The 60,660-nt window shown below is 43.0% G+C and overlaps 1 protein-coding gene across 7 annotated transcripts; it reads left to right on the forward strand.

Annotated features, from left to right (window-relative positions):
- The first annotated feature begins 1,479 nt into the window (after positions 1-1,479).
- Positions 1,480-59,426, forward strand: zbtb46 (zinc finger and BTB domain containing 46). Of its 7 annotated transcripts, none has more exons than XM_078255203.1 (7): positions 1,480-1,848; positions 21,039-21,262; positions 21,464-22,406; positions 45,218-45,499; positions 51,380-51,708; positions 53,165-53,207; positions 53,322-56,805. In XM_078255203.1, the coding sequence occupies exons 2-7, from the start codon at positions 21,077-21,079 to the stop codon at positions 54,101-54,103; spliced, it is 2,565 nt and encodes an 854-aa protein (XP_078111329.1). In that variant the 5' UTR covers positions 1,480-1,848; positions 21,039-21,076; the 3' UTR covers positions 54,104-56,805. The 7 variants fall into 7 exon arrangements, with proteins under 7 accessions (XP_078111329.1, XP_078111330.1, XP_078111325.1 ...); XM_078255204.1 differs by having other exon boundaries at positions 21,042-21,262; XM_078255199.1 differs by lacking the exon at positions 1,480-1,848 and adding an exon at positions 3,007-3,362 and having other exon boundaries at positions 53,322-56,806.
- The last annotated feature ends 1,234 nt before the right edge of the window (positions 59,427-60,660 follow it).

Genomic DNA, 60,660 nt, shown 5'->3' on the forward strand with positions numbered 1-60,660 from the left:
AGGCACGGCTCTACCCTCTGCTGTGTCATGCCATGCATCCCTTTCTTCACACACACAACACACAAACGTACTACATGCTTTTGTTGTGTCACCCGCTCTCTTCCCCATAAACTTTTCCCACTTCCTCAAACCTATAACGATTCCTGGTCACAGCATGTACGTATACTTTTATTTCCTAAGAAACATCCCCTCCACAGTTCCTCATTACTACAGACATTCACACACAATGGTAGACTATATGGACAGTGAGATACATGCACACACACACACACACACACACACACACACACACACACACACACACACACACACACACACACACACACACACTAACTTTCATTACCATTGCTTCTCACTTTTTTCACACTTTAAAAAAATAGACAAGTTCTGTACTGTGAACCATTGTCATTCACCTTCAGGACTCACTGTACATTTGTTTTCAGAGAATCATTGACACATCACCAGAGTCAAATTCCTTGTATATGTTAGCATAGAGTACTTGCAGTGGTGGAAAGTAACTAAGTACATATTGCACTTTTTACTCCACTGCATATATTTGACAGCTATGGTTACTTGTTACTTTTCAGATTACGTACATAAAAAATATATGATAATCTTATAAAATACAACAAATTGTTAAAGATTAAACTTGTTTTGCTTTTGACCTCTTACCTTATCTTGACCCCTCTGGAGGGGCCCGACCCCTACTGGGGGAACCACAGGACTAAACTACCAAACTGTAAAGTAGTTAAAACTAGACACCCCTTGGCCATCTACAACAGTGAAATACTGATTACAAATTGATGAATCCATATTAACAATCGAATAATGTCATAAATAATAATATACCATATACATCTAGAGTCCTTTACATATAGCCTAATACCAGGAAGTCTATTGCAATACATAAACTATTTGTAGCTGTTTACGAAACTACATTCCACATCTTTCTCTCTCTCTTACAGTTTGTCAACTCATAATTTCCCCCTTGAATTGAAAACAAAGTGTAATAAAAATCCAAAGGAGAGATCAGATTGTGGTGGAATTACCCCAGACATTTTGCCAAAAATCGGCCATGCATGCTGCACATCACATGGTTCTGAGAGGTGTTTTCCAGCCAAACTGTGTCAAACTCTAAATGTCAGTCTTGTTTTTCTTTTTTTATGTGACTGACTGGTGTTTTCTTGTTTGTGCCACAAGAGGGGGTAAGTTACAGTAAGCCCCTGGTACTTACACTGAGCCCTATGGCAACAGGCACACAAGCCAGAAGCCCCATGAACCACATAGGACTCATGATAATATTAACAATAATAATAATAATAATAATAATAATAATAATAATAATAATAATTCATATATTATTACATGACAGCATTTGCCTGAGGGAGTCTGATAAGAGTGGACTTGTCTTAGATCAGAGGCATCTGCGCGGTGTGTGCGTTCACGTTGTCTCATTTCCTGACTCTGCCCAGAGAGAGAGAGAGAGAGAGAGAGAGAGAGAGAGAGAGAGGAGACACGAGGACACGGAGGGAGAGATAGTGAGAGAGTGAGTGAAGGGGGAGAGTGAGATAGAGAGAGACATAGACAGAGGAGGAGGGGGAGGCTCCTGATACCAAGACACGGAAAAGCAGGGAAGGGAAGAGAGAAAGAGAAAAGGGGCTGGTGGAGGAAGAAGAGCGGGGAGTGGGAGAAAACAGGGATAATAACACCTAAAGAAAGCATACAGAAGAGAGGAAGGACAGTACCTAGTGCTTTGGACATCCCCTCCTTTCTTCTCTCAGGTTGTCACACCAGATTGGACTCCGAAGGACCGACAACGCGTCCACTCCAGACCCCATGGGGTAACAGGTAGGCTATGTCTGACTTCCTTATATTATATTAGTAGTAGCCCTTTTGTCAGCATTGAGCTCCGCTCCCCTGCTAACAGGTTTGAGGTTTCATTCAGACGGCGGAGGATATCGCAGGATTTCCATGCCTTTAAATCATGTCAACAATTAGTTTTCTGCCTCACGGAGCCATCGCGTCTCTACAGCTGGTATTTGGTGGGCGCACAGGTTGGAGACATGACACAATGCAACTCTTCGCAATCGTGGCACTGTTATAGTTGGCCGTCGGAAAAGCGACTGTATGGAGGCCTGTCTGTCTGTTTTTTACCGTTGCTTTTTTTATTCCAGTCCATTGGCATCATATTAGTGTTTTTTGACAGCTAAACACCCCGGCCGAGTGAACAGGCGACAGTCTGAAAGTACGCCTACCTGTTCCATACGTGACAGCCAGCTGTCTATTGCGCTTGTTGATATTTGGAGAAGCTGTCAGTCGTTGACGGGATTCGCACATTGTGCATTTAACACATTATGTAGCCGATTAGGGAACACAAACTACAATTGATATCTGGGCTACTTTTTAATGTGTCTGGATGTGTGTTTTAGTAGACTAACTGAAATGCAATAAAATGGAAATAGACATTTAGTGGACTAAATGTAGGCTAAATACTTTTATATAGTGTGTCGTTAACAGCGCGCAGGAAGAAACCCCAGTTAGCAGAATATTATTTTGAATGAATGCCATCAACCTGCACACATTCATTCTCTGCAGGCTGTACTTTTAAGAAATATCGCACATATGCTCAGGTATATGAACCTGTGTGACACTTGCAGACAAATACTGTAAATCATACTCTGTTGGGTTTCATCCCAGCTGATCGAGTTTGATGAAACCAGCGGATCCTGGTGAAATTTGCAAAGTTTTGAACAGCATTACAACCTAATCGCCTACATCGGCTGTGGGATGGTATGGTCGTGTACAGATATCGTGCCACACAAAATACAGGGTGATGCTCCGTGTAGCCGTCTGGAGGGGATTCTAAATGAAAGCGCTCAGAGCCTGGAAGACAAGGGCTTAAACCCTCCTCCTTCTCCCCTCGAATAACCTCCAAATGGGGGATTTCTCCAGCTGGAAATTTCTGCTGCGTCAACACCCAACCCTAGAGTACCAGACAAGACAAGGCGGCGGTGGGGGGTGTTTGCAGATGGTGCTCTTGGGTATTTTTTTTCTTCTAATTGTTGAGTTACCGCTGATCATCTGATCCGTTTTGAGAGTTGAAAAGTGTGGCGTCAAGTGTTTATTGGCGGCTGAAGCTGAAAGCGTCTCGTTGCTTCCCTGTCTGCCTCCTGTGCTGTGTGTATACTGTATGTCTGCTGTCTGTGTATGCCCTCTCAAACCGGTCAGTTCCGTCTTCCTCCATTTTCTACCATGCTTACCATGTGAGAGAGGGGAACAACCCGACTTCATTCACGCTCTGTATGTAGACAGCAATGTGCGCCTGTGTGTCGTGCCCCTCCAGCATACAGCCTTGCAGCCAGGTGAGTCTTAAACAGATGATCTGTAAAAGTGACACAGATCTCACCCTGTGTCACTCTGCATATAATCGTTTATCTTTGCACTAGGGTTTGCAAACTTTTGATAATGTTTGACGAATTTAGATTAACACAGCATACTATTTATTTTGCAGAGGTTTGTTGTATGATCCATGTTGTTGATGAGATGACAGTAAAGGTAGCCTACTTAAAGCCATCACCTGGGAAGACACTCAGCAATACACTTGCTTTAAGCAAATGAAAAGAGATCCTCCACACCTCTCAGTTTGGGAGGTGCTATATCAGAATAGTCTTTATTTTAGTTTGTGTAGTTTGAGGAACTTAACAATGCCAGCAAGCCATTTTTGACTTTGATTTTAAGTGCACCCTCTCAGTTTCTGGCTGTAATGGCGTGTAGGCTACAGCCAGTTGGATCTAAGCATTTTCCTCTGTTTGACAGGAGCTAACTGGATCTTTGGGATTAAGAGACCATCTAGTGTTTTTTTTTCCAAATTGTTTTAGGCCTCACTGGATTTGTCTGCTTATTTTGTCCTTCCTACTACAGAGTTAAGGGTTGACACTGGATAGGATAAACCCTCCAAAGTCGTTATTCAATAATTCAATTAGTCCTACTGTAGGTGTGTGTGTGTGTGTGTGTGTGTGTGTGTGTGTGTGTACACATTTTGTACCTCATGATCAGCGGATAGCTTATCTTTCCTTTTAATGTTGACAATCCTAAACTATAATGGCATTGCCACTATCTTGGCATGGACTATCTCTCAGAATGCATTGTGTCCGTGGGTTTTCCCCCTGCTGCACCACTAAGGTTGCTTACCCCGAGGTAGGGCTATGTAGTATTACAATTACAAGAGCAGTGGACATCAGTGTGTGCATCGTGTGTGTTTTTATGTCTGCACCTTCTCCATCTGTCTGTTCCACGAGAAAATATAATACAGACCAAGACAGCAGCTACAAGGATGAGTGGAGGAGGAGTGTAGGCGCAATCGGCCGAAAGATGGGAAAAAAAATATTAGCTGCTCGTGTGCTTGTGGAATTGCAAAGGAGGATTTAAAGCACTTTCCCACTTGTGTTATCTCTCATGAATGAGGACCTTTTTTTTTTAAGTTGATTAAACAAGATAATTGGGTTAAATTTACCTTTTCGGTTTTACTTGGTTTAAAGCCAAAGTTGCGTGTGGTGTTTGTCCAAAGTGGTGGAGCTTGTTATACTGAAAATTATCCAAAGTGTGGAGGTTTGTGGGCAACGGTTAGGGTGTGGCCGTGTGTGAAAAGAGGGTAAGAAAATGAGACGGAGGGGCTTGGTTTGGGTGGGAGTCAGGTTTGAAGCTTGTGATACTTCGCTGTGTGTGTGTTAGCCTGCTGGTATGTAGGTGGTGCTCAGTACTCCCATGCAAGTTGTGGGCTGAACTGTGTGGTAGCAGGTTAGTTTGCTTCAGCTACGCAAACACTGGGGATGTAGTGTGCTGCCCCCTCACAAGAGTGTGTGTGTGTGTTTATGTAGACAACCTGACAATAAACTGTACAGTAAATGTATCTAATCAAGTGTACATTCCCTAGAAATAGAGAAAAGAGGACAAATGCTCCATAAAGACTCATTTGTTCCCTGTTAGCAACCTTGTACTCCATTCATCTCTCTGTCTCTATCTCACTCTGCCAGTTTTCTAATCTCGATCCCCCCTCGGAGCTCACTTGTTAATGGGAACACCTGTTTGGCGAGCACTGCAAAATGAACCGTTTACACTTGTGTGTACACATCTTACATGACATGCCTCGTCTCTCTGGAGTTTTCTGACAACTCTGTCTCCCATTTGTCACGTTGTGAATATTATCATTCTCACGTCTAGACATCAAGACAGTTTGGCACACATTAACCCCCGTATACAAACCAGCTCCATCCCCCATCCCCTAATAACTCCCAAGGCTTTTTAGCTTAACTGCCTCTAAAGCTCATTGTGCAGTGCTGAATACAGGTGTTCCTAATCCCCATGGGGTTACCCGGGTGTTGGGGGGGGGTTGTGTGTGTGTGTGTGTGTGTGTGTGTGTGTGTGTGTGTGTGTGTGTGTGTGTGTGTGTGTGTGTGTGTGTGTGTGTGTGTAACAGCTGTCTTCCCTATCCACCTATCTGACATGCTCATCTTCCCCCCCCAGCAGAGATAACAGGTGAGTTTAAGCGATCCCCACCTCAAACCACACACACGCACACAGTCACGCACGCACACGCACACGCACAGAAATACTCTCCACATAGGTGTTAATATTTCATAGCTGTGCGAGTTGTTGTGTGTGTGTGCACGCATTCACCTGCAAGCAAGATAGGATGTCAATGAAAGAAATAAGCTCTCTTGTTCTTTCCTCTTGATCTTTTGTCCCTGAATTTTAAATTGGAAGGTAATTTACTGCTTTGGCTCAAATTTAATATATATAAAAGTCCAGAAGAACATTTGATTTTTGCTAAAAGTATATGCAGAGGGGTTTTTTCACTGTAAAAATGGCAAGGTGTCAGAATTTTTCTTAGGAGTTGTTGATATTGCAAAACACCTTTTGGGATCACACATTCCTGAGGAAACAGATGAGGGATTTCAGTTTGTGTGATTTCATCAGGGTGTGTTTTTCTTTTATTTAGGAATGCAGAGCAGGTCGGCTCTTTCCAACCAGAGCCTTGTGATCACACAATGCTTATCAGCGTCATGAGTTCTTTTCTGTAAATTTCCGACATTTTTTTTTATATCAGTTACCAATTGCATTAATGTCTAAAGTCGGGCCAACCTGGAAATGTGATCAGTCCCTCTTCTCTTTTTGTGCACTCCTAATTGTTGGTTTTATTTACTGTATGTTTTCACTTGTTCAGATGCTGTCAAAACAAATATAGAACAAGTAATGACGGCAGTTGTTTCACAGGTAATTCATTTCAACCTGGTTTCTGTCTGGTGTTAATTTAAGAACAGAGGAAGGGATAGAAATTGTATCTATTTTTTTGTGTCCTTAGATTTCTGAATTGTGCTAATGTTTATCTCTATAGAGCAGTTGGCACCATTGTACCTTCATATATTAAAGTTATATTTCACTAGTAACGACCTCGCCACAAACATGCCATTTTAAAGGACGTATAGTATATTGAGTAGGGATGAATGGAAGTTGTCCGTTTAGCCCATTCTGGCATGGATGAAGGCCAGGGAGAAGGAGACTCAGGGTGGGGTATCTGTCTCTGGAGTAGAGTCACCCAAATCAGTTACAGGCCCCAGACGGTACCTGGAAAGTGAGAGATGGAATAGGTATGCACGGGAGCCCTCCATAGATGGCACTTACGAGTGCAAGGCGCTGTGCTCAACCCGTTGTTCGTTGCAGTATTCTTCAAAACGCCAGGGGGCATACAAACAAAACATTCTGTGAAAAAAAGCGAGAAGAGTGTGAAGAACGCCATAGACCAAACGTGCAACTCTCGATGCCGAGGAGGAATTGTAAACTCATATCTCATATCACATATTCATGGGCAAACTTTATCGCCTTTTATAGAAGGGGGGGTTCGGGGGAAAGGGATGGTGTGCCTAGGAAACTGAGACAGTACAGGATGGGTTGACCAGGTATCAGTAGTCTTGAAGTTAACTGGTGAACTCACATTTTCAATTAACTCTAAACTACTACTCACCTTAAGTTTTAGGATATTCTGACTGAAACCTTTTATATTTCTACAGGAATTTTTGAAAGAAACATTGGCATTTTTTAATATTCTCTCCGTCTTTGAAAGATCACACTTTCTGACTTAATTCTAAATTATTCACTTTCTTTCTAAATTCTAATTCTAAATCTCTTACACATTGTTTTGTTCGTCCTTGAAAGGTTTCCAGTTGTCACTTTATTTGGCTCAGTGTTGTAGACGTTTAGGTTGCTGGGCATTTTTAATGTGGTATATTTACCTAGCAGGGCAGGACTTGTAAACCAGTGGGAAAGAACCGTCTACACAAACACTCATTTAAAGTATCTCTACCGACAAGATAGTTAGCGATCTCAGCTCTCCACTTTGCATAAGGATCACCATCTTTTTAGACAAATTTATATAGGCTAAGCTATTATGAACTTGAAGGTTTGGACTTGGAAAAACCTCTTTGTTGAAGTCTGGGGTTTGCAGACTGCTGAAAGCCTTGTATAAGTACGCGGCTGTTAGTTGTTATTTTCCCAGTGAAAGAATTTGTCTTTTATACACACAGTGTGAGCATTTGATGAGAAATTGAGCGGCTTTGAGCAAATACATCTTTAGAAACAGTCAACCAGCCTCGGGCTGTGGCTGGTGAGAGATTTCCATATCAAAGCTCAGGTAAGGGAGGGAGACGAGAGAGGCAGAGAGAGAAAGGAAAAAGAGGGAATGTGAAGGACAGAGAATGGGGAGAAGGAGGGAGGAGGAGGAGGGGATGATAAAACAGACATCCACTCCAAAAGAGTTCTAGCCCTTGTTATTCTGTCGCTTTTTTGTGCAGCACAGTTTAGTCTGTGTGTGTCAGTGCTGTCTGTCTCAATCTAAACTCCTGCATTAAAAAAAACACACAGAGGGAAGGGTGGAAAGACTCAACACCGTCCTCTACTTAATACCACACAAATACTGTCTCCACAACCTTATGTTGACTGGTGCTGACCGCAGAAACAGTGTGTGGAGCAGAAAATACCTGACCCCATGGAATTGATGGCGACACTCTAATTAATGGATAGAGTTTTCGTTTGTGTGTGTGTCTGTGTGTGTCTGTGTGTGTCTGTGTGTGTGTGTGTGTGTTTCTGACGAACATTATTCTGCTATGTAGAGTTTTGTAATCCAGCCATGGACTCTGGCTAGAGTGCTAAAGTGCTGCTAACAAGGCCTGTTTAACATTCTCTCCCCTGCTCAACATACAATTATTCCACTTCGCTGCCATTAACATGTACAGTAGGACTGGGCTTTTAATTGGCCTGATATGACTAATGCCAGATCAACTTGGATTTGCTAATTAGTTTTTGCTTTAAAAGTGCCATCAGGACATGAAATATTCATTGATGTGAGGTGGAGCGAGGACTGTGGGTGGTATTAGTGGATATTAGTGGTTTAGGCAGGTTGTTCGAATGTGCTAGGAGAAGAGATTGAACCTACATTGGCCTGTTGTGGTCGGTTATTCATACTTTGGGTGAGGTGTTAGCTTTTCGTCATAATTTTAGACACCCACACACACACAAAGAGATGCATACACATTCATCCAGCGCACGCATACACTACCTCCATTCTCAGCCTCACAAGGCCACTTCTTTTTCTTCTCCAGCCCCCATCTCTCTCACTCTCTCTCTCTCTCTCTCTCTCTCTGTCTCTCCTGCTCTCACCTCCCCCTCTGTCCTCCTCCCCTTCACATTATTTCATCTGTTCGTTTTTTTTCTTGCCGCCTCATCTAACGTCCTTTTTTTTGCTCCTCACCTTTTCCCGTTCCTCTACTTCACCCTAGCCCCCATCCTCCCTCGTGCCCTCTGCTCTGTCCCAGCTACACTTCCCTTGTTTTGTTTTTCCCTCCAGATCTCCTCCTCCTCTCCCTGCTTTTCCTCCTCATCCACCTTCTCCTTTTCCCTCCTACTCCTTAATCTTCCACCTCTCCTCCTCCTCCACCACCACCCCTCCTCTGCTGTAAGTGGGCCAGGTGCCTCCTGTGGCCTCCCCTACTCCATTTCTCATTTTTACCCTTCCTCTACTCCCTTTCTCATTTTTACCCTCTCCTGTTCTCTTTCTCATTTTTATAGAATACCTTCTCGCTGTAGGTTAGAATGTGACGTCTCAAAGGGGAAGTTGGATTATTTTGATTTATAAAGGCTTTTTCAGCTCTAAAAAACTAATCTTTAGTGTATTATTATGTGAACTTTATAAATTGGCAATGAAAGTGGAGCTCTGTCGTCGTTGCTGGACACTTTATGAGCTCTCTTGTGTCAGTGTAGTTCCCTTTACAAACAAGAGTGGTGAAGCCAAAGCAAAATGTGAACAGAAGTGAGTAGGTTCACATCCCCTTTTCAGTGGCAAGGGGCAAACTCCCCCAACGGCCTGCAGCACGTTGCTACTTCCAATGTTGCATTTGCACACACACAACCAATGCATATACATGGATATCTCATTGTTGCTGTCTTTTTGTTCTCCTCTTGCTCTGTGAATGTGCATGGTGAGCTGGCAATATGCTTTTCACCTCATCTCGTCCTCTCTATTATTTTTTTTTTCTTCTTCTTTTGACCCATTGTCATTGTCTTTGCATTTGTCTCTGGCTGGCTCTTTCTCCTGCCTTCTTCTATTTACTCTCACTTTCTCACCCCTGCACCCCTTCCTCCCTCCCTCCCGTCTTCTATCTCACCTTCCCCCTCCCGGTTGTTTTGGTGTGTGCGCTGGTGTGTCACAAAGGGGGTGGCAGTTGATTGGTGGTGGTTGGTGGTTTGGAAGGACACCTGATACTGGCACTGCCTCACAATGTGGGAATGTGTGACTTCTTCAAAATTAGGTTTCCAAGGTGGGTGTTGTCCTTAGTGATGCACGATCATGGGAGTTTACACAGTGGACCTATTGTCTCTCCCTCTCTCTTTGTGCCTCTTATGTCTGGCTATGGCACTTCTGTACATGAATACATGCAGTTCTTTCCATCGCTGGCAGGAGGAAAAATATAAGTAATAGTCCCGAAAGCCTGCGAGCCATTGCAGCTGTTCATGCAAGTCAACAGGTGACAGTCAAACGTCAAACCACATTGGAGTAAACACGCTCTGAGTGAAAAGACAGACAGATAAGGAGGAGGGAAGAAAGTATGACAGAAGAGGAGAGGACACGACAGGACAGAAGTGAGGATCCAGGTGAGGCATTTGTCTGGTCGCTCTTTGTCAATCACAGTGGACACGTTAGCCGCAAGCCACACACAGAAGTCCATAACAAAGTTGCCTGTTTTAAGCAATTACACTTCAGCAAAGGAAACAAGACACAGCACAGAAACAAAGAAGACAAAGAACTTCAATGATTTTGCATCTCCACTGATCACTATTAGAATTTACTCCGCAGAAGCCAGTCTGTGTTGAAACTGTTGAAAAGATCACTGAAGGTGCCGACCCTCAGTATCGACGCTACGTATTGATGAATGTCTGTGGTGATACACTGTGCGGTATATTGAACTCTCAAGTCTCACAGACAAAATTAAGTGTCCTCCATGTCCAGTTCTTCAGTAGTCCACTAAGCAACAATACAGTGGGTGAGAAGCCCACCATTCTGTCTTCTATTGTTCTGTGCTGCTTCAACACTACTTATTTGTTCCCCATGTATCTTCACTTTTCCTTTCCCTCTTTTTTTCCTTCTTGCGTCTCCCTCCCTTTCTTACCCTTCACTGTCTCTTTTCTGACTCAAAAAATGTGAGTCTCTCTATATTTAGATGCTCCTCTCCCCTTGATTTGTCTCCCTTTATCTCACCTCCTCTTTTTCTACTGTTGAAGGACAGATTTGCAAATGCGCTCCGAGATTCATCAGTTTTGTATAGTAGCTACTTTTTGATCAGGTTGATGAGTGACAACACAGCCTCAGGCTATTATATACAAATATGTTTTTATAAACACTTTCTCTATCTATATGTAAATCACTTTGCTGCTCAGTAGTTGTATGGGAGGCTGTGGGAACGATGGTAAGTTATAAGTGAACGTTGCATGTTGAGAGCTAAGTTGATATAGTTAAATTATGTGTTTTCCTTGTTTGTGTGTGCTCTGGAGTGTTTGTGAATTAGATTAGCTGGGAGTGAAGTCTCTTTTAATATTTGCTCAGGGGGGATGTAGGGTGTGCCTGTTGTCCTTGTGAGTACACTCTTAAGTCGTGGCTTTTTTGCTCCCCTCTTTGCATGAGCTCATTGTAAGCTGCGGCCCAGTGTGGATCTGAGAAAAATGCCTCTGTTTGCCGTCTGACAGAGCGACAGTCATGCCAATTTACTCTTAAACACTCTCTCTCTCTCTCTCTCTCTCTCTCTCTGGACACCCGCCTCGGCACCAGATAGCGATTGGCCACCAGCAGTGAGTCACCGTCATTCACTTGCACATTCAAAACCGCACATTTTAACAAACAACAATTAGCTTTTAGTCCACAGACATTTCAGACATGTATTTCTTCAGGACTGGTATTGTTTTACAATATGTTCACTTTTTACATTTTCTTCCTCATGGTAACCCTTTGTTTCATTTCCTCCATACTGTTTACTTGATCTGTGTGTGTTCTAATCTGAGACCTTTATAGCTGGTGGCTGCAGTGATTTTAACAGCTCGGGAACAGGCTGCCTGGGTTCTGTGAGGTACAGTCATGAACAGTCTTGTCTAGCTGAGTCGTGACAGGTTGCTTTTTTGCTGTGACAGGTTTTGTGTTAAGACCTATGAAAGGGTCTGGACAACCACAACACACACACACACACACACACACACACGCTCTGAGTGGCTCGTTAGCAGAGAGAGATCAGGGTGGGTGTTAAATGTGAGCTTTGAGCAGCTCCATAGCATTATATTGTCATCATCACTTGAGCCACCAAACCATTTGGTGCTTTTCAAAACATAATTGAGATTCCCTACATGACAAAAATGAAATGAAACGAGGAGAAAAAGGCGAAGGGATGTAAAAGTGAGCTTGTGAAAATTCTGCTAACTTAACATGAGCAGTCACATGTTCACACAGGTTGGGGGTGAAATTAAAAGTGGGTGCACCCAAAGCTCTCCCAAATGTGAGTTATAATACCTTATTGCACAGAAAAATTCAAACTCTCTGGCCAAAAGTATGTGGAAAGCTCTGTCTACATTCAGTAGACAGTATGTGTCTAGGGTCTGGGGCTCTTATGTGTAATGGTTAGGTTGGTTAATTCCAGTTATGGGAAATCTTCACCCTAACCTTTAATATTTTAGATAGTATTGCTTCCAATTTTGTAGCAACTATTTTGAGAAGACCCTGTCCTGTTTCAACATGACAAAGAAGTGTTTTTTTTTTTTTTTTTTTCGAGTTTGGTGTGGGAAAACGTAACTGGCCTTCATACACAAGCCCATCGAACACCTTTGGGATGAACTGGAACACCAACTATGAGCCAACATTCCTGCAGCCAGGTTCTAAAGTTTTGTGCAAAATCAGAAGAGTGGAGGCTGTTGTAGCAGCATATTAATGCCCAACATGGTTTTAAGATGAGATGTTCAGAACAATCCCAAATGGGTGTAATGTTCAGGTGTCCACATACTTGTGTGTGTGTGTGTGTGTACTGTAAGTACAGTACAAAATTGAACTAGAAAGTCAGTCTGCAAAATCTATTGGATGTTCAGTTTGGGTAATATTTTTAACGCTTGTGTCTTGGTAATACTCAGTCATTATTTGCAACTTGTGTTCCTTCGACTGCTCAGGTTGATTGTCCGATAGACTGTATGACTCTTCATCAAATAAAAATGAATAAAAATGTTTTTCTCATAAACAAGGTTTAAAAAAACTAAAAAATTCCCATTTAAAAAAAAAAAAAAAAAAAGGTACAGCGTAAGACCATGGTTAATTTTACACTACTTACTACTGGATAGGAAAGCAAAAGAGAAAATAAAACCATGATGCATCTGTGACCAGAAAAGAAAACCTTGCAACACACAAAGTTCCCAGAAGTCAGGAACTAATTAGACAATGTCACACCTTAAAACTCCCATAAATTCCCTCATGATATCAGTGGTTTGAACATCAGCAGATGCGCCTCCAAACTGCTGCAGTGATGAAACTGGTTTTGCACTCGGAGAACTCACAAGGTGAATGATGTGGTCATTGTCATATGAAATCCACCACTACCACCAATCTCCACCCACCTGCAAAGCCAAATACAGACACTTCCTGTAGATGATTTCACTTCCCCGTATCACACAGATATGTTTTTCAAAGAAGTAGCCCTACCCTGTCTTAAAATTATACTTAAACCTGAGTCATTACAGGAAAATAAAGTAATCTGTTTTTGTTTAGCCGGTTTGGTTCTGAGGTGATTAATGATAGAGCTGTGAAGATGAAAAGTAAAACACGGTAATAATCCTCTCAGGGCATGATACAATTTTAGTATGAAGTAGATAATGAACAAAGTTTGTTTGACATTTGAAAGACCTCCTAACTCACAGCTCTGTGCATCAGTCCTCCACCCCTGTTTGCTTAGGTGGCCAATCATGGCTACCCTCTATGTTAACGGCAACACAAACAAAAGACTTACAGTCTGGCTATCTGTTCCTATGCCTTCACCTCTCCTCTCCTCTCCTCTCCTCCCCCCTCTCCTCCCTTTCCTTTTCTTCTCCCATCCTTTCCTCCTCTTGTTCCACTCCTTTTATTTCCGGCTCTCACTCTCGTTTCTCCCTCCCTCCTGTATAGCCCTCTTTCTCCTGCCACTTCGTTGTCTTACAGTCCTCCCCCCCCCCTTTTCATTTTGGGTTCTCCGACAGTGGTAATGAGATGTTTCATTATTTGCATTTCACAGCTTTTAATAGAGAGAGAATTTAGGCTAAGCCCCGGGTCGTCAGTCAGGGAGTTACCATGGGAGACATAGCAGGCTTATGGGGCCTAGAGAGAAAGATAGCCCAGAAACTACACACACATACATGCACACATGCACAAGTGTAAAAGAGGAAGACACAGGAAAAAAAGACAAACAGAGAGATAGGTAGATGGGGTGATATGACATTTCTCACTCTATTTGTGAAGCTCTTGATATATCAAATAGTGTCACTGACACTTTATGGTTCATTGGAGGAATTGAGGTGAAGTTGAAACTCAACACTAAACTTTAACATCTTAGAATTTTTTTCGGGTCAATCTGGGATGATCCCAGTCCATCCTTACTATGCATTGATTTTCATTGGATAACTCTAGGCATAACACCTGTGTGGCTAAAGGTCAGAGGGGAGGGCAAGGTACCCCTGGAGCTGCTGAACTGTACACATTAGTGTCAAAATTTGGACGGGAGGATAATAGAGGCAGATCTTCTGGCAGGTGCACTGAATATGAACGTGCAAAAAGCATGATGAGCAGCATGAAGGACTTCAGGGGTAGACGTGGAGGGTCTAGGTATTGCTTTCGGGCAGTGCGTGTATAGGGGACTGGGGGCAGAGGGTGAGGGATGAAGGGAGTAGTGCTAAATCTCCCTAAGCCTCCTGGATCCTCTTTGGTCCTTCTCCACATGACATGGCTATCCTTCTTTGAGTCAATCTCTTCCTCCACCTTGACTCTTTGGATGCCGGCCAAAGAAACGGAGAGTGCACGGAGAAAGGAAGAGGAAAGTCTAGGTGCAAAATGTGTGATTAGAGCTGGTGGGGAAGGTGGAAAAAATAAAGGTGGACAGACGGAGGTTGTGGAATAAGAGAAACAAGGGAAATGAAAGACAGGAATACGCGCGGTGAGATATAAAGTAGATAAATTGAGAGACAAACATGAACAGTAGCTTATCTCCAACAGAAAATAAAGGTCAAAGAAGCTAAGAATGAAACATTCACAACTTGCAAGTGTTATTTTTTTCTTCTAATTGCAGCTTGCATGCCTGCCTGTGTGTGCATGTGTGTCATGTGTGTGAGTATGTGTGTATTATTTTTGTCCGTGCCTGCCTTGTTGATGGGCTGCCACCCTGGCTTGTCCCGGAAGGCTGCCAGCTCCGTCGGATTGGGGATTAACCCCGGGATAATGGCCTTGATGCCCAGTTGAGTGGAAGCAAAGCTGTTTAAAAAATATTGGCTGCCTGAGTCACTCTCCCCTCTCTTCCTGTCTCCCCCTCTTTCGATCGTCTGTCTCTGTCTTTCTAGGCTTGCTGTGTTTGCGTTTATGCTCTATCTCTTTTCTCTCTGTTTTTCACTGTTATTTATCGGCTCTTTTCTCTTTGCTTCATTTCTTTGTAACTTCATGGGCCTCTTATTTGCAAATGTTTGTATTGTATGTATTTTTCTAAGACAATGCTACACCATGTGTGTATTACAATTATGGGTGCAATTATCCTGTTCAATTATTCTGCGCAATTATCTATCATGTACATATCTGCATTAGTGAAAGGTGTATATAGTGTATAGATATTTTATTGTATTTGTATTTTTGTCTAATTGCATTTTTATTTATCATTTAATCACTTCTTTCATTTTGCATTTTTGACCGATATGGGATCAATAAAGTTTCTTATCTTAGCAATTATCACACGTTCGGGTTTACATTGTGATTCTGAAAAAAAATGGCAGTAAGCTTTCTAAGTCTAATACAACTTTCATATTTTCTTTAAGTAGAAGTAGTAGTAGATTTGCCTCTGGGAAGTAATGGCTGTCCTCGATCATAATGTCATGTGTTTGGAGAACAGTGCCTGCATTGTCCAGCTGAATATCATTTTAATTCCACTTATGCATGCTGTAATTTTTTCCTCAGTATTTTCTCTCATTATATGGGAAATGTCCACTTGCAAGTAAACCAATTCTTTCTTCCTGTACCTTTTTAAATTTGTCAGATATTAGCATATAATGTCAGAGATTCTTGTAATAACTGTTTCTTGAGGCTAACATAATTTCTTTTACTTTGTTTTGAAAAGTTTACATAATACCTAATTCATGTAGAGCATACCTGGTAACCTGTTTGCCTTTTCCACAGAAACTGCCTGCCATGATATGTTGGTGTTCTGGTACAAGTTACTACTAGAACATTTGCAAAAAGAAACATTTTTCTAGTTTAACTGATACAGTTTTGTAGCTGAGGCATGAGGCTGGGATGGTTGACAACATCATTGCCAACTCTTGGCTACTGAATCCTGACTTGATATCCCCCTCCTCCTCCCTCTTCACATTATTTTACTTTTTCAATCTCTGGCCAGTTTTACTGTGTCCTCCCTGCTGATTGTTAATGACAGTGCCAAGATAAAAGTAGAGATGTGAAAAGGAGGGAATTCACTACTGATAGAGGATCCTTAAAAGTAGAAAGACAAGAACCGATAATGTGTCTGTACATAAAGATTGGAGAATCACTGCAGCACCGTGCTTAGACGAGTCAAAGACTACAGTAGAGTCCAGTCAACTGACAAACTGTGGCCTAATATGTCTAATTTGTGCTGAACAAAATATTAGTGTTGATTCGTGATGTTAAGGGTTTTAATTGTTATACTGTTAAAAAACCTCAATTCAAAACCTCCATTAGCAGATGTCTGGCCACTTGGGGCAGCCTAACAATCTGTAAATATAACATTTGATATATTATCATAAAGTTTATGAGTTAGCAAGCAGTTACTTATTTACACATCCAGCAAATATGGTGCTAGATTAGCATTCATATGGAGTTGTGTTTCTGGCCACCTAATAAATTTAAGCTTTAGCTTTGTTTTGGTCTCCACCAACTCCTGAGAAAAATATCTGGCTCGTTAAATACGCTACTATGTTCTAGCTTGTTGCTAACTGTGTCTGTCGACTGTTTGGTGCTGCAGGTAGCATGATAATTAGCTATGGTGTGTTACTAGAGCAACCAATTTCACATTGCACGTAGGCATTTGACCCTTTGTTCATATAAAAATTGATAAGTGCTGATATGCAAAGATGAAAGAAATTGGTCCCAGTGATCTTAAATTTACCAAAACTGCACATATCCTTTGGTATTTTTTTGCATTAGCAGACATAAGTTCAGTCTGCACGTGAAATTGTTATTTTTAGATGTTATCAGTCTATTTTTTCTCTTTATTTATTAATAGGATTTAGTTATTGATTTTACCAATCGCACAAGGGGCTCTGTGAACTCAAGTTTGACATGCTCGTCCAACCAAATTGGTTTTATCAAATAATGAGCAGAACTGTTACGTTGAGCAGAGGGCCACAATTTGAATGTAGAGTGATTAGCTTAGGGTGGCAATTTTGCAAGCAGCACACCGGCCACTAAATTATAATTTGCCCTGACCAACTGGAAATCCCTTAATTTAAAATAAATATAACTGAGAGTGTATGAATTTGCTTGGATAGCGCTAACACATAAAGAAACCTGCAGCCACTTAAACCTTGTGCCTGCAAGAATGTTAATGAGGAGTGAATATACAGACATTTTACCAAAGAGAAAGTGTGCTTTAAGTGAGTTTTATTTGCTAAATTAGATTGGGTAATCATATATTATCACCCTGTGAGAAGATGTTTTTGTGTGTTATAACATCTTCATCCGGTGTGATGTATGAATATACCCCCATAAAAGTTGTCGATGTTAAACCCCTGTACAAACAAAGTATTGCTCTGCCAATGATCCAGAAGGACCTTGCGCACTGTCTCCCCACGGTCCTGTGCGGTCAAGGAGGCAGAGAAGTGGCTTGAAGGGACAGGCTGCATTAAAAGAAACACAAGAAGGAGGAAGCCCCATTCTCTCACTCCATCACATGTCGCATCTCTTTAGTCGTCTGGCTGGGGCCTAAAGTGACTTTGCTTTGATGTGACCAGGACAAACCGGGTGTGATGCCATGACGGCTCTGCTAAGCGTGTGAACACGTGTGTTTGTGTATTTAGGGGCAGGGGATGAATGTGTGTGTGTGTGTGTGTGTGTGTGTGTGTGTGTGTGTGTGTGTGTGTGTGTGTGTGTGTGTGTGTGTGTGTGTGTGTGTGTGTGTGTGTGTGTGTTATGTGGGGAACAGGGCTCTTGATTTTTTTTGTGTGAGAAGGAGGGGGGTTAAGCAGGACAGTCACTTTTGATTTGGCCTCAGAAGGGTGACAGGGACTCGGAGCTCTGGTGGCATGCTTTACTGAAACAATCGTCTCTGACCACAAATAAGCGCTCACAGACTGTCAGCCTGCCTCCTGATGACTTTTTCCTTGCTTTTTTTTGTGGTGACATTTCATAGAAGGTAGTAAATCTTTTTTTTTCTGCTCCGTGACATCCTTAAAGCAGGCTTTTTTTGTTTCTGTAGACTCGTTGAGACTGCTAATGCTTTTGATGTGAGGCAAAAGTCTCTCTGTCCCTCTCTCTTTACTTGATTGTCTGACAAGTTCATTTTATCTTACTTTCCTATCTCGTGTCAAGTGTATATTTGAGGAAAAAGAAAAGTGTGCTATAAATCAAGGCTGTACTCACAGACAGCGAGTTTTGGTCCTGTTAATGGTCTAAGCTTGTGGGGTAAGATGGAGTAGCTCTCTGAGGAAATGAAAAAGCCAAGATGAAGACTGGAGAGGTTTTTGTGGGTGTTATGTGCTGTAGTAAGGGGAGCGTTGAGATTGGTTCCTCTGTAAAAGGGGTCTTTGACTGGAGGGAATTGGACATGCTGAAATTAAACAAGCCAATTAGGCAAGCAAAGAGTTTAGAGGTCAAAGCGCACTCCATTAAAGTTATTCTTTTTTGCCTAACTACTGACTCAGTATGTCTCGGAGTCTGTTGAAGCAATACATCTGATTAGACCTCTCCTTCTCTTTCTCTTAGTCCTTTGCGAGACAAATTACTATTATACTATATATTTCACTGCTTCTTCTCAGCTACCAGTAGAGACACTTTTCAATGGGGGCTGCTGACCACCATGTGCTGTACAGTGACCCTGTATTTCAACATCCACATTGGCTTGAAAAGGTGTTGAGGTATTTTTCAGTGAATAAATGACTAGTGGGTCTGAGAGGGAGCCTGTCCTATAGACTGGGGCTATACAATTGAATGTGCCAGTGGCCCTGAGAGAAGAAGAGAAGAGAGAGGAGGGAAGCCTCTGTGTCTTTAGAGCCGCTCGGTTTGTCTCCGAAGGTGAGAGGTAAAGACTCTAAATACCTCTATCAGGACAATGCAGAAAGGAAAGAATCTCAAGGTTAGACTGCCAATAGATTTTTTTTCTAAGAAGTGTGTGAGCTGAAGGTAAAAACTCTTGCGTCAAAACTTGCCTTTTGAGACTCTGAGGGACACTGTTGTGTTATTCTGCCTTCACGTCCGAGTTCCTTCCTCCTCACAATCCCTTATTTCTAAGACTTGAATAAATGCCAGTCAAAGTGAAAGGCGAGCTATGATTGATCAAACTCTGGAGAGTTTTGTCTTGTTTTTTGAGAAAGAGAGGCTTCAGCAGTTGTCACCATCACTCCATCCACTCGTCCACTGCTGCTCATAGAAGGTGTGTTTGTCCAAGTGGATGTGGGAGACACTGTGGATTTATCTGATCTTACAAGCCATCAGGTTGAGCAGAGCTTTGCTAAACATGACCTGAAGTGTGCCGGCCCCCGAGCAAACGCTGCTGTCACCTTGGCCAACCCGAGCTGTCATCTCTCAGAATGGCCCATGAGAGCTGACAGATGTGGTGTTCCCAAAACAAATCACTGCTGCGTTTGGTAACACTCTGCGTCCACGCGATTTAGCCCTCACCAAGACGAGAGCGGGAGCGGTGGCTGCTAATGCTCTGGCTAATGCACTGCCTGTGTGTGTGTGTGTGTGTGTGTGTGTGTGTGTGTGTGTGTGTGTGTGTGTGTGTTTGCAAGGATTTATGCAGTTTCTTTTTGTTTTTCTGCCACCTGGTTGAATGGTCCAAAATAGAGCACTGTTCATATCTCCCTTTGTCTCCTTCTGCTCTCCTGTCTCTGTGGCCTTCACCTGCATTCCTTCTGTTGTGTGAGCTCAAAATGCCTCTTGTAGGCCATCTAACTTGTACACAGCAGAAAGTAAACATAGGACATAATAAAACCCACCTACATCTTACACATCAATATTTGTGAGCCCAAAAGCCAGAGAAGAATATTCAGGGGCTAATAGATTGTGAAAATTCAAATATAGAGCTTTTCTGTGGCTTTTTATTTAGTAAGAGTAGCAGTAAAATATGCCACGATCCCCGTCACACCTCCATGAATCCTGTCAATGAATACTGAAAAGTTGGATCTTCATTCACTGACAGTTGAGTAGCTCCACACATTGCCATTAACAATCTTTTCTCTGTAGTTTTAAGAAAAACTTTGTGTTCACAACCCAGACTGAACTGTGCAAGATCAGAAACACTGAGGTGAAGGTTCAAGAGTGACTTTTCGTCTTAACTAGACAGTTGATTGAATATTCACAGTCGAAGGAGAGATGAAAAAAAATAACAAGGAACTGAGGCTGTGTTGTTTATTGATACATTTAATGGTAAAGTGGTCTGTACTAAATTAGGTGTTTTTCTCCCTCTTACCTGTTTTGTGAAAGTGATACGCTTATGCTGACATTTTTAATAAGCTAACACACACACACACACACACACACACACACACACACACACACACACACACACACACACACAAATGAACCTGTCAGACACGGTTTAAACACAAAGATTTTTGACTATTTGGTACTGGGCTGTTTTTAGACATCAAACAACAGCAGTTTAGATGTGCTTTCTATTGATGTCAGTGTTTTCATGTCACAGTCATTACTGAGATATCCTTACCTTGGCTCTTTAAAGGAGTGGTTCAGCTATATTTGCTTATTTTCTTTCCCCTTACGTGAAAATGAATCTGACATTTTGGGGTTTTAATTTAGCTACAGCCGTAAACCATTTATACGGACTTAGAGGAGAAATACCTGTTACCTGGTTTTCTTGACTAAAATTTACAAAATGGCTTAGATTCCTTTGCTCCTGTACTGTATCTTTCAGCTGCTGTACAGTCAAACTGTACATTTAACGGTAACATATTCTGTATACTTGCAATATTTTGATATTACAATAAGTTAATTTATTGCCTCGTCTTCTTTTGTTTCCCAGCAGACGTTTGGAGGAGAGGCTTTTGTTCAGCTACACAGATGAACAACAGGAAGGAGGACATGGAGATCTCCTCTCACTACCGTCAGCTCCTCAGAGAGCTCAATGAGCAGAGGCAGCACGGCATCCTCTGCGATGCCTGTGTCATCGTGGATGGAAAGATTTTCAAGGCCCATAAGAACGTGCTCCTGGGCTCCTCACGCTACTTCAAGACTCTTTACTGCCAGGTAAGGGACTGCTACACATGGGAGGACGGGTCAAGTGAGTGTGTTAAGTGCTTGTTTTTCTCTCAGATCATAGTAGTTTGGTTTAGTTTAGTCTGTTAGTTTTCAGGTGATAAAGCAATGTCAGAAGTTGTGTTTAAAAATGGTTTACTGCATGAGATATATAAACAAGAACTGTTATGAATAATCTTTCTCACTCTTCAGGTTAAAAAAGGGGCAGAGCCTCACCACCAGACTACTGTCACTCACCTGGACATTGTCACGGCGACAGGCTTCAAAGCCATACTGGACTTCATGTACTCGGCGCACCTCGCTCTCACCAGTAAGAACGTGATCGAGGTCATGTCAGCTGCCAGCTACCTGCAGATGACGGATATTGTCCAGGCATGCCACAGCTTCATCAAGGCTGCGCTGGACATCAGCATCCGCTCTGAGATGGCTGACGAACTGGCTGACTTTGAGATGGGAGCTGTTGCTGCCGCTGGCATAGGCGGAGGTGGAGGAGGTGGAGGAGGACTGGGTATAGCAGGTGCAGGGGGTGGTCCGGGAACAGGTTTAGGAGGAGGAGGAGGAGGAGGAGGAGGAGGGATCGTGGGCATGGCTTCTGAAGCCCTGGCCTCCATCATGTCTGGTCGCAGCACCTCCCCTTGGCTGGTGCGCCGCACCAGCCCGGCCAACTCTTCTGGGGACTCGGCCATCGCCAGCTGCCACGAGGGAGGCAGCATGTATGGCAAGGAGGACCAAGAACCCCCCAAGAGCCATGAGAGCCAGGAAGAAGCCTGCCACGACTCTCAGCCCGCCTGGCCACACGACTACAGGCCTGTCACCGTCAAAGAGGAACAGGTGTCCCCCGCCTCTTCCTCACATCCCCGGGACACTCCCAGAGGAGCAGCCCAGAGCCAGGGGGAGCAAGGGGCTGGAGGGGCTGCTGGAGGAGGTGGAGAGGGACCCTGGCAACCCCTATCAGGGTCAGGGCGGAGGAAGAACAGGAAGAACAAAGACACTGTTAGGCATATTACCCAGCAGGCTGAGAGGAACTGGGACAGAGAGCGGGACAGGGAGAGAGAAAGGGACAGTAGGCCTGGCTCTCCTCTGCCCTCCATGCTGGCTGTGGCTGGATGGAACTACAACGGACAGGAAATCCCAGGTAAGGCTGACAAATTTGCTTCTTACAGTGTTTACTGTCTCCTGTCTTAGAAAAGTGCTACTGCATATTTTATGTGCTATAGACAAAATAGACTTAGAATTGGTGAAAGCAAGCCATACGTTTTCAGGTCCAAATACTGTTTTTATAGTGGATTTGTTGGTTAGATTATTAGCTTAGTGTCACAAAAGCAGGTGTAATTAAATTTGCCTGGCTCTTAAAATTGGAAGGATGGACGCAGGCCAAAAGAAAGCAGAGCTGCACTTCTGTCTTGGAAAACGCACCTTGCGGTTCTGATTTGATGACTTTCGAGTTTTCCAGAGTTGCTGCAGTTTCCACGTCGGCACCTACTTAGTTATCCACTCATGTAATAAGTGAATGACTGGTGAGATAATAAGATAAGGTTAGATAATTAGGTTAAAGTGTTGTCTCAACAGTCAACTACAGTATAATCTAATTTATCTGTGCTTCTCTTTTAAAACACACTTTTTAAACAGTAGGGCAGCAGTTGCGTGCGAGCGATCCAGCTGCTTTGTTGACTCAAGTTCATCATAGTTTGCATGACACTTTACAGTACATATGCAGTTAATGCTTTGAATCCTTTGTGGATATTTCAATGCATGCCAGCCAGCCGCACAATTTACTCATATACTGTAAAATGACCTCTTTCCTCCTCTGGGTTGAGATTAGCGAGGTTCTACACTAACGTGTTAGGCCTAAAATGATTATCTAAAATCTTGGAGGTGTGAAATGCAGATGGTTAATACAATCCTCTTCTTACAGCAGTTTATGTAACGCACACTCCCACATAAACAAGCAAATGCATACGCAAACGCACTCAAGCACTCATATTTATTTTATTTTAAGAACGTGTCTCTTGATCCTCAGCCTTGCAGAATTGTTTAGTGAATTTTTTACACTAAAAAACTAAGGTAAAACACTTAGGTGTGTGTGTGTGTGTGTGTGTACTGTGGGGCCCAAAGCGTCGATAGGTAGATCATTAAAAGTAAGAGAAGCTAATCCTGGGCGCATTAAGGGAGTTGGCTGTGAAATGGGCACACGCGTCGCACAGCGAAAGAAAACAGGATAATTGAATTGACCTGGGTCACTGCACGGATTACCAGCGCGTCCTCACCATCCCAGGCTCCTCCCCCTCTCTCTTGGGTTTAGGGAAGGACCTTCTGGAAAGGGCAAGAGGAGGGGAAAGGGAGAGAGAGAGTGATGGATAAGAGGGGTAAGGAGAGAGAGAAGAAAGAGACTAAAAAAGAAAGGCGGAGAAACAGAGCATCCGTACAGACTTATGAGGGTTTGTCTCCTTAGCTCTAAGTGTCCTAAGTCCCAGATCTTGTGACCTGCAGTCAGACATTATTACGGTGCACAAGTACATCTTGTCTTGAGCTTCAGAGTCACACACGCATGCATAGCCACATAGACCCACAAAGTAAATGGTACTATTAAGCTTGTTGGCCAGTTTCTTGGTTCTGTACTGTGATAGAAGGTAGAGTTTTAGTCTGGCTGTGGTGCAGCCATTACCAAGAGAGGCGTTTTCTCACCTAAAGGTTAGAGGAAGTCTAGTGTTGCTGCTGGTGTAGACTCAAGTGGTGTTAGCCAAAACACAACCATTCATCCCGCTTTCTGGGTTTCGGGACTAGGCTCACAATGGAGAACAGTGGGGGAAGAAGGAAACAGGAGTCTTTGTATCATGAGATTATTAACTATATGACTATCTACGCTTTGGGCCCCACAGTGCGCGCGCACGTGCACACACACACACACACACACACACACACACACACACACACACACACACACACACACACACACACACACACCTTCAGAGGGCAGATCTTGCCATTTAGTTGTAAAATATCATGTTACCAGTGGGCTTACATGACGTTTAAGAGTGGTAGTGTATGACAGGATCTGATTCACTATTGTGTGTTGAGTCAGTTTGCAGGAGGTGGTTTCTGTGTGTTTAGCGAAGATCTAGGGGATTGCTGAACAGGTTTAGTGAGGCCATTGTTGGATCAGAGGTGGTGGTGTGATGTTTAGGTTGTGGGAGTGCTCTGCTGCGATACCTTGAAGTTCTTTAAAGTGAGGACAAGTGTGTTGTTTTTTATTTTGACCAAAGTCAGGGTCAAAAATACAGAGGATCCCTGTGGGCTTATGAGAGTTTGTCTACTTAAGTCTAAAGTCTCCTTAAATCCAGATTCTGTCACCTGCAGTAGAAGATCTAAATCAGATTTACGGGCATATGGGAGGGCCAAGGAATTAGAAAGGGATGTAAAATTCTATTTAAAGTTTTACAACATTGACAGCATTGCAACGTGGGCAAGTTACACAGCAAATAGCTATGACACAGTTTGCTTGACGCACAGAAGACGACTTCCATCTTATTAGAAAACACTAGAAACACTTAAAATAATAATTGTATAATGAATAAAAACAAAATATAAAACATGACAACACAGTATCACTGTGATTGTTGGATTATCCTTTTAAATAGCAGGCCTATATGCTGCATCGTTTTGACGATGTGTACCATACATTCATTCAGTCATTACTTTATCACTTCTAATGGTGTGTGTGGACAAGTTCATCCAAGTACAAATTATTCAACTTTCAAGGATATAAAAAAAAATGTGGGCTACGTTAAGCAATGTTTGCTTGATACTGTAAATGACTTTCAACCATTATCAAAATTGTCAAGAAAAGAATTAATAACCATTTTAACTTGTCACAGCAGGAAAAGGCACAGGTGTGATTTATAACACCAACGATGGCTACATCCACACTAATAAGTTTTTGTTTAAAGACGCGTATCTTTTGCTATGTTTATGCTTTGCGTCCACACTACTCCGCCGTTTCCGAGCCCCTTACACAGAGTCTGGACGGGCAGAAACAGAGACCTTTGGAAACGGTGACGCACACAGACAGTATTTTCTGTATTTTCAACATATACATCAATGATTTCTGACAGCAGAGTTAAAGACAATCTGCTTCCTGTTTACAGTGTATTCCAGTGTATGCAAATGGTCATGCGACATGCGTGTTAATATGGGTGGGATTTTTTCTGCTACGGAGCCTAAACGCTTGTGTGAACGGAGATCGATTTTCTTTCAAAACGCTATTTAAAACTGAAAACGTAGTGTGGATGTAGCCTCATGGGTGTTCCATGAAGTCCAGTTGTTAGTTTCCATGAAGGGATATGGTAGGTATAAAGGAGAAAGGGCACCTTCAGTCTGAGATTAGCTTAATTGCTTCATTCTTTATTAATGAAAAGTGCCTAGACACACACACTCTCATTCATCTGTGAGCTGTGTCCATGCTTTACCATTAGAAACGCTTACATTACCTACAACACGAGGGCTGCTTGACTAAGGATTTCACTGGATTATTCTGTAATATAAGGATAATATATGGCTGTGTAAAGGCTCAGTGGATTAGTGCGCAGCCTTTCCAAAGCGTTTGTATGAAAATGCTGTGTGTCTGTATTGACATAAACAGCTGCAGGAATCAGGATTTGTTTTCTTTAGATCCCCTTCCCGTGCAAACATCTGCTGTGTTCACTTGATTTCATGATTGAGGCCACTAAGTACTCAACTTCCTTTTTTTCTCTCTGTCACTAAACGTTGATCTCACGCTTTCTTACGCTCACCTTGTCTGCTGCCACAAACATTTTAAATCTAACGTGTGAATTAGGAAGGAGAAAAATCAGCATCATCCGTGATCTGATCATGTGCGTAGATTTTTCTGCACAATAATATACTGTATTAGAGGTGACAAAGAGGCGTTTTAAATAGTCTCTACTTCTCCTGCCTGCTTATGTCATAAACCTTTAAATAATTACCTGAAATTATTTTTAGTTTAGCCCCCACTGCTTCTTCCAGACCTGGATTAAAAAGCATCTGCAAATCAAAGCGTGACACTTGTTTTAATATAATTCAGTATATTCTTTTTTGATCTTTTTTTCTGCCTCTCTTCTTGTAATCCATGTAGTGCTCAAACCATGACTCGATTAATCAATCGACAGAAAATTAGTCGACAACTATTTTGATAATTGATTTATCATTTAAATTGAATAAATTAATAATAATTGCCTTATCATAGACACTCAAAGTGTTCGGGGGGAGGTGTAGCGCCATATGCACGGTGATGCACACCAGATGTTCACCACACATCAGCGGTCTTTTCTGAGGGAATAATCACATGGTCATGATTATTTCAAAATTACAGATTTGTAATTTACAGACTTAAATGTGTCATTATGTCAACAAAGGCCTTAACTTCTGCCATTTGATATTTTCTTAACATTTAGTGCTGTTATTTTATTAATGTAAGTGTCACCTATTTTGGAGGCAGAACACGATCGTTCTATGGCACCTTCACTCTCAGATTGAGAAGAAGCCTAAGCTGGTGAAAACATCAGTTAACAATTGATTTCTTTCCTACTGCCTTTATACTTGGGGCAAACACCAACTTGACGTTTATCCCACATAATAACAGCACTGGAAATAGTTTTGCTATTTTTTGTTTGCTGGTATTAAAAAAAAAACTCACACTGACCTTTTAGTGGCAGCTTGGGGGATTTTGGCAATCCGGTACATGGCCGGTGTGATGTACACACACACACACACACACACAAACACACAAACACACACACACACACACACACACACACACACACACACACACACACACACACACACACACACACACACACACACACACACACACACACACACACACAGCTTAGAGCATCTGGTTATGTAGACATGAACAGTTCAATCACACGTGGGCTGTTCTTTCCATTTCCCTCTAGCTGTTGCACATTGATTACATCGAGAATCTTTTTTGAAATCCAACATCTTTATCTGACTCTCTTCCTCTCCTCTCTGTGGCCTCAGAGTTCCCCTCCTCAACCACTAATACACAAACACTTACGCACACTGACACACATACACATGGCCACAGAGACAAAACAAAGTGAAATTGTTTTTCCGTATAACCTTTTTTCTGTTTATTCCTGCGAGCTCGGTTAGCACTGCATGTTTTGGCTTGTTTGAGTTCAGACCTTCATCCTCCGGAGCCTCCTGGACTCACCTGGGGCCCCGCAGAAAGGCGCTCCTTAGAACTGCCCTCTAGTTTGCACTTCTGCATAAACTTTCTCTCTTTTTTTTCTCTCCCTCCCTGCGCCCGTCTCCCCAAGTCTCTGCAGTCTAAAGGTGAACACTTGAAATAATGAATCGGATCCCCCTTTCGCCCCCTTCCTCTCTGTATTCCAGTTAAGACTCTCCCCATAGTATTTGCACTTCATTAAACTTGAAATAGGTTTAATATTTAAAACACCGTGAACAGATTTCAACCCCCTCACCCCTCGCACACCTCTCCACTTTTTCTCTCCTTTTCTCCTCGCTCTCGGTTTAATAATCTACTCTCATATTTCCTCCCTAATTCACTCCTCCTTCATTAAAAACCAAAATAGATTTAATATTTTAGACTGTGTGGACCTAATTTTTAACCCCTTTCTTCATGGCTTGGTCTTGACACGCTATGGGTTAGATAACTACATCGTGTTGAGGCCTCTTCCCCTATATTTTCTCCTCTCTATTCATGTCTCTTTTTTGTGGCTCCTGGTTCATCTTTCTCACTTTTTCCACAGTCAGTCTATTATCAGTTCTATCTCTCACTGTCTTTGTACTCCAGGCCTCTTTCTGTCTCTTCCCCACCCCCTATTTGCTCTTCCTCTTTGTCCTCTGACTGCACAAATGATTTTAGCCCTTTCCTCCCACCCTATTGACTTTTGTGGCCAGCTCACTCCACCTCCCTCAGTTTCCCCTACTCCCTCCATCCTCTCCTTCCCCTTTTTGTGTGCTGCTACCACACATACACAATCATTTCCCCCTCATCTGTCTGTTGTATGTTAGACAGAGGGATTCAGTGCTTTTTTTGTTCTTGTGGGAGTTGTGACGGACGACCAAAATACTGTTCTTTCCCCCTTTTTCCTATTTCTGTCTGGCTCTCACCTATCAGCCTCCTGTTCGGTCCCCACTAAAAAAATAAATAAAAAAGTTTCATTATCACTGTGGTAACCAATCATTTCTCACCGCCCACCAGCCATCTTTGTCATATGACCTCACATCCTGCTGGACATTATGGGTGTCCACCAGCTAAAATCCCCTTGTCCTACTCCACCATGCCATCACACCACACCACACACACATTCACACAATTTTTCACACTCTTGCTGTCTGTCTTTTTCTCTCGCAGCACTCTCTCTCTCGCTCAGTTTTCAATACTGACACCTGCTCTATTTATAATTTACTGGCTTTAAAAGAGCCATTTTGGACAGGAAGCTGCCCCCTACTCACTCCTGACTGTGGCTTTTTTCCAAAACGTCAGCACCCCCACCTCTCCACCTCCTGCCCCTGAAACAGGCTGGAGAAGGATTGCTGGGCGGAGAAGAGGAGGTGTGTGTGTGTGTGTGTGTGTGTGTGTGTGTGTGTGTGTGTGTGTGTGTGTGTGTGTGTGTGTGTGTGTGTGTGTGTGTGTGTGTGTGTGTGTGCGCGTGTGCGCAGGGGGTTAAAGATTAGCCATCCCACCCTGAGTGAACCTGGGTTGGGCCCATGTGTGAGCTTTTGTCAGTCACGGCCCACACACTTACTGTCCACATTCACTCACTAACCTAAACGCAAGTATATAAACACATGCATTTATGACACCTGCAAATGTCCTACATTTGCATGGTTAAACTCGGTCTAAACACGTACAGATGTCTTGGCATTGATCACTCAGGTCTAAGAATTAAAATACCCAGAATGCATCCTGACAGGATGTCCTGTTGGTACAGTACAGGGGTGGGTAGGTTTCTATGGTTTAGTTTTACCCCCACAGCTAAAACCCCACCCATCAACACACACACTTCAAACTTGATCATATACGGCAAATGTCTATTCACGGATATATTAATGGTTGTGGTTAACTTTTGTATCTCACACACACAGACACATGCACACACACACACACACACACACACACACACACACACACACACACACACACACACACACACACACACACACACACACACACACCTATAGATTCCGACATGATAAAACACACATCCAACGACATCCTCTTTAACTCAGCTCAGTTCTAATGCTCAGTTCCATCTTTAAAAGAAGGTGATACCTGAGTGGCTTTGTAAGCCAAAGTCTGAGACTGTGCCCTCCCCTCCCCCGAGACAAAATTATAACAACTACGCCCCCAAACACCCACCTCTACTCTAATGTAAAAAGAAATATTGAAAAAAAAAAAAAAGGTTCATGTTAATAGATTTTGTCACTGTTACTCTTATTTTTTGTGTTACTTACAAGTTTTGTTTCTGCGGTTCCCATAATGCTTTAGGAGCTGTAAACAGTAGTGATGGGCGTAAATTCATCTTTTTCAATGACTCTTTTTAGTGTCAGCCTGTCGAACCGTTCAGCATGCTCCTCGGATGGTCGTTCTTCCAACTGCGGTGTGTTCATGAGCTTTAGGCCTAAAAAAAAAAATACCTTGATTTTTAAAAGAAGGAGATTGGTTTATGGATTTGGTTTGGTTTGGTTTCCTGCTGCGAGAGGACACTGTTCACCACAGTTTACAGACAACAGGTTACTCTTGTCACAATTTGAGATCAGGTTTTCAACCTTTTTGAAACTGTAAGAGGGATGGACGTTACGTGAGGCAAAGATAGTGCATGAGATGAAATGCAATTAAGGATACGATGATACGCCTATTTAAACAAGTTAGTGTTACTTAAACTTTCAAAGGATATTATTAACTTGGATGTCCATTGCAAATAAACTTCCATAAATCTGCTTTAAAAGTATAGACGCTCCTTATTACTACAGAATTTGCCTGAGCATCATCACAGTTTTAGGTTTTCTTCAGTATCAAAGTTATTCACTTATACTAGTCTGTACATCCATGGGTACCTTATTTACCGTATGTTCTATTTACCGTACCCTTTTTAGTGTCAGCCTGTCGAACCGTTCAGCATGCTCCTCGGATGGTCGTTCTTCCAACTGCGGTGTGCTCATGAGCTTTAGGCCTAATGCCCAATTTATGGTTCTGCATTGAATCTACGCCGTAGGTACGTATGTAGGTACGTAGGTACGTGTAGATACAGACCCTACGCCCTAGCCTGACATGCTGCATAGATCCTCCGTACAACCATAATTCCTCCTTAAGTCGTGCATTAAAATATTAATATTAATGTGAACATATGACTACAGGCAGCAGCTGTGTTGTAGAACCTGATGTGCACATACTGTACGGACTGTGTCATGGGCATGTACTATAATGGACTGTGTCACGGAGAAACTGACACCATATTTTGCAAAAAGTATCAAATCTCGAAAGGTTCGTTACATTTACTTGTATCAACAAAAAGAGCCGGTCCACCCATCACTAGTAAACAGGAAGTAAAGCCCCCTTTGTTTGCCTATATTTGTCTACATGTTGGTAAATTGGCACCATTTATAATTATGCAAATTAGCTACTAGCAGTTCCTGTTTGTAAGGTACCCATGGATGTACAGACTACTATAAGTGAATAACTTTGATACTGAAGAAAACCTAAAACTGTGATGATGCTCAGGCAAATTCTGTAGTAATAAGGAGCATCTATAATTTTAAAGCAGATTTATGGAAATTTATTTGCAATGGACATCCAAGTTAATAATATCCTTTGAAAGTTTAAGTAACACTAACTTGTTTAAATAGGCGTATCATCGTATCCTTAATTGCATTTCATCTCATGCACTATCTTTGCCTCACGTGACGTCCATCCCTCTTACAGTTTCAAAAAGGTTGAAAACCTGATCTCAAATTGTGACAAGAGTAACCTGTTGTCTGTAAACTGTGGTGAACAGTGTCCTCTCGCTGCAGGAAACCGAACCAAACCAAATCCATAAACCAATCTCCTTCGTTTAAAAATCAAGGTATTTTTTTTTTTTTTAACTGAAAATCTATAAAAAAAAATAAAATAAAAAAGGATGAGCCTTACATATGATGGGGCCCTCTTCGTATTCGATGAGAGATCCATGACAAGGCTCCTCTTTTGAAGTTATGGGATGGAGATGTGATGTGATGTGAGCTAGGAAGCCTCTCTCCTCCGGTGATCTAATAGCCAGTAATGGGTCCTGTAGCCTTGAGCCTGGCAGCACTGCTCACTGTGGCTTATGTGTCACACTGTACCCAACATTCACCAAGAGTTAGTCGAGCGCAAGCAGCCGGGATATTGAGACTAGTAAAGTGTGTGTGCGTGAGAGAGAAAGAGAGGCAAACATATACATTGGCAGACTGACTGACAGGAAGAAACAGGAACTTTCCTGGACAGTTTAACCTTAAAAAAAAGTGCTTTACAGTGAGCCCATGGCTGGATCTGCTGTCTTTCTCTCTCACTTTCAGTCAACCTGATGTTCCTCTTTTCTGGTCTGTTTATTTTAGAAAGGTGGCTTTGTTCTATTTACCGTACCCACTCCCTCTGCAGCCTCTACCCCCGTCAGACCAGTTATAAAAGGGGAGCCATGAGGAAGAGGAGAAGGAGGAGGGGTGAGAGGGAGGGGGTGCCTGTGCATGATGTTTGGACAAACGGACAACCCGAACAGGATATAGAGGTCTACAGCCTGTGGGTGTGTCGGTTTGGCCGAGGTGCAACTCGCACACAAACACACACACACACACACACACACACACACACACACACACACACACACACACACACACACACACACACACACACATGCGCACACACACATGTACACACAATCGTGGGAGTGTTCCCGCAGGAGGGCAAAGTCTCCCTTCCTCTTACACATTTATTCTCTCCTTTTCCCTCCTTCCCTTCATTCCCCTTTTCCGCCGTCACACCCCTATACACCTCCTTCCTTTAGCTCTCTTTTTCTCCTTTATCACTCATTCCTTCTCTTGTGACAACAACCCCCCCCCCTTTCCATCCTCCTTTTCAAAAGTGGAAAAAAGTGTTAAAGATTTAGAAGAGTTGGCCAACAGCAATGAGAAACTAGGAGGGAGAGGCCAAAATCCCCACAGGGGACAATTATGGCTTGGGCTGTGTACAAGTGTGTGTGTGTATTTGCGTGTACATGTGTGTGCATTTGATAGAGGCGTTGAAGACAGTCCTGGAAGCCACTATCTGTCCTTCACAACTATTTGTCCCCTCCTTCTCTCCTCTATCCCTCCTTCCCTCTGTCTGTTTGGACTTTCTTTCCATCCTGTCAATTCACACTGTCACTTCTGTTTTCACTCATCTCGTTCACTTGAGCTACGGTCGTTGCTTGTTTGTGTGTGTGCTTGTGGTTTCACATTGAGTTGAGGGGGGTTAGAATGAAGGCTAGGCTGTGGGTTAAACTTCCTCTTCATCAGTGGGATCTTTAAGCTTCTGTGTCTTGTTTGTTTGCTTGTGCAAAACTGGAACTTCCAGGTTCTGTTCCACAAGTCAGAAACCTATTTAATGATCACACTGACATACAAATGCAAATGACTATAAATCCAGCCCTACAACACAACTTTGCACAACGGAATGTCATGCGTTTCACACCGCTTGTCTAGAAAAGGATGGTAAATTTCGAAAAAAGCAATTCATATCATTGTGTATTTAATCTGTTTTAAGCTGACTTTAACAAACATCATTTTCCATTGTGGGTTAAAGGTCACAAGCTTGACAGACAGAGGCCAGTCAGGTAGCATGAGAACGGACTTGTCAATCTTCTTCATCCAGTCGTGCCTGTAACAATAGCACTCCTTAAAACAACCTTTTTTTTAAAAGTGACTACAGCCTAATCAAGAATTCCATATTAACAATAATCAAATAACATATAATGTGTAATGAGAAAGAGGTCGCTCATGGGCATAGTCCTTCGTGGCGAACTTACAGAGAAATATTACCCAAGTCTACATTTTTTTGTGTCTTTCTTAACTTAACCGCTCTCTCCAGTGTCTCATCAGCTGTGAAAAAACTGTAAAAGCCCACTGTACTCTTGCAGCTAAGCACCGTAGATATTAAGCTAGCGACTAGCTGGTGAACATAGTGGAGAATCTAGCAGCTAACAAGCCAGATAACTTTCTCAGGAGTTAGTATAGTAGAGGCCAAAACATAGCGAAATATTGGACTATATTGGACACTCGCCATGTCACCTGAGTCACAACTTCAAATGAATGTTAATGTTGCTCCGTATCTGCTGGATGTGTAAATAACCGCTAACCAGTTAGCCATATTAACTTAAACGGTGATAATATGTCAGTATGATCCCAAAAATGTATAGAAAGAGGCAAATATTAGGACAAGGACGGATAATGGAGAACCAGTTATAATGACATATAACGTGCATTGTCATGCTGAAAAAACATTATGGGAGCTGTAGTTTTTGAATGATAATCGTTTTTTAAGTTTGTTAAAATCGCAATTGGTTCAAATCAGAATCAGAAAAAGGTTTATTGCCTTAATAAGTACACTTGCGTGGAATTTGCCTTGGTGAGTGGTGCAAACATAAACAAACAAACATATTAAAGATTAATATGAAATTAACAATAAATAAAGAAGACAAATATATACATACAAAATAAATGCTGCTTAAGAAAAGAAAAAAGAGGCTGAATGGGTGGGATGAATTTTTATCGCAGTAGCTGTAGTAGATACTCATGTAACCCGTTAACCCCAGGATCATGTTTCACCTTTTCAGAAAGATGGAAAAAAGAAGAGATTGCATTGAGTTATTTGAACTGACATCGGGACAATGGCACTGTATATCCTCGGCTCTTTGTCATTAGACATGATGCTAGTTTTACAAAAACAGGGCAAACTCCTTTGTTCCCACTGTCCCCCATCTCCCCCAACCCATTTGCCCCAGATTACCTGCCTGCCCGTTCTCCTCATTGTTTCCACCTTCCTCCACCTCTGTCCTCGCTACCCTCATACACCAGCGGCAACATGCAAAGAATTTCCACTCTTCCTATCTCCTCAGCTTCCACCTCTCTTCCTTGTAAGTCAGTATCTCTGAACCTAAAATGGGTCATGGGCTTGTTTCAGTTGGAACCTCCCACAACAGTGGTAGGTTTTTATTTTTATTAACACAATAATTCCCCAGTTGAGACCACATTTGACCTGACAAAAAACTTTAAGTGGCCCTCGTGTGAATTCAGAGTGAATGAGAGAATACTTCAGTGCTGGAAGGTGACGGCTGTTGAGAAAAGTAAAAGAAGGTTTCAAAATGTGTTCTAAGAGTGTGTGTGTGGAAAAGCATGTGAGATTAGCAGTAGAGAGACAGTGTGTTGTTGCATGTATATGGTGTAATTGTCTGTGACCCTGGCAGTTTTCTTTTTCTTTTCGTGGTTGGACTGTTTGGCCTTCCCATAGTTCCTCTGGCCTCAGAGGCATCCAGCATCCAGCTTCAAGGTTGTGTGTGTGTGTGTGTGTGTGTGTGTGTGTGTGTGTGTGTGTGTGTGTGTGTGTGTGTGTGTGTGTGTGTGTGTGTGTGTGTGTGTGTGTGTGTGTGTGTGTGTGTGTGTGTGTGTGTGGTACAGGAGAGGAGAAAGGGAGCGATGGAGGTTAGAGGTGGAGTTGATAGCGCAGGACACTCAGACCCCTCTCTCCCCTCTCCACCTTCATACCCCCTCTGTTCAGGCCTTGATAAGTGGAGCCGGAATTTGTGGGGGTTAGGGATTCCTGTCTGGCACAAACACACACACGCACATAGAAACACACACAGGCCCTGGGATCCGCCCGCTCTACATTCCTGTGTCCGACTAAGGAAGCAGCCTAGCCGTCTTCCCCTCCACTCCCAAATTATCCCCTTCTCCTAAAGTCACTGCATACTTATCACACGCCTCTCTACCTCTCTCTTCCACTCTGACTCATACATACCTCTTCTATCTACTATGTTTTCGTCCTCTCTATCCTTCCACTGAGACCGCGCAGACAGCACGTCTAATCATCTGGTAGAGAGTCCTAAAATGTATCATTAGAACAAGTGAAAAAGATCTGCCAGTGCAGTGACAACCGTTAATATCACCTTATTGCACTGCAAATACTTGTTTAAAACATGTATTATTTTCATGATGGTGGAGGTCTTTAACTCACTACTAGAAAAACACTAGAAACTGCATAGGAAACATTGGAATTAGTTGTATTGACAGAACAACATAATTCCAGATATTTATGCTGCTCATCTGTCCCTGTGTTTTTTATTTTGTTGGTCTTTCACGGTTCAGTTTTTTTTTAAAATTTTTGGCTCATTGCTTGAACAGTTACATGTCTCTCAACGTTTCACCTTTACCTCATCTCTCCCTTTCACCCTTTTATCATTCCCTGTTTTCTCTACCTCCCCTTTACTATATGACTTTGTTTTATATCTTTTACCCCTTTCTCTCATTCCCTCCCTCCCTCCCTTCCACCCTCATTCTATTCTTCCCTCCCTTTCAGGGGTGTGTAACAGGGGTCAGGAAGGGGTCATGCGGTCCTGCGCTGCCCTTCTCTCTAATGGCTTCTAAATGAGAGAGCTGGAGAGGGAGAGAGAAGCAGGGAGAGGAGCAGTTTTGAGAAGCGGGGTGAGATATCAGTAGTTCTGCTTAGGGCACTGACTTTCTGTGCGTGTGCGTGTCTATTTGAAGCTGTGTGTACTATATGTGTGTGTGCACACGCCTGCGCTGTTTGACGACCCCTTGCTCCATTTCGAGCTCTTTCTGAGCTCTATGTTCCTCTCCGGGGAAAGAGGAAATGACACGTTTGTAGCCTTGAATAAGCGCCGGGGCTTGTCACACGCAGTGTCCACTGCTGGCTCAGTGGAGGAGGGATGAGGGGGGTGGGGATGTGGCCCACTCTTTAATTTGCACTGCTTTTGCTGATTTGATCATAAGCAATTAATCTCAATGGCTCAGCTTGGCTGCAGTGGGGGAAAAGAAGATGAACACAGTCCTCTATATGCATACGTCCCTCACTCTGGTTTTCCCCTCCGTCGTGTGATTTCTACAGTTCTTACCTCTTATACCCAAATCATAGTCATCGGGGGTATGCTATGGGAACTTTTCTCTTGTGCCACGTGATTTCCCCCTGCAGAACAGTGGGGTCTCCCTAACAAGTTTTGGTTTTCCAGACAAATATCGCTCCAAAATCACCATCCTTTTAATCTAAAATTTTCTGTGAGTTTGCAAAGGTTTTAATGTGTCCTGCGGTCATGAAACATATCAATCACTTATATGGATTTGTAATGTTTTAAATCAAGTGGGAACATGAAAATAAAACTCATAAAATCAAACTTGGATTTAGATATTCTGTGCACACACAGACAGCTTCACGTTGGCTACAGTGCTAGAAGTCTGATTATGGATTTAGAACTGCGTCAAACAAGGCCATCCTCTATTTCGGTGGCATCTTCACAGTCTAGACTGCTGAGAGGCTCTTGGAGAGGTGTGAAGTTCAAGGTCCAGATTTGTCCTGCCTTGGTCTCAAGATCTGTCCAACTTTTTTCAGCTCAAGAGTGACACAGATTTCCACTGATCGACTAATGCTAAGCTCACTGCTTGCACAGGTTTGCCCCTCTCATCCACGTCTCATCTGTCTTACTTCCTTCCTCTGTTTAACCCTTTGCTCTGTTCCCTGATTTTGACCTCCCTATCTGTGCAAGACAAACACTGCAACTCCTTCCTTCACTCTCCCTTTCTGTCCAGCCTCTTTGCCAGTTTTCCATCTCCCTCGCCCTTGCTTTCCCTCTCCGTGGCACCGTACGTCTCCCATGCTGAGGCCAGAGCTCTCTCCATTGTTGGAGGCAGGTTGCCAAGGATACAAGCACAGAGAGGCGCAGTCTTAATGTTATAAGATGGGAGAGATGAGCATGGAGAGGGGCAATAGCTCTTATGCTCTCTGATCACTGGGCAGCCGGACCACACACTAATGCTCTACAGGGAATGCGTAGCACCCTGGCACCCCGCTCTGTAGAGTGGACGGAGCACAATGACTGACTGTTTGTGGAGGAACCCGTTGTCCTGGTCATCTGCTTGCCTGCTGTGCCTGGAGTGTATGATTGCAGCGTATGTCTTCATGTGTTGTGTTTTTTGTACATTTGTCAGGTTGCCACTTGATGGGGACTCTTGAGCGACTGGCATTTGTTAATCTTGACAAAAATCTGAAAAAGTCATACAATCAAAACTGATAAGATATTCAAGGACATTGGAGTTATTAGATGTCTTGTTTTTTTGGTCTTATTTTCTAGAAACAGGGTGAACAAATCTACCAGTGCAGTAGTGTTTATTCCAACATAGTATGATAGCCCCAACCTTTTTCCAAAACAAATCAACCTGTTTCATTGAAACAAGTGAAGTAATTCTGGTGCACTGATCCGTCTTCTATTCTCTATTTCTGTGTGACACTAATTTTGGGAAAATTTGTGAATGCTTTGGAGAAGGTCACCACACCCATGACACACATCAGTATATGTGAAGAATATAAAGAAAGAAAGCTCAGCATTGTGCTTATGCGGTATAAGCCTTAACCATTTCTTTCAGGACACAATGGACTGGCAAAGACTTTAAGGATTTAAAAAGCAAAAACGCTACAAGTGTTAAAATCTGATATACTCCAAAACAGAGACCACCACAGACAGCAGATACACACAGTGGTCTGTACATCCTACATTGGCTGTCTGTGTACTCGGACATGTTCAACACGTACAGTCGGCACGCCTGAAGGTGCACACAGTCCGTGTGGTCATACATTTTTTTGCAGACATTTCCTATTATTAGTTATGCATTCCTCTCCAGAATATCCAACTGGAAATATGTTGATGTCGCCAACTTTGTTTGGTTGTTAAACCCGTCTTAAAATTCATTACCAGGTAGCAATAAAGAAGTAATTACAGCTAGTTAGTTGCCTCAAGCTTTGGAGCTGGTCAATGTGAGTCAGAGAGTGTGTTAACTCAAACACCAATAATAACCCACAGGCTCTGTACAGCATCCCCACCCAGAGGCTTTGTCGTTTTTCCTCCTCTCCTTTCCATTATCCCTCAACCTCTCTCTCCCACTTCACCCTTCAAATATGACCCTGGACCAGGCTGGACATGGGCTTGTGCCCGCTCACCAGTTCCTCCCCTGTGCATAAAGCAAATACACACACTCACTCTCTCTCTCTCTCTCTCTCTCTCTCTCTCTCTCTCTCTCTCTCTCTCTCTCTCTCTCTCTCACAATCTCTCCATCTCTCTCTCTTTGCTTTTTGCACAAAGCTCTGCGTGTCTGCCTTCCTTCCCCACCCAGCATTCTTTCCCCATGTAGACTTCTCCCCCGCTCTCTCTCTCTGTCGACTTCCCTCCTACCCGCCAACTCTCTCAGCCTCACCCTACCTTTCATTAGCCCACTCTTTATCTCACACACTCACTTGGCTCGCTCTCTCCCCCTCCACTCTCCTATCTCGCCAGCTTTTACACTCCCTGTACTCTCTCTCTCTCTCTTTCTCTCTCATTCTTCCCCCCTAAGTTGCTTCGGCTTTTGTTTCTGATCTTCATTTATTTCTCTCTTTCCCTGCTGACCCTATTATTTTTATATTCTCTCTCCCTCTGCCATCTCTCTCTCTCTCTCTCTCTCTCTCTCTCTCTCTCTCTCTGCCTCCCACTCCTCTCAGTCCCTCTAAGCTGCATTAACTCCCCAGATTACCTTGAGCCCTGCAATCCTCCATCCCCCACGCACTCACTTGCTCCCTCTTTCCCTCCCTTCCTTCACTCATTCACTTGCTCACTTAGACTGCGTCTACACCAAGGCGGCTAATTTTGAAAACGTAATTTATGTTTGAAAAGGACAAGCTTTTTTATAGTTTTTTGTAGAAATCTCCATTCACACTGACACACTTAAAAATAGGAAACTTGATCAGTCTGTTCTTTGCTGTCCTTTTTGGACAGTTTTCTAACTGTAACATCTGGTAAACACTGAGACGGACACAGTGGACTGTCACCTCCTGCTCTCTATGATCTTCATTCTGTGTTTTAATACCGCAGAACTGTATTACTGTACTGTTTTTTTTTTTGTCAGACAACTGAAGGAGCATAAAATAGCAATTTAGCTAACCAGGTGAACTTAACCCTGCTGTGCTGAAATGTGTATAGTGTGATATTGACAAAATAAGTGATCACAGAGGATTAGAGGCAGCAGAATAAAAGTCCACTTTTAATTAACGTCCTCTAAATAAAGAAGTGGTTTGTAGACAGTAATGTTTATATTGTAAATGTAATATTTTCACATAAGCAACTGATTAAATCACTCTTGCCAGATGACAGTTAGCAAGCTCGCTAATTCAGAGAGCTTTTCAACCCCCTTCAGTAACTTTATTGATTGAAATCCTAAGAAGAAAATGCCAGGTCGGAGTAAACGGCCCAGTACAGAGTAGATAGAAAGAAGCTTGGAGAGTCATTGTGACTGACCAGCCCGGCTAGCGTGCTCACCAGCTACAGACTATGGCCACTTTCTTGTGTGAGCAGGTCTTCAAAAAATATATCCACCAGGCAGCAGATGAGGGCCAAATCAGCCCTGGCCAACACCGTGATATCTTCCTTGAGGACTTCCAATTTTGCAAAATGTAAACATAACGAAACATGGCGACAGAAAAAAGTGACAGTAGCAATAAGGCTTCACTTCCTGATATAATGCCTCCTACTGCTCATGGGATGATAGTATCTTTCAGATATGCAGCTTAAGCAGATTAATTTCTGAGCATGCACACGACCACTGCTATGAGACCACTATAAGCTTTGTTTTTGGGTGTTGAAAACGCCAGAGTAGCTTGGACAGTGGGCCAAAAAACATGCATTTTTAAATTTAGTTGGCCTACTGTAGACACACTCTCAAACACTTACTAGCTCACCCCCACCGTCACTAACCACCCTCCCTCCCACAGCCTCTGTAACCTCCCCCTCACCTCTCCTCACTCCCCCTTCACTCACCCACCCACCCACACTTCATCACCCCACCATCCACCTCTCACCCCCACCACTCTTGCAATCGCTGTGCTCCTCTTCTCTCCTCTCCTCCCCTCCACCCACACTCTCTTTTACTCTGAGCCCCCAGCAGTACCACCATCACCACCAGCACCATCATCTCTCTCTCTCTCTCTCTTCACTGTCTTTTACCACTCTCTTCCCTCTTTCCCTCCCTCCTCTAAAGCCTTCAGGCTCTGCTTGATTTATGCTTGCCCACCCTATCCACACACACACCCCCACCACCCACCCAACCTTCCCTATCTCTCCTGGAGGTTGTGGCCCGGCTAGTCCCTAAAAACAACAGAGAGAAAGGAAGAGAGAGAGAGAATAACAACCTCTATTACTTTCCATCCTCCCTCCTTTTTAACCCAGCATTTTTTTCATTCCCCTCTCCCACACTGCTTTTTAAATTGCCTCTGAATTCTTGAGCTGTTTTAGTGCCTCACTCCCCCTTCTCTGCTGAAATTACTTTTTTACCCTCTCAAACTCTGGCATGCTGAGGAAGCAAGTTCCACCTTCCCTCCCCTCTTTGTCCACTTGAGGACAAACACTCACTAATCGCATGTCCAGCGTATGGAGCTGAAAATAACGTCTTGCGTTTTCTCGTTTGGAAGCATGTCGCTGTAATGTCGAATAGACAATATGGCGAGCAGCAAAGTCTTGTGACAACACTGCTCTTGTAGTGCCTTGTCCTTTTCAACCTCAGGCTGGCCGAGCCATTAACCAGACTGACTTGGGGCAAGGCTTCTTTCTGTCTTTTCTGTCACACACAAACACCTACATATAAACACAAAGATACACAGTGAGAGAGTCTTTCTCTTTTGTTTGCACTCCCATACTCAAACATGCACACAAGCCCTACTTTCTTCTCTGACAGCTCTCTTGTGGTCGACAAGCCTCAGTAACTCGTTGCTTAACCACCCTGGACTTTTTCTCTCCATTGTGTTTGGCTACTGTCTCTGTTGATTTGAAGGTGTGTGTGTGTTGTGTGTGTTGTGCGTGTGATTGCAGGTGTTAAAGGAATGTGTCCATCAACAGCCAGGTTGTGTGTGTGCGTGCATGCGCGTGCACAAGCTGTTGTGTATCAATTTACATTTATTCATCCATTTATCTATCAAAAAAAATTATTTTTAGAAAATAGAAACTCCCTCACACAACCGTGTTTGGCTTAATTTCGAGGGTAAGGAGGTATTTGTTGAGACACACACACATGGACACACTCCTTGAACACAATCAGAACAGAAGATCAGGGGTCAAACTGGGTCAGTTGACCCGTCTCTCCCTTTTCAGGCCTTCTCTTTCCTCCTCTTTATTGCGTTAAATCGTGCTCTCTAATAATACAACTCCTCTTGTGAAACACACACACACACACACACACACACACACACACACACACACACACACACACACACACACACACACTTAACTCAGATATACAGTGCAGCCTCAACCACAGCACCATAAAACTGTATCTTCTATCCATTAGCTGCAACTCTCTCAATGGATGATTAATTCTGTATTCCTCACAACACATTTGAAGTATAGTTCAACAAACATCTTTTATTCCAAGGCAAGTCTTATTCTGCTTTTGCTTTTTCCCACTCAAGCCCTCACATAGCTTGCAGCTTCGCTTACACGTGCTCACACACACACACACACACACACACACACACACACACACAGGAACAAAGAGAACCACCGTTTCCACATATTTGTCTCTCCTTTTTAAAGGGTTTTTTATTTAGCATAAATGTTGAAGCCAAGGGTGCCCGGCTACCATGGCAACCAAATTAAACGGAGGATCTCTTCAGAAAGCAGAAATCTAAATTATTCGGACTCTTTGATGAAGGGGAAAATGAAAATTCCCTTCACTGTACAGAGACTGCTGCACTGTACAGGCAGAAGAAAGAAGGGGGGAAAAAGATGAGGGAAAAGCTATTGTTTTTTGTATGTGACCATGCAGATCAAAGCCATATCCCATGCCATTGAAATTCATAGGTTGTCTCATGACAAGCACTACGCTAACACTCAGCATATGTGCACAAAGGAATGATGTAACCACAGTGTCTCTAAAACTCCAGATAAACCTATTGCCACTGAAAGACACCACGATATGTGTGTCTACAAATCCTCGGAGAAACCTTACACACGTATGATGAAATCCATAAGCTGCATGCATGGGATTAGGTGCGACTGTTTCTGGTGTGGTATATGATTTTATCTGTCGGAACAGGATGAGGTTTAAGTAAAACACCATCAACGTAGGGCCTGATAAAGCTTACATAAGTGAAGGAGGATTATGTAGTACGTTCCGATTATTTGGTGCGGAAGCCTGTTTGTGGTCAGCTGAATACTAATTTCTAATATCTCACGCTTAGTCTCGGAAATGTGGATAAATCCTCAGAAAGCAGGATACTGTATGTTGCAAGGCAGAGTGTGTCAGCAGGACAGAGAGAGTTATTTGCTAATTTGTAAAGTACAGATGTTAATTTCATACATTTTCAGAATTGTGATATATGCGAGGAAATCCTGAAGAAATCGCTTTTCCATAACTGTCATTTAACCTGCAGTGTGTGACTGAAGCATTGTTACTGTATGACTGTGAGGAGGGCGGACATGTTCCATCTGTAGATGCACGTGTCCAGGGGATGCTGGGAAAAGTGTTCAGGGGTCATTCGCTTGTCCAATGAACAGATGAGTGGAGGGAGATGGGGGTCAGAGGTGACCCTCTCTCTTTCTCCCTTGCTTTCTCTCCTTCCATTTGTCTGCCTCTGTGTGTGTGTGTGTGTGTGTGTGTGTGTGTGTGTGTGTGTTGTTGGCCCACAGCAGATCTATGTTATTGATTGACTCTTGTGGCTGCTGGGCTGCCCACTGAAGGAGGGGGCAGAGCTCTAATGAATTCCTGCACCTCATGCCCCTTGCGCCAACCCCTACACCCCCTTCTTAATTAACTTTGCGTGTGTGTGTGTGTGTGTGTGTGTGTGTGTGTGTGTGTGTGTGTGCGTGCGGGTTGGGGTGGGGATGTGCGTGGATGCATGTGTGTGTGTTTTGTGTGTATCTTCTGTGCTTCCTCCACAGCTCGACACCCCCGCTTTTACACTCCCCTGCCTTTTTTTTTTCTCTTCCTCTCTCTTTCTCTATCTGTCCGTGCCTGCTCTTTTCTGTCTTCATTCCTCCTACTTTATCTCCTCCTTTTTATATCTTTCTCTGTGTCTGCAAGTAGTTTGATGGCCGCTGATTACTTCGTATGTATGTCACTCTTATCTGGCACGCCCGATACACCCCCCCCCATCCTCAATATCTCGTATCACTACACCTTTCAGATCTACGCGTGTATGTGCAACTGTGCATACAAAACGTGCTATATATCCATCCATCTGATCTGTGATCATTTATCTGTACTGAGCATGAAAAATGACTGTGTGTGTGTGTGTGTGTGTGTGTGTGTGTGTGTGTGTGTGTGTGTGTGCGCGTGCGAGGCAGAGTGGTCAAGATTGACCCAGTAGGCTGCGAAGAGGCTGTATACCCATCGGTATTCCAGACGTGGAGGCAAACTACTGTCTTTGTCACCTTGACTCCCCCTGCAGCAGATGAGCTGTGGGCTGCACAGGAAACACTTAGCACTACCTGACTGTAGTTAAAATGGACAATAGGGCTTTTCTGTTTTCTTGCTCCCATTTTATTTTTTTACCCTTTCTTTCCCCTTCACTTCTCCACTCGTTTCTGTTCTCCATGCCCCCGCATCACCCCCGTCTTCACTTTGTTTATTCCCTATTAGCTTTAAGTGTGATTTCAGCTGTCACTGCATGGGCTTTGTGGAACGGTAGAACTAAATATTAGGATGTCAGAAGGTTTCTGTATAACAATCGCACAACATTACGCTCACAACTTGCAAGTCTGCATTACCACTCACAGGTCTTGTATGTGTTTGTTTTAGGTGTAGACAAGCCTTTCTTTCAAAGTCTTTAAGCCTGTGATGTGTGTGATGTGTATTTTTGTCTAAGTCTGTGTTAGAGAAAGCAACCTGTCATCAGTTAATTGTCAATTAGGAGGCAATGAAAGCATGCTTGCGTGTCCGTATTTGCGTGTTTGTGTGTGTGTTGAGCGCCGCTGTCGTCAGCAGTGTGGTCTGACAGTCTAGTAGATCTACAGTGGAACCTCCAGCGACATGTCTACTGCTGACAGCTTCTCTACACACACTTTCAACGACACTGACGGCTAAAAACACACACGCACAGACATAACGCACCCACATATACCACTTCTGTGTCTGCCTTTCTCTGTCTCTTTACGATCTCCCTATATTTTTGTTGACTGGTGATGATGAGGTAAGTTAGGGAGTCGAGGAGAGAGAGAGATGATTCAGAGCGGTGACGTGTTGGTAGTTGCAACCAAAAACACTGGGTGTAAATCATGACTCGGCTGAGAGCTTTGAAAGAATGGGTTTAATATGGTGTTTCTTTTTTGTATTTTCACTTAAGCTCAGTCGGATGAAACCCTTACATTGAAAAAGTGACAATTGTTCAAGTAGAATGTTAGGGTTTTTTTCTTTATCCCCTTTGAAAGGATTTCACAAATCCAAGAGTGGCAGGATTTTCAGCCTATGGAGAACCATGTAATCCTTCTAATTAAGTTAAAACATTGCTGTGTGAAATGTTTAGAGGCATTGTCCCTTGCCACCTTGAATTTCCCTGTTTTAGTTTGCGCTGTTTTAAAAAACCATTGTAATGTCAGTCAGTGATGGCTGCAGAAGGACAGAAGAGCCTCACCCATCTTCTGTTACTTCATCTCTCTTCAGGGGCCGACGTGACCGAACCCAACAGCTCAGACAGTCGCGGCGAACGCCTTGACTTCTTCCTCAAGCAGGAAGAGCCTCTCACCACAGAGCCGAGCTACATGGGTCCCAACGAATCAGAAGAGGCCGGGGGAGGAGGCGTGGGTGGAACAATCTCATCTGTAGCCAATCTGAAGGCGGCGCTGATGAGTAAGAACAGCCTGCTGTCTCTGCGGGCTGAGATGATGGGAGATGATAACCCTTTGCTGTTTGAGTACCTGCCCAAAGGAGCACACTCCCTGTCTTGTAAGTCACTATTTACTAGCACTCTGCTCACACTGATTGTTACACACACACATCCACACACCTCATTATAACTTACAACTCGAGTATACACAAACTGCTGTAAATCTACTGGTGGTCACCTGTGAGACATAAAACATACAGGCTTGACCGCTTTTGACATGAGCATACTCTTACTCTGCAGAGTATTTTCCCTCATCATTCACTGTCTTTGGATAACTCTGAATGCGTACGTGTGTGTGTGTGTGTGTGTGTGTGTGTGTGTGTGTGTGTGTGTGTGTGTGTGTGTGTGCGCGTGTGTGGTGGCACTTGAGTGTGTAAAGAGTTTGTGTGGCAATGCCAGTGATGATTAGTCAGCTGTGACTCAGTGAGAGAACATTTTGCTGGGATCGCTCTCGCTTTTGTGAGAAATATTTGTTTGGTTTTATGTGACAGGTTCTTTGTGTGTATCAATGGGTCTATGGCTGTATTTCACAGCAGCAACATAACACAACAGAACTGCAGCAACTGTTCAGATATTACTTATTTTCTATACTTCAGCAACAAAATCGATGACATTATTGGCTCTACTCAACTACGGCACAAACCTTTACATCCTGTTAAAAGCACCTTCAAAACAGAGTATTTTCATAAAATTGTATCTCTAAAAATAACCAGTATAACAAACTGATGATAGAGAAATAGTATGTCATGTGAGATCAAATACCAAAAAAAATCTAATCTATTTTTTGTGTGGTTATGCATGAGTGTGCATCCTACATGTGAATAGTTTTATGTTCAGGTGTGATAAGCCTTTGAACAACTTTCCTTTGGTCTTTGAATATCTGAATACCTCACCACATAAGTAGCAAAATAATTTATAATTGATATTTTATGATAAGTTATATAAGCTAAAATCTCTTACTTAAATGCATAGTGTATAATCACCTGAAACTAGGAATTGTGTTTCAATTAGCTTAGAATGAGCCCTTCATATTTAGAGAGCATTGCAGGCATGTAAAGGAGCAGTGTATAGGATTTAGGAGGATCTATTGACAGAAATGTAATATAATATTCATAATTATGTTTTCATTGGAGTATATTCACCTGAAACTAAGAATCATGTTTTCATTAGTTTAGAACGAGCCCTTCATATCTATAGGGCGCGAGTCCTCTTCCATGGAGTCAGCCATGTTGCACCATCATGTTTCTACAGTAGCAATGCAAACACTGATGAACACAATGAACAACTCTGCACAAATTTGTCCAAAACTGATGCATTCAAGGTAACTTTGATAAGTTAGTCTATATGCCGCCGGAGACCCACTTCTTCAAATGTTATTAGCAAGCATGTAAGGAGCCTAGCTAGTAAGGATAACTATAGTTTAAATTTAGAATACAGCTGGGTGGGCGAGGTTAACACGCTGACACTAAATGTTCACTAGGGGTGTGCAAAAAATCGATTCACATTCGTATCGCAAAATCGATTCATAGAATTCCAAAAATCGATTCATATTTTACTTATTTTTTTCGTTTTGTAATGGCGTGTATACTATTGTCCTGAAATGAGTTTAGCTCGCCATTCCCATAGATGGCACTGTGTCGAATTCACGCTGATGCCTGGGCACTCTTTTTATAATCAAAAGAAGAACGAGTGCAGCAGAAGTAGTTTAGTCGGCGCAAACAATGGCAAACCTCACAGAAATAATTATTCAACTTTCTCCATCCTCATTGAAGGCGAGAGTTTGGGCACATTTCGGCTTTTATGACCTCGAGGGGAAGACAGAACTTGATAGGAATCATGCTATATGCAGGCTTTGCAAAGTGAAAGTTAAGTATTTTGGAAACACCACAAACTTAACTAAAGACGTGGACGAACAACAACCTAAAGTACCTAACATGCCAGTCAACCAACGCACTCTCTTTCAGTGCTCTAAACTCCCACCGAACTCTGAACGAAAAGCTCTTTTTATTTAACAGTTTTATTTTATACTTGAATTAAATGTATTTGAAAGCTGGCCAAAGCTTGGCACGTTGCAGTTTTTAGTTGCAAAAGTTTTTATTTTTGTATGAAGACATATAACGTAATATCAAACTACATTTAATTTGTTGTGTTTCTTTTAAATTGTATACTGCAATCACATGGGAAAAGTAACTACATTTACGTGCTGTGAATCGTTTTTTTAATCGAGAATCGTTTTTGAATCGAATCTTGAGCCTTAAAATCGTTATCGAATCGTGACATTTTCTGAGTCGTACACCCCTAATGTTCACTACCTCAATCCAGATGACGCTAAATGTGTATTCCCTCAATCCAGATGAATATTGGAAAGTATTTTCAAAGACTCAAAAGGGTTGGCTGAGGAGGCCCAAAGACAATACCAGAGGTAGTATGAAAAAGAGACCTAGGAACTTTTAAAAAACCACGCGCAGGAGAGCCGACCAGTGTGATTAACTATTGATATAACTATTTTTTTTTTTTTTATATATTTATTTATTTGTCACAAAGTACTTGGCAATTAAAATATTTGCAGTGGAGCACCTTATAGTAATTAAGGATATTAATGTTTACCTTATATTAATTATTATTCGAACCACATCAATATTAGATAAATAAACATCCTTATTTGTGCTTAATTTGTTAATGTTAACAAGAGATTTTTTCCTTCATTCAGTTAGTTTTTTTGGCCTCCAGTGAGGGTGTTAAACAGCGTCTACATGTGTGTATCTCTGTGTGTGCCAGTGTGAGCGTATATTTGTTTGCGTGGGCACATTCGTATGTGTGTGTGCAACTTGTGTGTTTGTGTCTCTTTGCTTTTACTGGCTAGTAATTGGATCTTTTGTCCAGAGTTCTGCCAGTCTTTGTGAGCGGAAGAAAAGCAAAGGAAGGGTACAACTCTGAGCCAAGTCATGCCTTTTGAGTTGAGCCCCACTCACCTACAAGACTGAATAGACCAAAACACACATTTACAGTTGCACATACGCACTCGTACACACACGTCACATCACATCACCCCTTTTGTGTAAGTGTTAAGTGTGTGGGATTGAGATGTTTCTGTTGGCTTAAAGAGAAGAATTAGATGCTGTCACAGCACAGATAGACAGCCTTACAAGCTCCAGAGAAAAGAAGAAGAGGCTTTTTGATACAAACTAACACTTTACAGCTACACTCAGCCTTTACTATATGAATAGGAGATTTGGAGAATTCAAAGAATGTTAATCAATAGCTCCCTGCATGGAAAGAAAAAAACATGTTAAATGAGTCTCATAGCTGTTCTTCAGTTGTCACCAAAGAAACCTCAGGGAGGTTTTTGGTAAGCCAAACCCTATTTTGAATTCACTACACAATAGGGGTTGGGGAAATGGGCTTGTCGAGATGGCCAACAACCTCCCCTCCCTCCTCGGGTCTGTCCCTGTGTCTAAATGAGGACAGAAAATAAACAAACACTGTACCTCAGATTACTGGGCGGAGGATAAGTCTGCCTGGTTTGACAGATCGCTACTCCCTGCCTCCCTCCCTCCATTCAGCCCTCTTTCCCCCTCCTCCCGTTCTCCTCCTTGCTTCTCCTTCACCCCTGCTTAACATCCTTCCTGTCCTTTTTTTTTTCCTCCTGTACTCCCCCTCACACCATCCCTCCCTCCTTCCCTCCATCCATTTCTCCTTCACCCCTCCTTAACACTCATCCCTCACACTCTCCCTCACTCCCTCCCCTTCTAGCCGGCTCCTGCAGTTCCTCCTTATTTGTCTCACTCCTATATCTTTCCCCCTCTTTTTCTTCCTCTGTGCAGCATCAAAGTATGTTGGTTTAAAATCCTGGGAAAGTATTGATCTAGGCAGAGAGGAGGTAGAGCAAGGTCACCTGGCCCAATTGAAGAGAGACCAGTGAATATCAGCAAAAGGCCTTCACACAGAGTTTCTGTCTCCCCCTCCCTTCCTCTTCCTCTCTCTCTTTTCTATATAATTGATTGTTTACTAAAACATGCTTCTCCTAAAGATTCATACATCCAAAATCAAATCCAGAATCAATGCCCTGCAGTTTAACCACTGAAAACTTCTTCCTCTTTACATTTAGCAATTTAAACCATCACCTTGTTGACAGCGCCTGAGATTCAAATGCACAGCTCCTCTCTTTGCCATCCTTTGCATGGGCCACACGGACTACATCCTCCTAGCATGTGGAATGCCAAATACAGTGGGGGGCGAGTCTGTATGTCAATCAGCCTCCTGATTCCAATTAAGATCATTGGAATTTGGCCCTGGTACCCCTTTTGTGCATCAAAAAATCAATGCCAGACAATGGATTTTGCCGGACTATCCCTGCACACCTGTCCTCACTGCCACCGCATTCCGGCTGTAAAGAACATCCAATTAACTATAGGGATCATACTGACATTATTGAACTTTTCTCTCCACTGCCTGCTCTCATCACTTCACATCTACTTTTGAAAATGTACTCACCTTGTATAGTAGCTCCTAGTGGCTTCATAGCTACTCTCTGGAGGTTTTTATGATTTGTATTTATGATTGTGACACAAATGGTGCAAGAGACTTTTTTAGATTGAAAATGTGGATCCTATATAGCAACACCATACCCTCTGCATCTCTATTAAACACAAGAGGAAAGGAAGCATAGCAAGGCTCAATGTAAAGGTAGATATCAATGCAGGAGTAATAACTTTCAATCTGGTAGTGGTGATATTTCCCATTTAAGGTCACCTAATCCAATAAACCTTTTTGGAACTGGTGGAACTTTCCCAGAAATCATGAATGCAAATTCAGATTTGCTCTACTTCATCATTAGGACAATAAAAGGGAAATAAAACTGTCCCGATGTTTTGATATTCCATGATAGTCCTTTCCTAAGAAGTGGCTACTGCCAGAACACCATTTGTTAATGAGCTGCTCCCTCTCACCTGTAGCTCATCTCTTTACTCTCCGTCTCCCATTCTTCCTCCCTTTTAATGTTGTTCCACCCGTCGCTGCCGGAGATGGGGAAGAGGAGATGGGGAGTTAAGCATTTGTGTGTGTTCTCAGTAAGTGGGAGTGGGGAGTGTCGGGTGCGGTAGTTTAACATTTCAGGAATCCGTCCACGTTTGAGCATCATGGTTGTGTGATTCTGTGCATTGTGAAGAGGAGGGCAATGAATGGCTAACCCACTGCATAACTCTGGAGACATTCCCCAAAACGCTGCCCACACTTGCACGTATTCGTATACGCACACACACAATCCAGAATAACCTGCAACACATTACACTTTGATTAATATGCACTATAAGAAAACAAGAGGCGCTCTCAATACCAGCTAATGGTGATATTAATGTAGCAGAAAAAGCTTTAGTGTGAATAGTTATCGAGAGCTAAAGGCTCTTTAAGAGTCGAGATATGAAATTCTTCATCTAGCGTGCCTTAACTTGTTGCTGGTAAACATCTTACATGGTCGATATAGTTGTCCTTTACCCTGTGTGTACAAAAAGTCTTCACTTGAGCTGCAAGATGGCTTCTCTCCAAAACAATCTCCCTCCACGCTACAGAGGATCCTCAAGCCCTCTCCATATATGCGTTTTACTCACTCACACAGCACATGCACACTCACTCACTGAACACACACACGCTGCCATCCTCTGCGCACGCATGTGGGTGGAAGGAGAAGGAGAGCAGAGGAGCAAAAGTAACCGAGAGAGAAAGAGAGAAGAGAAGCCCTAACCCTTTCCCCTCGGCTGGTGGAAAGTGAAACTTCAGAGTTTTTCTTCCTCCCCCTCTCCATAGTGTTTGATAGTGTAGCACTGGCAGCCTCTGTGTGCCCCCCTGCCCACTCTCTCCCGTTGTGTTCTGGTGGCCAGCTGCTAGCAGAGTTGCAGTTGTACGTGAGTGGGTGGGTGAGACTCGTTTCCTGTGCTCCTCAGGGCTCCGCTCCAACAACTACTGCAGCACGCTCCGGCCAGGGGCCACGGGGGCCACTATTCATAACAAACAGGGGGCTGGCTCCTCTCCTCTTCCACTTCTTCCTCTTCTTCCTCCTCATCTTCCACCAACACCACCACCACTACCGCTATCATCATCATCATCATCAGCATACTTCCCACCCACTCCGCCCACACCACTGCACCCCTCTGAGCCTCGGCCCCTGGAGGCCCCCGGTCTGCGGGCCGGGGCACCCCCACTGCGCTCAGAAGGGTTGGACATGGAAGTGGAAGAGGCCGGCGAGGGCCCGGAGCCCTCCACCTTGCCTGAGGTAAGCACACAGAGCCTGGCTCAGCTCCAGGGAAAATGCTGCTCTCTGGGTACCGCTTCTCCAGTCAGATAAAAGTTTGTGAGAGTGAGTGGAGATGAGCATCCAGGGGGCAGCTTCACCCTGTTTCTGCAAACACACTGAGGGGGGTTGAGGTGACAGAGAATAGAAAGTGACTTGTGACGTGGTGGGGTTGTGGATCTTTATGAAGAGTGGGGGTTAATGGGGTTATTTTGAATCATTGGAAAGTCTTTTTTTACACAGCATCCCTCAACCCCTCTCTGTATCTCACTCTTTGTGTGGAATCTGGCATATTTCCTGCTACACTGTTTTATTTTGTTTGTCTTTCTTTTCTGTTTGCTTTCTTTGCTTTTTCTTCCTTTCAGATTTCCAATTCTTCAGTCTTATCTTCCTTTTTTCACATCTTTTTTTTAATATAGCCAGACCCAAATTCACCTTTTAAGCCAAGAGTCTTTGCTCAGCATGAGCGGTAATGTAGTTTAGAGTGGTTACATTAGAGATGTGGTCACAATGGCAGCGTGTGCTTCGAGATGGCAGATAACCGGCAAGGTAGTGAGATGAGACTGAGTAGAATCAATACAAGTAGACAATGAGAGGTTTGCTCTCGCAGCCCAGGAAATTGTTTGTTCTGTTTGGTGTGTGTGTGTGTGTGTGTGTGTGTGTGTGTGTGTGTGTGTGTGTGTGTGTGTGTGTGTGTGTGTGTGTGTGTGTGTGTGTGTGTGTGTGTGTGTGTGTGTGTGTGTGTGTGTGTGTGTGTGAGCATGGCAGTATGAGCATGTGTGGATGTGAGTTTTGTGCCAGTCTGTGTGTGTACGCTGTGTGCGCGGGTGAGCGTTTTAGAAGCAGCATTTGATTTCAGTGGACCTGCCTCCAAACAAGCCTCCCTATCTCTGCGGACAAGCCATCTGTTTGCCCAGTGCATGGTGTTCTGTTATCAGAGAGGAGGAGGAGGAGTGTAGGGACTGAGGAAAAATGGGTGGGGGTGAAGGAATGGCAGGAGCATTGAGTAGATGGAGAAAGGATAGAGTTTCGATGGGATGTAGATGAGAGAAAAGACAAGGGGGAGGTATTTTGGTGCACCTTGCTGTATCAGGCAGATAATATTATTAATACTGTAGATCAACCTAACTGCTCATTCTGTGTCTCATAGGACGGCTCTTGCATCCAGGAACTGTCAGCTATTCATAAGACTTTTTCTGTTTGCTTGCTAATTTCTAACAATGTATCTATGTCTTTAAGTCATTCTAATGTTTCTCTTGTCTTTTCTTTTTTTACTTTTCTGTTTTCATGTCTTTGTTTCTGTGTTTCTCACGTGTGAAAAAAAGGTTGTCTTCACAGCTTGTCTCACCTGCCTGCCTCCTGCATGCCCACACAACAATCCATACAGACAGAATACATGTGTGTGTGTGTGACATAACAGGATGTTTTGTGCTTACAGGAGGGTGTAAAAGACAAAGAAGACATAAAAGAGTACAGCACAGGTATGGTTTAGGTTTTAAAATTGAAGTATATCATGTTGATATAAGTTAAGAGAGAGTTTGTACCTTTTATCTTTTCTCTCACTTTTACTCTTACTTTTCTTCTTTCTATCTCAGCCTTGGAAGGTGACCAGTCTCCTGTCGAGAGGGATCAGATGGGCGATGAAAGCTGTGCTGGTGGCTTGACTGTGGCTGGCAGAGGAACTAAAGGGCTGATGGTGCTGGGCGAAGAGGTTGGGTCAGGGAAAAGAGTCCTGCCAGAGACCGGTGCCTGGCCCTCACAGGGGTTTGCCTGCTCCCTGTGCAAACGGCTGTTCAGCAGCCTGGAGCACCTCAGGGAACACGAGTACCGCCACACCCTGTCTCTGATGGCCTTGTCTCTGGACTGGCCGAGCATGCACGGTCCGTATCACCAACCTACCCAGCCTCATCACCAGCCACAATCCCAGCCAGCCCACTTCCACCAGTCCCTTTACCGCCCTGCAGTGGAAGAACTTGTGCCGGCGCGCTACCTCTGCTCCCAGTGCCCCGCCAGCTTCACCCTCAAATCCAACGCCGATCGACACGAAAAGACCATCCACTTTAAGAAGAAGCTGATGCAGTGTGTGTACTGTCTGAAAAACTTCAGAGACCGCACAGACCTGCACAGGCACCTGTCCTCTGTGCACTCCAAAGAGAGAGGGCACACCTGCCCTGCCTGTGCCAAGGCTTTTAGCACCCAGAAAAACCTGTCTACACATGTTAAAGTGTGCTGCCAGGTGGGGTCAGTGCCAGGAGATATGCTGGGAAGAGGCACTGGGATGGAAATTTGTCAGGGTGGGGTTATAGATTCACTGTGGCAGCTTTCTCAAGAGATGAAAGTTGACAATCATGATCTCAGTATCAATTTGGAAAATTGATACAGGCCGCAGGCTTATGTACACATATTCATTCCTATCAGCTAGCAGTGTATCGTTCATGCCAAAATGATCTGTTGACATTTTTTAAAAATACCTAGGGACAACTCTTTTTTTTACAATTTGTTTAATATTATGTCATTATTTTTTTACTATTAATTGACAGCTTACATATAAAGAATAACCAGTTGATATGCAAAGCCGATCTGTTTAAACAACAACTGACTGAAATTATAAGTATTACTGATTTTTAAGTAATCTTTAGGTTTGTGAATAGTTTGAGTGTGCACTGATTGGAACCAATAACAGGTGAATAACTTTTCTGTTGTGTTGCTGAGTCGAGAGACGGGGGGGCGTCTTTCCGCCTCCCTGACCTAAACCACTTGTCTGGCTCTCTGTCGCCAGTCACTAGGCTGACTAAACTCTTCTCTCCTTTTTAGGCAGAGAGATCTTTATCTTTGTGTCCATCCCTGCATTATGTGTACAAAGACACTCAGGCTTTACTGTGGCTCACAGCCCACACAACCACACCACCTGCAGGAACTTTGTAGAAATGCCGCATGAGTCTAGAATTAAGACCCAAATCAGATTGTTTCTGTTGCCAGTGGTAGTGTTCCTCAAAATAGCATAAAACGTAAAGGAATGTTATTATTTATCTATTTTTTAAACACTGTGGTTACTTTTCTTTAAACTGAAACTCAAAGCAAAACAAAGTCATTCTATCACCCCACTGAACACGTAGCTTGTCATCTCATCACTCATGACATGATTACCTTCAGTCAGTGCTGTCAGATCAGTGCAGATGGAGGGGATGTGTCAAACCAGACAAAGCCAGCTAAACAATAGACCAGTAGCAGCTCTGATGGGGGTTGGGTGGTGTCATTTTCTCGCTCTCTTTCCATCTCCTCTATCCCAGATCTTTAAGTCTTCTTTTGGCTGGAGCTGGATAGTAATTGGTCCGGCCCTTCTTAACCCCTGACCTCTTCATCTGAAGAGGAAGTGGGGACCGAGGGGCAGATGACTCTTAAACCAGATGAGTTTAGTGATGTCACTGCTGCAGACAGATAACAGTTGTGAGAAGTGGGGAAAATTCAGGAGAGGAATAAGGGAGATGGTGAGTGTGTTGCAGAGCTGCGAAGATATTGGAATCGGCATGAGCACTGACTTCAAAATCATTGCTAATATACATTCACACCAATTTCTGCCAAAAATTCAGGCCTGCAACTATAAACCAAGATATTTTCCTGACACAGCCCAGTTATGAAGGTGCATTGTGTGTACACCCATACTGTGAGTAGTACATACCCAAAGGGAAGACCTGTGTTTCCCTCTAATATTCCAGTGTCACTCCAAGACAGAACTGTAATTTCTATGTGTTCAGTAAAAGCAGAACTGGTCTATTGGGAATATGCCCCCTTACCTGTTGCGTGTACATACACACAGGGAACTCCCAAATGCCAAATTCTTTCTCATACTAAATCCCGTCTCTCAGGTAACACTCTGTTCTAGGCAGCAGCTGAAACAGACTGGCAGGCTCCGAGAAGTTAGGAACTAATCAAGAACTCAATCAAGAGCCAGCCATTCCGGAAAAACAACAAATACTGTACGGCTGTTGTGTGCGATTCTTGAGATGAGTGAATATGTGTTATTGTAAATGTTGAAAGATATTTCATTTTAGAATATATAATTTCCTCCTTACCTCCCCCCTCCCCCCAACTGCACTGTACAAAGATATGTACTTTTCAAAACGGAATTATATTCTGCTTGTAGTTTTTGTGCTGTAATTAAACTATGATGGAAAATGTTGAAACCCCTCTGTATTTTTTATCTTGTATCTGTGTCGTGCACATCATTCACACCATCACTAGTATTCTTTTGTCTTTGCATTTTTAACTTGCCGTTCTAAAAAAAAAAAGTGAATAAGATGTTCAACTCTGTTGTGCAGTTGATGTGTTCTTGCATGTTTTGTGCTGTTGAGTGTTTAATCAGAGCAGAAGTCGATTTGCAGATGGAGGTAATTATATTGTATCACTTTAAAGCTTATAACCCTGAACTGTGTGGTTGACCCCTCCTCTATGTACAGTAGTTGTGTTGTGCTTGTGTTCTCATAAATTCAGTCCTGATCTCTCATGGTCATACGCTGTATGCCTTGACTGCAAAGTTTCTTTCTCTCACACACACTCACACACACACACACACACACACACACACACACACACACACACAATCTGTTTACTTGGATGCCCTTCACCTGGCTTAACAACCATTTAAGTAAAGACCTTGAGATAATTGGTTTACCAGACCTTTACACAAGATTGGGACATGGTATTAACATTAGTTTTTATTTTTATTTCTTTGCTGAAGCCTCCCTTTGTGTGTGTGGTTTTATTTCCCAACCCTTAACCTTCTTGCCATTGTCTGTGTTTGTCTTTCTGTCTGTGTTTTGCTGTCCATAGCAGAGACCCTCTAGAGCAACTAAGGCAGAATGAATGTTGTGTGTTGTGTTTATAGTATCTCTTTATTGCTTTAGTATGGAGGAACAGCTGTTGCCAGGGCAACTGTAGCTTTGACTGGGATTGGGGTGGCCATGGGAATTGATGGTACATTTCTAGACCATGCCGCTAATTAAATGTAATAACTGAAAAGTGACGTTTTTGGTTTATTCAAAAGAGCTTGATTAAGAACTAATCTTTTATCCCTTCTTTTTCTCCCTCCTTGTGTCTACACAGTGAATGACTTCACAGTGATCCGTAAAAAGTTCAAGTGCCCCTACTGCAGTTTCTCCGCTATGCACCAGTGCATCCTAAAGAGGCACATGCGCTCTCACACTGGCGAGAGGCCCTACCCCTGTGAAATCTGTGGCAAGAAGTTCACCAGAAGGGAGCACATGAAGAGGCACACACTGGTGAGGGCAGCTATGTGATTACCAGTAGGGGGCAGTAAATCACACCATATAGGCTACCAAAGTGTAAATACATTGTATGTTAAATGATGTGTTTCTGTCCAACAGGTCCACAGCAAAGACAAGAAGTATGTGTGTAAAGTGTGCAGCCGGGTCTTCATGTCAGCAGCCAGCGTCGGAATCAAACACGGATCGAGGCGTCACGGCGTCTGCGCCGACTGCTCTGGCCGGGGCATGGCCGCGCTGCTGGACCACCACGGGGAGGTGGGAGGAGACCTCTCTCCAGAGGAGGAGCTGTATCCCGGCGACCGTTTCCACGATGACCAGGCGGAGTGCGACGGTGATGGAGAGGGGGAGGAGGAGATGATGGTCGAAGGGGACGGAGAGATGATAGGAGAAGGGGAGGATGAAAGAGGGAAGTGGAAGGACTCGGGGATGACTTCCGAGGCACACGGAGCACTGGACAATGAGAAGGAGGAGAGCGACTCCTCGGCACAGGAGGGGGAGCAGCAGAACGGGAGTGAGAGGGACTTCACCTGGATCTCCTAGAATCTGTCAGGCACCTATCAGCGGCTCGTCAACCAATCTCTAAAGATCTCTAAAGATCTCTCAGGCAGAATCCTCTGCTCTCTTTACCCATTCGTCCCACCGTGGGCAGGCCTTCCTTTGAATGGAAATGCTGTAGGGTGATGCACGACAATGATCTAGAACCATCATGAGTAACACACTCAAATGCGTGCGCACACACACACACACACACACACACACACACACACACACACACACTCTTAGGCTATTCTCAACCTTGACTGCCATAGTAGAAGAAGAGTGGTCAAGAGATGGCTCGAGTGCAAGGCTTTTTCTGCTTACCTCCTTTACTTCTGATGCAGTGTTTTTGTGTTTCTTTTTCTTGAGGGTTCAGGCCAGAGTCCAGTAGTTTTCTACTCTGTCACAACAGAAATCAACGAGGACGCTGCCAAGGACATGGCCAATGCTAGACTGCAACTTTGTATGTTTGCCATCACAATCACCATGGAAACCAAGGCTCACTGACAGTGTAGGGAAAAAGCCAGGAGGGGTGGAGGGGGTGGAGGGGGGTGGTGGGGATGTCTTGGTCCCACCTCGGCTGTAATGTTTCTTGGGAAAGTGTCTCTCTACGAGTGAAGGGAGAGTCTAAATCTATTGCAAAGCTACACGTGTCAGAGGACCGGGCAGCTTGATGGCACATTGTCGATGCAGAGTCCTACTGCCACAGACTTGCACTTTAATGACAACTGACTCCTATCAAAGCCCTGAACCCGTGGTTTACATTTTTGATCTGATCTTTACTTACCTAAACAACTCGGTGACCGCACCTACCTTTAAGGATATACTTTATGTCCTCTTGACTGTTATCACAATATAGAAATCACTGAATCTTTGTGCAGATTGCTGTTTATATGGCCGATGCCTTTTCAGTGAGGTCCTTAATCTTTTCTTTACTTAAGTTAACCACACAGTTTCTATCAATCCATTCCAACAAATACTGAAGAATTGACTAATGTACATATGTTTTTTTTGTTGTTTTTTTTATTTAAAAGGGGAATGTGTGTGAGACAAAGAGAGACAGAGAGAGTGTATGTCAGAGTTTGTACACAATGTGGACATCTGTGTCTGCTTCCCTGTTTGGAAAATCAACAATGGATCCATATGACCTACACGATTAACTCTTTCTGTCTCTCTCGCTGTCTCTGGTTCAGTTTCTCAAACAGTGAAGGTTGTGATGATAGGACCTGAGAGCCACGTCTCTCACAGCGAAAGAGGAGCTGCCTTTGTTTCAAAAATATTTTTTTTCTTTTCTTCCCTTTTTCAGTCATGTAGTTCTAGTTTCTCAATACAGAATATGCAGCCTCTTTCCATGGTTTATCTTTCATTTGGTGATATATTTTCTCCAGCTTTGTAAGAATTAAAGAAGAGGATCAAAATTGTGCTTGAAATTTCCAAGTTTGATATTCGTAGAGAGTGTAATATTAATTTGTTTTGTTTAAATGCTATTTATTGAAGATTTGTGGATTTCCTAATTTTTTGGAGAAGTCATTCCCTCCTCTCTCTCTCTCTCTCTCTCTCTCTCTCTCTCTCTCTCTCTCTCTCTCTGTTTTTGGGTGGAACACGATGGGTGTTTGTATGCAAGTATGTTTGAGTGTCCAGTGTCCAAAAAAAGAGTCTATATTGATTTCTTAAGATTATTTCCATGTTTTCGGCAATGTTATTGACAATTCAAGTGAGCCAGACGAGATGTCTTATTATTATGATTATCAGATCAATGATTACTGTTGTTGATGTTACTATTAATTATTATTAAGTGCTGGATGCTAAGCTTTATTGTGTGTTCTTTTTTTGATATTTTATATCTTGTATAAAAAAAAGCTTTTATACTTTGCCTTGTTGTGACAGCGTTTACAAGGCTTTTATCAACCTTTTATTGTGCCAGTTTACGCTTTTTCTGTCGTATTTGCTTTTTTACCAAGGGGATAAACAACTTCACTGTCAAACTTCTCTGTTAGATATTGATTGAAACATATATTCAGCACACGCTTTTGCATCACTAATGTACACTAATTGATTAATATCGAACCAAAAACAATCTAGTACCTTGTATACATGAAGTGCTTTTCGTTTCACAGTCTGTGTGTGCAGGTGCTTTTTTGGATTTATTGTCGTGGTTAACAGTTTTGTTGTTGGGGTTGTTTTTATTTTTTGAACCTGTCACTATTTGTAACAGTTTGAAAAAAGTGCACATGCTATGGTATTATTGTGAATATGAAGAAGGGCTGTGTGAAAGGACCGGCTAGCTTTTGAAGATCGCATCTTAAAACCAAGCTGATTAGATATGTTTTTTCTAGGTCGAGTGTCTCACGCCTGGCATGACACACACAATCAAGTAGAAATGCAGTATGCAGACACAACGCTCCCCTCAGACAGTGTTGAGTCTACATGCTGTGTTTCTACAGTATTTGCCAGTGTTTACTGGCTTGAGTTAATTTACAAAAAAAAAGGGAAAGTGAGCGCTGCAGTCGTAACTCTGGGAAACATGTTGTTGCCTGTCTGCTACAGGTGGCATGGACTGCACTTCCCATTAACCTCCACTGAGAAACTCTTAGTACAATCTGATTTGTGATGCTTTCTTCATGTCTGGCAACTGTCTTTATTTTATTTGTATTATTTATTGTGTTTTTGTTGAACCCATCTATCAAAATTTGTGGGTAGAAAAAAAAAAAAAAGACAATGGGGTAGGATTTTTTATGAATGTCCAAGTGGTGTGGAAGGAGCCCATGATCGGCGACAAATCTCTGTCCTGTGGTGCCATTGTGGCCACTGAGAGACATCTGGATGTATGTGTGACTCCCCGGCCCTGCGCTCTTCTCACAACCTGTACTGTATGTCTTCTTCCTCATACTGGGTTGTACTTCAGGAAAACGTCTGCCATCAACCCCTCAATATGTGCCTCAATGACATTTCACCCGTGTGCTTGTGAGAGTGTCTGCTACCGAGAGATGGATATGTTTGTGTCAACGGATAGAGATTACTAAAATGTGGCTGATCAGATTAGAGGTGCAAAATGTTTGAGGATAAATCTTCGAAGAGACAAATCATGATGGGTGACTAGATTCTCCTTCCC

The sequence above is a fragment of the Sander vitreus genome, chromosome 7 (genome assembly GCF_031162955.1).
Source record: "Sander vitreus isolate 19-12246 chromosome 7, sanVit1, whole genome shotgun sequence".
Lineage (NCBI taxonomy): Eukaryota > Metazoa > Chordata > Actinopteri > Perciformes > Percidae > Sander > Sander vitreus.

Coding starts and splice junctions, on each gene's coding strand:
- zbtb46 (XM_078255199.1), top strand. CDS start 3,191: ATGTCTGCTGTCTGTGTATGCCCTCTCAAACCGGTCAGTTCCGTCTTC. Junction 22,407..45,217: donor CAACGGACAGGAAATCCCAG/GTAAGGCTGACA, acceptor ATCTCTCTTCAG/GGGCCGACGTGACCGAACCC. Junction 53,208..53,321: donor CATAAAAGAGTACAGCACAG/GTATGGTTTAGG, acceptor TTTCTATCTCAG/CCTTGGAAGGTGACCAGTCT.